At 39.1% G+C, this 72,089-nt stretch overlaps 3 protein-coding genes across 6 annotated transcripts in view; 1 reads left to right on the forward strand and 2 right to left on the reverse strand.

Moving 5' to 3' along the window:
* Positions 1-5,624: 5,624 nt before the first annotated feature.
* Positions 5,625-8,818, reverse strand: LOC122672619 (pentatricopeptide repeat-containing protein At3g13880). The gene is made up of 2 exons (XM_043870079.1): positions 7,006-8,818; positions 5,625-6,825 (listed from the first exon to the last, which is right to left on the reverse strand). The coding sequence occupies exons 1-2, from the start codon at positions 8,754-8,756 to the stop codon at positions 6,072-6,074; spliced, it is 2,505 nt and encodes an 834-aa protein (XP_043726014.1). The 5' UTR covers positions 8,757-8,818; the 3' UTR covers positions 5,625-6,071.
* Positions 8,819-14,189: 5,371 nt separating this feature from the next.
* LOC122671779 (DNA repair protein recA homolog 2, mitochondrial) lies at positions 14,190-46,208 on the reverse strand. 4 transcript variants are annotated; one of them, XM_043869211.1, is made up of 8 exons: positions 46,001-46,208; positions 40,646-40,702; positions 37,391-37,596; positions 20,489-20,576; positions 18,381-18,553; positions 15,600-15,746; positions 15,389-15,523; positions 14,190-14,564 (listed from the first exon to the last, which is right to left on the reverse strand). In XM_043869211.1, exons 2-8 carry the CDS (start codon positions 40,695-40,697, stop codon positions 14,277-14,279), a joined length of 1,089 nt encoding a protein of 362 aa, XP_043725146.1. In that variant the 5' UTR covers positions 40,698-40,702; positions 46,001-46,208; the 3' UTR covers positions 14,190-14,276. The 4 variants fall into 4 exon arrangements, with proteins under 4 accessions (XP_043725146.1, XP_043725145.1, XP_043725144.1 ...); XM_043869210.1 differs by having other exon boundaries at positions 37,391-37,608; XM_043869209.1 differs by having other exon boundaries at positions 40,642-40,702.
* A 5,302-nt stretch (positions 46,209-51,510) lies between these two features.
* LOC122671781 (protein FATTY ACID EXPORT 1, chloroplastic-like) overlaps positions 51,511-72,089 on the forward strand; it is a 21,252-nt gene continuing 673 nt past the window's right edge. Inside the window, exons 1-3 of the mRNA XM_043869212.1 lie at positions 51,511-51,707; positions 59,983-60,226; positions 69,797-69,964. Of these exons, the coding sequence (XP_043725147.1) occupies positions 51,609-51,707; positions 59,983-60,226; positions 69,797-69,964 (511 nt within the window). The 5' untranslated portion in view covers positions 51,511-51,608. The remainder of the gene's footprint in view (positions 51,708-59,982; positions 60,227-69,796; positions 69,965-72,089) is intronic.

A 72,089-nucleotide genomic window follows, 5' to 3' on the forward strand; every position in this document is an offset into this window, starting at 1 on the left:
CCTCTCCTCCTATGAATATGAAGATAAAGCTTAAGATAAGTGGTTGGAAAAAATCCAGGCAACTCAAAAACGCTCTTTTCGTACTCCCTCCACAAATGATTATATGTTGCTCAGGTCTGACTTATGCATCGGGAGTCCCCCTCGAAGTCCGCACCAGGTCTCTTCAGTGTCTTTTATCATTTTGCAGGACGTCCACATCATCGGGTCAGATTTCAGCTGCAACAGGTACAAAGAGGAAGCAACCCTTTAGAAAAAGTACTGGAAATTTTTTTCCTAGTCTGCAAAGTTCCTTACTGCACACTTGATCGTGCAACCTGGAAGGGCAACGTGGCAATTCCAGGCATTGATATATAGAGAATGATCACGTATTGGCATGCACCCTCTCAATAGTCCTGAATCTTTCAATGCTATATTATTCCACTTAGCCAACTCCATTTACGCTGAAACATGACATGTGAACAGCAGACCCCAGAATCACTACCTGGACACGATTTCAGTCCCATTTGACTGCATGTGGCGGAACTAAGTGCCTGTCCAAAGATTCCACAGTGGACGGGCAGTCAAGGAAAATCACTCTAATAAGTAAATATACATTATCTGTATACTTTGGAAAATTATTAAAGTCACAAGGGTTTCTTAATTTCTCTAATATAACAAGACATTTACCCTTTGGTACATCTTCTACAAACTTTTAATGTAGGGGTAAATATGTCATCTTAAAATCTCCATATTCTCCTCCTCCGAGTCCTCTCCTTCAAGTCTTCGGCAGCAGTTGCAGGTTGCAACAATAATGATGGCAACTGTGGCAACAGCAATGGAGGTGGCATCCCACTAATCTCTCTCCCTGTTCCTCTATCCATCAATGTCTTCCTTTCTTGGTTTCTAACAACCTCTGCAAACTCCGGTGATGTTTTGAGGGGAACAAGTTCACAGTTGGGGTTCAACAGTCGCCAAATTCTAGGTTCAGACTTTGTATTTTAAGGCTTAGGCTTCTTAATTCAAGGTTAATGATTGTTAAGGTACTAAGGTTTCATGGTGTTTCCAAGGAGAAAGAAGATAATGTTGTCACTTCTAGGAAAGTCACAAACGATTATGACCCCAATAACAACCCATTTTTCAGAAAAAATCTCCCTGGAACAGTAAGAAAAAAAGGGTTCTTACATATCCGCTCTTGAAACCCATTCCCATGCTACTACTTTTATGCCTCATGGACAGGATTATTTGGCATTAATGACCGTTGGATTAATGGGGAACTCCTTGGACAGGCAACTAGTCAAATTTGTTGGCTTATACCGACCAAATGACCTACAACATAAGGGGTCTTCCTATGCTATTGGAGTACAGTCCTTGCTGTTCAAATAGTTTCACATGGAGATCAAGTTGGTCTGAAATTTAGAACATGACTAGGTGACGTTCTGGAAAAGATCTAGACCATATTTGGGCACTTTCAAAACTGCTGCCATGTGGCAGTTATTGGCAGTTGAAGTGGGCATGTGGGAGAGGGTTCCTTCAACAGGTGCGCATGAACCCTTGCCCCAGAAGGTTATATAGTGCATAACTAATAAATTCAATACTTATTACTAATAATTTTATTAATGTTCTAGTTAGGAATGCAAATTCTTATCTCAGCCCCAACACAGCCCATACTCAACCAAAAGCTTTTAAAAGTTATAGGCCAAATTTCACTGCAATGGAATCTAGAGACATTTCTTCAACTTTTTCGCATTGAACTCATTTATGAGGTTTTTCCCCCAATTGTTCATGAGTCATGACTCAAACTTGAACAATAAGGTAGGTATGGTGTCCTTTATAACATGGACCCACCCACATTTTCTGTATCGCAGGTGGTGACAAGTCTAAACATCACCAGCTATGATGGCATTTACCATGCAAGGACCCATAGAGATGCACCATCGAGTTGTCACTTGGATTAAGGTTAAGGATACATATATGACCCTAAATTTAACCCCCCCCCCCCAAATGTGCTAACCTTAAGACAGAGCAGTTCAAGTTATCAGGTCAGTTGAAAGGTGGGAAACACCAACCCACCAGGTTTCTACCCCAGCATGCCCATTCATCTATAGAAAGTGTGAATATCTCCCTAACTGGCACTTGAATGGACATAAAAATTTCAAAAACAGAACACTAAATTACTGATAAACAAGTCTGTAAAATGAGAATATTAACTACTCAAATTGAACTAGAAAACAAGAAAGATAAATCAATAGTCAAAGTAAAATGCACAAGCCATAAAATAATCAAAAACTCTCAATGGACATGCTAGATTTCAGTTAACCCACCTCGAAGAATTTTTTTTCAAGAAATTAACTATATATACCAAACTAATGAAATTTAACTATCATACAAAATTAAGGACCGAGTTTTCCTCCATCCAAAGTGAATGGGATTCCATTCATCGCGGAGCGGGAGAAGGCGGGAGGGGGTATCAAGAGGGCATTTTGGGAACATACTAAAACCCTATAGGGGTTTGTGAACCCTAGGATGGTGGGTGAACCGTCCTCTTTGGGTGGAGAGAAACTTAGTCCCAAAATTAATATAAACCAACAATTCTAAAATTAAAAGGAAATCCAAAGAAAACTGAAACCATGACTGAAAATCAAAGGAAATGACCTATGTAATCTCCGAAAGCATCAAGGTTGAAATGCTCCGACTGTGCTAGATATTTGTGCCAGGAATTTCCATTATTTAGCATTTAAAAAATGAAGTGTCAGACAAGAAAAAAAAAATGCTTATATTTTCAATGAAAATAAAGAAAAAAATCTAATAAATCAAATTTAGCCTCAATCCATGAATTGAAAGTGTACGAAAAAAGAAATTATAAGAAATCCATAAAAAATAAAGAGAAGAATAGAAATATTGCCTTCAAAATCATCTGAATGTCCTCAATAAAGGTGTCTTAGCATCCCCAAGGCTGATGTGCAATGCTTTCAAGTTCTAATGGACAGCTGAAGCATAGGTCAAACTGTCAAACCATATAACCCTCATGTTCCTAGTACAGAGTCTTAATCCAATTGTTAATTGTCTGTAGAAAATCACCAGAGGGTGTGAGTATCCACAGGTTTCCATGTGCCAATGGGGGTTTAATAAACCAAGGAAAAATGATAGAAGATCCCAATTTCAAGCCCTTGAAGTGATTTCTCTATAGAAGAACCCATTTACAGCAGAATATAGGGTTTTTTGTATTGAAAATTACAAATAGCCAGGGGCAGGCCTAAAATGACCTTAGGAGAAGTGGTGAGGAAATACATGCATAGCTTAGGCATTATATCAAGTATGACCTTGAATAGAGCTGATTGGAGGGCAAGGATCCACGCAGCCAACCCCAGTTAATTGGGATAAGGCTGAGTTGTTGTTGTTGTTGTTGTGATATGTGCAAGTTTGGGAGTGGGAATAATAAATTTTTCCAAAAAACGGGTTCTAGAAGCAAATATTGGTGGTGATTCAAGGAGAAAACTGAGTTAGAAATAAAATTCAGAACACACCATTTCAGCAAAAACCGGCAATATCAGTCAGCCAACCAACTATGATACCAATTAACAAGTTGATCGACCAATTAATCTGAAAACCTTCCAATCAACTATTGAATTAAGAAAAGGGGATCTCCACTACTGGTTTAATCTGCCAAGTCAAGTCAGTGGAGCCATATGGCACTTAAAAGTTCTACAAAGAAATGTTATCAAATGACATGATTATCTTTTTATTTTGTTTTATTTTGGGGGGGGGGTGAATTGTTTCTGGAAATAAGAAAAGGACTCCACAGAGGGTTTTGTCTTTTTAATGAATAACATAAACACCTGTATGAAAAGTTGAATCCATGAAGAGGTTACAAATGACCCAAGTCAACATTCAGAAAGCCAAAGAGAAGAAAATTTTAAAATTTCCAAACAAGAAGATTTTGACTAAAAAATGGGCCTAGTAAACAGATTGCAATGCCCTTAAGAGTTCCTATTTGTAATAATCCATACTTCCATGCTGCTTGGAAGACAGCCCTTCTCCATTAGAGGTGGGTCAACCTTGGGTTGACTAGTCCTGTCAAACAAAAATAAACTGGGTATCATCAAAATCTTCTTGTAAATATAAGAATATATTTTTCTGCCATGACTATTGGTTATTAGAGGAACAATGGGTCTACCAATTATATATTTGAGCTTAGAGTACTTGGGGAAAATTGCAATATCAAGTGTAATATTGGTCAAAATTAATGTATGGAGCTCTTGACCAGCATAGAGCAAAATATGGTTTCAAGAAAAGGTATACACAGCAAGAAGAAAATGAGGAAGAGTTCCAACTGAGCCAACCCTGCAAAAAGGTTTTCAACTTCCACTATTAAAGATATGGGGAGAAGAACACTTCCTGGTCATGTGGCCAGCATGGCTCCTGCGCCTAGACACAGTATAGCCCCACCCCCATGGAAAGGCAGAAATCCCGCCCAGGACAATGCATGCTCGTGCGCTCCCATTGGCCAACGTGCACATGCAGGCTCTAGAGACCCAGGCAGCGATCTCTTTCGCTAAAGATATATCTGTTTCCTTAGGGCATGAAAAAAATATAAAGGGGCAACTAAGCTGCTTAGATGGTCTATATTCCATTCTTGGATAATTTAGTTTCTCTTCTTTAAAGGTTGTTTTTGTGATTTTTACATCATAGGGCAATATTTTGTAGAAGGGATTAATCATTTTCATGTTAGTTCTATTTATTATGTTCTAATTTTAAGTTGTACTGGCGCATTTTAGTAATTAGGCCAATGAGGAAACGGAGATCTTGTTATTCACACTTTTACTTAGACCTTGCATTTTAGGGGCCAAAACTGCCCCTTTTGTTTGATTTTGAGCCATAAATGTGATGTGATTCAGGAGAGATATGGCCAAAATATCAGCAAGTTATCAGTTTGTAATGGAAATTTATTTCCAACAAGTTTAAATAGGAGTCCAAGGCTCTATACTCCTCAGGCTTCAACTTTTTACGTGACTATTTGGAGCGTTATGTGTTTCTACAATGCTTGAGAAGTTTCTATTCTCCCAATGGTTTGAAGCTATCTAAGCCTATGTGAGATACATTAGAAGGCTTAGCGATACATAGAAGAATTAATCTATTCTATTTACTTATACAATTCAAGTTAAGCATTAAAATCTTTTTCCCAAGAAATTTAATAAAGTATTACAAAGCTAGCACCTGCTAGCCATTGCATTTTCAGTCATATAAACAATAGCCCAAACAAAGTAAATGTACCATATTATGAACAGAAAACGTTGATGAAACAAGGCAAGCACCCGCTAGTCTTTGAGCTTCCCTGACAATATGAATACCATATTTCTTTCCCAGCACTTCATGCCCATAAAAATTTAATAATTTTTTTCCTGCAGAGGAAATTTATTCACAAATCACAAGATTGCTATCAGAAGACTGATTATTTCTCTAAGTAACTTGAAAATTCAGCGCCTTGAATTTGGATGACAACAGAAACCCTCAGGGAATCTAAAAACATAATATTTATATAATAATTATACAAGCATATCAGAAGCACTTATGTAGAAAGAATTAAGGGGACAAAGCTAAAAATAATTATGACAGAAAGTTGTATAACGGAAGATCATTCCAAAAAAAAACTTAATACGCTGAGAGAGGCAGCAGGAATGAAAACATTTGACTTACATTGTTAAATGCTTGAAGGCGCAGAAAAAATGAGTGTCATAATTCTTCATGCTGCTGATGATCAGAAATCATCTCATGACTATTGATTTAAGGCATCTCTTATGTCGACCCTTCCATTGCTGTGTCATGAAATGATATCTCTTGCACGCCTATTTTGCCCCTCCTGGATTTGTTGATGATATTAACAATGTAGAATCAGGGGTCACCAGCATCGATCTTTGTTCCCCTAAACATAACCATCAATCTGTGGCCCTAATTATGACCGACATCCTTCATGGGAATTTTCAAATGTGCCTCAATCTTCAAGAATATGGTGCTTCCATCTCATTGCTGAATAACAACACCAATATCAAATCTCTTTTTGGTTAGTCTGAGAAGCATCATCTGGCTTCAATCTGTCACCAATAGTCTTTACAAGAACAAGAACCTTCAATGAAACGATGGAAGCGAATAGGATCTCTGAGAACAATCTCTCTGTTTTCCACCTTAGAAAAGAATTTCATTGTTGTATGGCAATCATGGCAGACCCTCAAGTTCTTCATCACTCTTATAGGAGCTGACTTTGGCAAATCAAGTATCCCGAGGACCACAGCTAACTTCTCACTGTGGTAGTTCACCACCAGGCCATTCTTTTGATCTTGCTCAGAGGTTTCAAAAGCAGATGTTTCATCAACATAACCAATTTTTTTGATCTTCTCCAACATTTCTTCCAACTTAGCATAAATAGCTTGACACTTTGGGTGGGATCTGTCACCTGCCACAAAAGAATTAACAGTTGTCCCAATTTCAATCCAACTAAGTCCAGGTTCCTTCTTAACACCTCGATTTTTCATCAAGTCTCTGATTTCCATCGCTAGAAGTTTTATGCCAGAATCCAAGTAAATATTGTAGAGAAGAACATAGGAGGCAGCAGCTTGTGGTTCGAGCTCAATGACTCTCTCTGCAATGCGTTTCCCCATGACAGTGTCCTTGTGGACCCGGCAAGAACCTAACAAGGCCCGCCACATCACAGGGTCATCCTTGAAGCCTGAATTTATAATGAAGTTCTCAGCATCAGCCAGTCTTCCAGCACGACCAAGAAGGTCGACAATGCATGAACAGTGCTTAACGTTTGGATTCATAACATGGTCTCTCTTCATGCTCTCAAAATACCTGCATTCAGATACAAGGAGTGTTCACTCATTAAAACTGGCAGATACAATAAATCTCTTTGGATATGGATTGCAAAAACAGATTGCTCGACAGGCAAGGAGATCATGATCCTGCATACCAAATGAACACATTCAAAGTTTCTATTCTATCAAATTTTCCTGTAAAAGTTGAGAAATATACCGGAATCCGTCATCCACAAGACCACCGTGGCTACAGGCAGTAAGAACTCCAAGATATGTAATGTGGTTAGGTGTAATCCCCGAATCCTTCATGCTCTCAAAAAGGCTGAGAGCTTCCTTTGCACAGCCATGCTGAGCATGGCTAGAGATCATCACAGACCAAGACACGACATCAGGGTTCCTTGTCTCCTTGAATGTCAGGTTAGCAGCATCTATATCTCCAGACTTCGCATACATGCAAATCTGTGAGTTTGCAACAATTGTGTATTCTGCAATTCCAGTTTTCATGGCATAGCACTGGATCTGCTCACCAGATCTTGCAGCAGCCAAATTTGCACAGGCACTTAGCACACTTGATATTGTGAATTCATCTGGTTTCATTCCAGAAGTGAGCAATTCGGAGAATAAATTCAATGCAAGCTCAAATTGGCCATTCCGGACACAACCCCCAATCATGGACGTCCATGAGACAATATCTACTTTTAAGGTTGAATGAAAACATCTCAACCCATCCTCTGTTGAACCCAAAAGTGAGTATAAGTCAATAAGTGTACTTCCAATGAATTCATCAGATTGGAGATTGTTCTTGAAGATTTGAGCATGAATTTGCTTTCCATAATCAATAGCTCCAACTACATTACAAGCTTTAAGTATGCTTGAGAATGTATACTTTGAAGGCTTCATACCTTTTTTTCGCATTTTAGAGAATAGATTCAGGGCTTCATCTGCAAATTTGTCAGAGACTTCAGTCTCTGATCGGAAGAACCCTGCAATCATGGCATTGAACGTGACAACATTTGGGTCAGGTATGAGCCAGAAAATCTTGATTGCATCATCCAGGTCCCCAATCTTTGCATACATATCAAGCAATGCAGTCGCAACAAAAACATCAAAATCCAGCCCAAGTTTGATCGTGCAGCCATGAAGCATTTTTCCAATTACTTTTGAACCATGAAAGTTCGAGCAGCATGCTTTTATTACGCTGCCAAGGGCAAAAGTATTCAACTTAAATCCAGATTGATACATTTGAATAAGAACTTTCATCATTTCATCATTTGAACCAACTTGAACATAACCAGCAATCAATGAATTCCAAGAAACATCATCTAACTCATCAGAATTATCAAACAAGCACCTTGCTTGATCAATGCGTCCACACTTCGAATACATGTCAATAAGTGAATTGGTTAAGAAGACTTGGTCACCCAAACCGCTAATAGTAATCAACCCGTGAATGAGCTTTCCCAGTACAATATTCCCTGCTCGAGCACATACACTCAAAGCAGTAGCATATGTGAACTTATCCAGTTTTATACGAGCCACTCTAGCTTCATTGAACACTTCCATGGCTTTATGATAGAAACCCACTTGTGAATATCCAGAAATAAGGGAATTCCATGAAATAATGTCCTGTCTAGGCATTCTATCGAACAATTGGCGAGCATTATCCATTTCACCACATTTGCTATACATATTCAATAGGTTGTTTTCCAGGAACATACAGGATTTGAAGGATGTCTTGATCATACGAGCATGTACAAGCTTCCCAAGGATCAGAGACCCAGTTCTTGTGCATGATTGGAGGAGAGCCGTAAAAGTGGCAGAGTTCATTGAGATACCCAGATGAAATTCCTGGGGATTTTCGGTCAGGGGTTGTCGGATATAAAACATTGTGGCATACCAGTTTTTGGGCTGTCTGAAGAAAATTAGGCGTTCTGATAACCCATTATGGCATTTGCGAGAAAACTGCATTCGCGTTCCTGGGGCGTGCCAAAATCATTCAAAAATCATGTCGAAGAGAGATGCCGATTTACAAAAGTAGTATACAGTTTTCTTTTAATACAACAGGAGTATACAGTTTTCTTTTTGGATTCCTACAAAATTGGTATGATTTCAAATTTCATGCGATGATTTCTATTTCCGAAATTGTTTTATTACAGTGAAATAAAAATCAAATGGAATAAAAATTCTGAAATGACTGAGGGATGATTTCTATTTTGAAATTTATTTTTTTATTTTTTTTTTGGTAAAATAAAAAATTGTAATTGATTTCACTCTTGCTTTTTAATAAACACATGGTTAATTTGATGGGTAAAGCAATAATTTCATATTAAGAATAGAACACCACCCTTCTTCTCCTAATGGTCTCACCACCACCACCAGTACCTCTGCCACAACCCTTCTACCACCACCCCGCCACCATCACCACCACCACCATCTTCCCGACCCCGCCCCGTCCTCGCCACCCTCTTCCAAAGAAATAGAGAATCTATTCTCAAAAATTGAACTATCAAATGAATTTTTTATTCTTGACATATTTCAAATTGATACAACCAATACAATTTCAATTTCTTGACCAAAAATCTCTTTGTTGACTATTTCATGAAATCAATCCAAAATTGAAATAGAAATAGAAATCATACCAAATTTGGATGTCAAAGACAGATGCCAATTTACAAAAGTGGTATACAGTTTTCTTTCTGGATTCTTATTTTAATTGTTGTTCTCTCTGCTTCGGTAGAAAAAGCACCTAGGATTAGGGGTGTCAAACAGTCAGGTCAACCCAGTTCAATCGGGTTCAATTGGTTTCGATTTTTCAATATCGGATTAATACCAATCTAGATCGTTCATTTTCGAGATTGAACCACAACATGTAGTTTTGAGAGAAATTTCGATAAAAACACTTTAAATCATCTTTCCAAGTTAAACAAGTAAACAACCAGGAATAGGGAAATTGATTTGATATGTTTATTTTGTAACTAGAACAAAGAGGAATAAATTATAAGAGGAAGATAAATAATCTTTGAATTTCCCTTCAACCATGGTGAATGGGATCCCATTCACTACGGGAGATAGAGGGCGGAAAAGGGTGTCGGGAGAGTATTTTGAGAAGATATTAAAACCTAGGATGTGAATTCTATAATGGTAGCTTTCCATTTATCGGGCGGTGGTGCGAAACTTATTAATCCGATAAATAATAGTAAAATTAATGAATAAATAGAGTTTGTAGCTGAAATCATTATTACAAATCAAATCATTGTTTTTTGTTGTAAAGGGAAGATAACTAATATTAAAATAGATGGATAAATTAATAAGTGAGAAGATGACTAATATTGAAATCACAAAATGAACCATACTCTCAACCCAAAAAAAAAAAAAATGAACCTTACTATTAAATCATTCATTTAACTATCCAACTAATTATGTATAGTGAACAAGAGTATTAATGGAAACATTGTTACAAATCAGTTCCCTTATTCATAACCGCATACTCATTGATTTGTAACAATTCCACTTACAATGAGAAATCTTCTCACTAATAATGAAATCAATGGATAATCAATTCATCTATTCATGACCTTATACTCAATGTTTTTTTTATCGGTCTTGTTTGGTTCAGTTTTCAATTTGGATATTAATCGGTTTGATGTGGTCTGATTTTCATACTCCAGTCCAAAACAAGTCCGATAAGGATCAATTCAGATCGATCCATTTCTTTTATCGATTTTATCAATTCAGACCAAGTTTTTACACCCCGACCTAGGAATAATGAAGATGAGGAAAATTAAATATCATACAATAATCAAATTGTAATTTGAACTCGGTAAAATTAAAGGGGAGTTTCTTATTGAGAGCCCTCATGGTATTTAATAAGTTGTAACATTATTATTTTTGATATTCCAATACAATACATTTTTTTTCCAGTGAAAGTAATAGTATCATTTCACATGTGCACTCAAAAATGTGTATTGTCTGACTAAAAGAAATTGAGAGCACGGAGTTGTCAAGTTCTAGATTTTTTATTTTTTTGGGGGGGGATAAGGCTATCAAATACTAGATAAACCTATAGAGATGTCATTCAAACTCCCAAATGATTACTATCCAACAGAAGACCTTACCCCTTCCCCCCCCCCCCCCTACCACCGAATTTTTTTCCTGTCATGTTCCCTACTCGGTACAGTGGTCCAGCTCCACTCACGAGGAGGCGAAAATAACGTTTTAACTTTCCTCGATAGGGAGTTAGATTTTCATTTCCGGCCCAACCCCTATGAGTAGAACTGGACCACTGTACCAGATAGGGAACAGGAGACGATAATGATAACTCCCCCCCCCCCCCCCCCAAAAAAAAAAAAAAACATCAAAAGAAAACAAAACGAGAGGGGCTAACTGTACACCTGAACGGAGAATTTCTTTATTGTTTTATTTTTTCCCTCTTTAAACGGTTAAACCCCAATAATAATAATAATCAGTGGCAGATGTTGCCTGTGGCTTCATGGGCCCACCACACACCAAGAGATGCTTATCTGGTGTTCTGTGTTCACATGTTGAGAGTGTGTTTGGTATGCATTATCAGATAGATTATGATCTAAACTACATTCTAAAACGTGATTTTTCTCCATTTTCTCATTTTAGAATGTATTCTAGACCCATAATCTATTCTAAGAATACATAACAAACATAGCCTAAAGTTTTAGTCTAATCAAAATATAAACCTTTGAAGATTTAGGAAAACCATTGTTCAAAGTGGAATTGGATCTGATTCAACCAAAATCAATTGGGAATCAGCCTGAACCTAAGAAATCGGGTACGAATAGGGCTATTCAAATTGGTTGTAATTAGAATGGGAATCGGTTGAAATTAGTCGATTAGAATCTGCCAAAATTGGAATCAGAGTTGAAATTGACCCATTCTGATCCGATTCAACTAGGTTTGATCCCTCAAATCATGAGGACAACCAAGACGGTGCTTACCCGTGTTTCAAGAATTAGGATCGAATTGGCAGATCCGGCCCATCCGGTTGGGCTACGCCATTAAAACACCAACTCCGGGGCCAATCCGACCGATGCAGGCTGATTGACCAAAATCGGTCATGAACGATCCAGATCCCAATTGCTTGTTTTTAAACCCTAATGTTTGCCATACACGACAATAGAGAGGGTTTATGGCAATACAAAGATTAATAAATTGGAGTAATTCTCTCAACTTAGTTTGCTTAATTCTGATTGGTAACAACCCGTTCCCAATTCCATGATTCCTGGTGGAAGTGATTTTTTCTTATTCCTTGATTTTTGAGAGCAAGATTGTCACTTGGTAAACATTGATAAAATTATTCCGGAATAGACTCAGAACAGAAGTAGCGTTTGGAATGCAATTGCAGAATCACGTTAATTACTTGTCACTGAAGAATTACGAGCCATTTTAATGGGAAATTACCATTTTTTTAAAACACTAATTTTGTAAAAAAAAAATTGTCATTAACAAATAACAATTATCCAATTACAGTAACAATTTGTTTTTCTTGGGTAAACATTACACTCACATTTGAGAGGACTAATAAAATCTTGGCCTTTGCGTACCAAACGTTAAATAATTCTGATAATTTCATTGTATCATTGTATTACTTGGCAGACCCAAAAATAGGCATACTCTGTAGTACCGACGAGGTGGTAATGCACATCCGACAGCACAGCAAAGGTCAGGTGGCACACATGGCACACATGGCCTCTGCTGTGCCGCCGAAGGTGCACTGCCGCCCCACCAGTACTGCAAAGGATTTTAATACCATCTATCATTCACTTCACTTGTCATATAAATAACGAAGCTGAGTCAATAGAAAAACCCATATACGCTCATGGAGACTGAATCCACAATAATGGTTTAATAGAGTCTGATCAGCTTGAACTTTGTGATGCATATGTCAGGTGACCACATGCTCATTGACACATTTATATGTATCAACTCCTCGCACTACATTATCAACTGATTCATCCACCCACATGAATGCCCCTGGATGTCTCGCCCATCAAGTTGGTGGGTATTATTTGGGATATTTCCTTCGGCATCACCATCTCCAGGTATATCTAGGAATGTAAATAGATATTCGAAAATCCGAATTCGATCCGCATCTGTATTCGTTTAGGGACATTCGTATTTGTTTAGAGATATCCAGAAAAAAAATCTGAATACTTCGATAAAAATCCATCCAAAAATTTTTTTTAAATACTTAATAATAAAAAATTAAGTAAATAATGATCTTGAGGGTTTTTGAAGAATCAACAAGTTCTAGAATATGAGGAAAAGAAAATCATAACCTAAGAGATGGATTGAGAGTGAATTGTATAGACTAGGTGGAGGAAGATCCCGGATTACACAAGGCAGAGATGTAAACGGATGGTCAAAATCCAAATTCAATCCGTATTCGAATCCATCTGAATCCGTTTAGAGGTATCCGTATTTGGCCAAGGAATATCCGGATCCGATCACATCCGATCCATATCCGAGCCAAATCCGACCCAAGAGGTCTACTGGGTTTGCCGACTCCGCATCATTGTTTGTAGTTGCCAATTTATCTAATGTTTTTAATGAATTACACTTCCATCAATAAGAAAGAAAGAAATGCTCATGGACATAGAGTACTGATACAACCACATAACCCAATACAAACTAGGGAGGCAATAGAATTTCTGACATGAAATTGATCAAAATATATATAGCCAATCGTCTTTCCAACTATTCAATTCTCTAACCAAATCAGAAGCATACCAGTTGCAGAAATGGAGAAGAAAAAGGAAGAAATTCCATCATTCTAGGCTACCTAAATCTCAAGGCAAATTTGTAACATTCACAATCCCCTACAGCCCTATTAGCTTTTGAACAAACTCATCTTCAACCATAGCATAACAGCTGCAAGCAACCCTTGTAGGTACAGAAGCTAATACAATTAGTTAAAAAAATGTATTACATAACAAGACATCACAAGTTCTAAAAAGAAAAATTAGGAACATAAAACACAATCAACCTTGGTGAGCGATCTTCTCAATGTATCTTCTTCTTGTCAGCATCAGTATATAGGATGTTATTCAACTAAGACTTGTCCAAAGTGCCAAGTACATTAACTACAGTAGGAAGACATTAATAACTGAACCCTTCTATGCAATTGTCCTCGATGTAATCCAGGGGAAGATCACTAAAATACAAAGGCATGGAGCTGACCAATTTTATGGTACATCAGGGGACAACTCTCGAGTGAGAATCATCATTCATTGAAAGCTGCTGAATGATCAGACCTTAGGATAGTCAGACTTCCTATCTTCAATCAGGTGAGGCTTCAGATCAGTCTTTTAGCGAATGAAAAAAATCCCTAGCCTTCTAAGATAGTGATATGACATCCCTTTATAATTAATCCCATTTATTGCAATTCAAATTCATGGAGGACGTGATTAGGGAATGCCAGTGACTATGATATCCATCCACTTGATAAACCACCACTGATTATTTTGTGTTCCCAAACAACTGGCTTCTTAAGATTGCAACCACCTTATCTAAGGTTCCATCATTTTCAGCTAGATACCGTTCAGCTTCCTGCTTATTCTTGAGAATCTCCCCTTCTATGCAGTAACTGTTGCCTTCTTTCAAGATCACTCCATGTTGACAAGCCATGTCCAGAACCTCTGATTCACAACAAATGCCTCTTCCAAAAATTATCTCCAAATCAGCCTTCTTCATTGCAGGTGCCAGCTTATTTTTCTCCACTTGCACGGAAACACCAATACCAGTAATCTAGTTAAAAGAAACACATTAGAAAAGAAAAGGAAAAAAGAGGGGGGGGGGGGTTCAAGGACTCAAGAGCAACATTTAGGTACTGAAGTGAACAATTAGAAAAGATAAAACTGAATCAAATATAATAAAAATGTAAGGAGATCTACATTTTTCACCGTACCTATATTCAAGTAGGACAGTTTTTTACTAGCAACCTACTAAAGCCAAACATAGATGGACTACAGGTCCAAAAAGGAATTGGGACAAATACTTCATGCAAAATGTTAGGTAATGTCTCTCTCAGAAGCTTCGAAGTACTACATGGAACCCTATCAAGCTGTAAGCCTATAACTAATAGTTTTAAACCAGATCTCCATGATTTTGCTCATTTTTAATCCCTATGTAGGTGCCATGGTCAGTTAATTTCACTTTCTACTTTGTTACTACATCTGATTTAAGTGATTTCATAATCTAAAACCTGAATCTAATTCCACCCATACCTTATTTCTGATCTAAACCAGCTCTAGGTTATTGCAGTAGGGAAATGCTAGCCCAACATGCGCGTATTATGATGATAGCATGGATTCCAGCCATATGGCAAGCTCATCCCTGCATTTCAATGGCCCACTGTATGGCTGAAATCTGAACTGTCATCATATTACATGCATATTGAGATAGCACTCCATTATACGAGTTCTAATCCATATACCTATGTAGTTGGGCCCATTACCCACAGGCTCTCAAATTGCTGCATCACAAATATATTATGAGAAGCGAAAGCACAAACCCAACAATGAATCTATCAACAAACCTAACTCCTATACTACAAATCTTAGAAGCTTTACCTCATTCTCATTTTTTAGCAGTCCTCTTCTCAAAATTCTCAGCCGTACTGCTGAATAGAACTTGAGGGCATTTCCACCACAACTAACCTCATTTGTACGCCCAAAACCCTGACATGATTTTAAATTTGATCTAACCTGGACAGGAGAGAGGAACACAGCCATTTCAGCAACTGACGGAGTTTAGAAAAGTCAGAAAAGATTGTCATTCTACCTGATTAATGAAAATAAGAAGTGTTTGAGATTGAACTATTGAGGACTGAATTTTTCTCAGTGCTTGGTTCATCAACCGTGATTGTACATCTGGGAGGTTAATATCCATCAAAACATCAAGTTCACATTGGGGAACAAGGGCTGCCACCTGTCAAGATCATACATACAGAATGTCATGCAAACATGTAGCATAAAGATCTCCAAAAAAAAAAAAGAGTGATTGAAAGAGGTATAGAGGTAGGGCTTTACATGTCAAAGCATTTATGAGGCTTGAGAAGGATTGAACAAGTAAAACAGAATACAACAGGAGATCTGGTGTATGACAGGTTTTGGAAACCTAGAAAATTATCTTAACTGAAAGATAGGAAGACTGGGAAGGGTATTCAACTCATATATCTCAGCACACATGCAGAATTCTTAACAAGTACAGCCATAAATTAAAAAACAAACAAATTATATGCGCAGAATTTCATGCAATGTATGCAAAGGAGAATTTAATAAAAGAAACATAATAGATCAATACTGTTGTAATATGGGTGTAAGGGTAGAATTGTCCTTGGAGTTTCTCTAGTGTTTGCCCTAGGGGCACTATGTACTTGTACCTCATCTTACTCTATTACAAATAAAGCCTGGCTGGTGTCTCATTGAAACAATTCATATTTCTCCAAACAACATGGTATCAGAGCTTGGGATCCAAACCCTGATATATCTTAAGCCTCTCCCCTCTACTTCTCGGTTTCAGCACCTACCGCCCTCCACCTTTCACTGCAGCCCTCAGTGGAGCTTCTATAGACCACAAGGGTCCTTGATCCTTGCTTCATTGAAGTCTCACAGATCCTACACAACCTAAGTTCTTGATCTCATGATCTGAGAGACTTCTTGAGATCTTCACAGGGTCCAACCCCTGCTTTTTGTGGACGTCGATCTTACAGTGCCTCCCTAGTTTTTTGGATCTCACAGGGCCAACCCTGACTATCGATCTCCCAGGGCAAAACCCTGAAATCAATCTCACATCAGGGAAAACCCTGACTTATCGATTTCTTCTCAGGGCCAATCCCTGACCTGCCAGATCTTCACAGGACCAATCTCTGATTATTATTTGATGCTTCTACACAGGGACCAATCCCTGAATGTCGATTTTCATGCTTCAGTGATTCTCTAGTGATTCTTGATCTCTACATGATTGTGGTAGCATTTGATTCTCTCTCTACATGATTGTGGTAGAGTGTGATTGTTGTCGTTGACTCTCTTCCTTACCTGGAGTACTTCTTGGACTGGTAACGATGTCTGATATTACTACTGCATCAACTGGAATTGAAGGGATGAGTCGTGGGGATTTTCCTTCATTCCCTGTGAGCTCCATCAAACTGGATGGGAGTAATTATTTGATGTGGTCTCGTTCATGCTACATATCCATTGATTCCCGTGGTTATTCCGAGTATCTCACGGGAGAGACAGAGAAGCCTACCACTGTCGGTTCTACTCAGAAGAGGTGGAATTCAGATAATTCGTTGGTGATATCGTTTTTCATCAACTCTATGCAGCCCCCATATTGCTTGGGGTTATCTTCTTCTGGACAATGCTGCTAAAATTTGGAAATCTGCCCAGGATAACTATTCTCAGGTAGGGAATGATGCCAAGGTCTATGAATTGTGCAGAGAAAATTCATGAGATGAAGCAGAAGGAACTCACTTTGTCACAGTATTATTCTGAATTACATAGTCTGTGGCAGGAGTTGGACTTTTATGAAGAATTTCAGGCTACTTGTTGTACTGATGCAACCAACTTTAAGAAATGTGAGAGTAAGCTGCAGGTTTACTTAGATTTTTTCTTCTTTTTCTATTATTTTTAACCTAGACTGTTTCAGACTTCTCCTTTTTTTTTTAAATACCTAGACTGTTTTACTCAGACCTTTTCTTCTTTTTCTATTATTTTCTTCCATGTTTAGCAGCCTGAAGTGAGCAATCTGACTGACCTAAAGTTCAGGTCTATTCAGATCTAGTTTCTAATCAAACCTACATTAATTCTTACTCCTTGGATAAGGTTACAAGTCCGATTATATTTGACTACTGTAAATTTTTTTTTTTTTTAAAATCCATTACCAAGTGCATTGTATGAAGGTGTTAATAGAATGATTGCCTGATTCTTTAGCTGACTCTTTAGCCAGAAGGTGTGTTAATAGAAGTGCATTATATCTAGGTGTTGTTATTTGTGTTGACATATATCGAACACATAGAGAATATGAGAATCTCGATCTGAATATCGAGATTCCCTCCTCCTATGTTGTTTCTGCTATTTTAGTTAGGATTGTCTTGTCCTAGTTTGCTTATTCTAGTTCTATTGTAACTAGGAGTATTTCTATTCTATCTTTCAGATTGCAACTAGGATTCCTAATTAAGTTAGGAATTCCTCCCTTTGGTTGAAATCTATCTATATAAATAAAGGCATGGTGAGGGAGACAGTCAAGCTTGATCTCTCTTGACTGCTCTCCTCTCTTCTCCCACTTCTTCTCTTCCTTCTTCTCTCGGTTCTGGTTCTGGTTCTGGTTCCTTTTATTTAGTTCTGTTACAATTTGCATACTCTTCTGTATCTTTCAGTCCCTTTAATAAAATTATCTTTGTTACTCATCCAAAAAGTATGCGTTACCAAGTGCTTAAGTATAGAAATGCTTTTGGAATGTTAAAAACAAATTACATTTCTTTTTCTGAATGTAATAAAAAAGAAAAGAGGAAATGCTAAATTACTTGCCCAGCAAATAGCATCAAGAGGAAGCATGACTTACACTGTCCACCACAATAACATCAATAGATCCACTTTTAGCCAATGTATCAACCACCCTAAATGAATTTTCAGCAGAATCAGGGCGTGCAATAAGAAGATTATCTGTGTCCACACCTATTGATTCTGCAAGTGATGCGACTATTGCATTCTCTAGATCAAGATATGCACAATATCCTGCCAATAAGAGAAAAGTTCACTCACGACAGAAAGTTCACAAGTCACAAACAACTATAAACCTAGAAGACTAAAAACAAATTTAAGGTTGCTGGAACATCACAAATCACTCAGAAATTTAAAAGTAAAATAAAATGATCTAATGTAGCTTTCTCTTTTCTTCTTCCTTTTTTTTTTGTGTGTGTGTGTGTGTGGAAGGGGGTGGCAGGGGTCTTATATGAACAATATAGATGACCATTCCCACACTGTTAGCCTTTACTGCCACGTGGCAATAATTGTTGGCTCAAACTCTGTAGACATATTGTCCACGTTATCATGTAGACATGTCGATTTTGAGTCCAATTTGACATCATCAGATGTTAGAATAATAATTTGCAGGTTATTTTAAATTTTCTGTTTTTAAGTATAGGTATCATTCAAAAACCAGGAGGAAAAGCCTCGCAAGTGGCATGCAACAGAATGCTGCAGCTATTCAAAGTTTAGAATGATCAGCAGTCAATGGATACAACCCAACTTAACACAGCCTTATCCCAACTAAATGCGATAGACTACACAAATCCTGTTTCATCATTCAACGCTATCTAAAGTCATATTGTCAATGGATACAACTCAACTTAACACAGCCTTATCCCAACTAAATGAGATTGACTACGCAAATCCTGTTTCGTCATTCAACGCTATGTAAAGTCATATTAGTGTGGGAATGGCCTCACACAATCAGTGCGGGCTGCATTTTCCTCCTTAATTTTTCCTTTCTTTTGGGTGCTTTTAAACCCAACCTCTGCCCTTCTACTTCGGTCAGATAGAAATTGTATGACTATATTCACATTTAGAGCTCTCTTGCCTAGCGATGGAATCAGTTATGCAGGATAGGTTCTGAAACCTATGAAACCCTGCTTGTAAGGAACCAAAAATAGACCTATGGAATTTTAGGATGCTAATAGGACTCACAAAGGGCAATAGAATTAAAGAATAAAACAGGTAGGCAAAGTTACTAGGGTTTAAAAAATAGAAATACAACAGAGACTATATTACTGAGAAGAAAAAACTTGAACCGTAATACTTCTCATCAAGAACATTTAACAATTCAAGAGAGCAGCATAAAATAGAATAAAGCACAAGTAGCAATGGCCTGCCTGCAGCCTAGAACCAAAGGAACTCCCATACAAAACCAATAATCATTCATTCCATAACCAAAAATTATGGATTACCATGACTCCTGCTGCATATATTTATAGCCAGTCAACTATTCCTACTCAGTAACTCTTTTACGTTTCTTTACTTAATTTCTCATTAAACTATACTCCAAATATGATTCTACTAAAAATTAAGCAACGTGCTCGAGTGCTTAACCACTTTTCAGAAGAGGAAAAAAAAAGAAGTTGCATAAGAAATATACTCTAAATAAAATTCCTATTAAACCCCTAAAAAAAAGAAATCCCATCATAAGCTCACAGACGGAATAAACAAATTAAGATACAGCTGAAAAATCAAGAGTTCTTGATTCTCAAAAGATACGGCCGAAGACACAAAAAATTAGCAACCAGTGAGCAGATAAGCATATTTCACCTACTTTGATACTTTAAAACCTGAATATCCAAATGATGGAGCACTCATACATCAGTCAATCATGTAACACAGTTTTGAAGCTCATATAAATACAATTTAAAATAAATAAACAAAAGAAAGCTCTGAGAACTCTGCAGCATCTAAAATGAATCTCACTACAAATTTTCCAAATAGTTTAAGCATTACTGTGCCTTAGAAATGAAATATGATATTTAATATAAAAACTTACTGACATCATTTCCTGAGATGCTAAAGGGCATAAATTCAACAGCAACAAAACAATAACTCATCTAATTTTAGCATTAGCAAAGAAGTAGATGTAACTAAACGCTATTCACAAACAGACAAATTAAATGTAGTAAAAACCTCCAAGCCTTTGAGCTTCCTTGATAATATGAAGGGCAAGCGTCGTTTTGCCAGATGCTTCTTGCCCATAGATTTCAACAATTCTTCCCTGCATAGAGAACTCCATTAGATAGATATATAAAGGTGTCATTATTTCATTGAATTTCTTGAAAATAATCAAATCACAGAATGATTTTTGTGTGCCATGAATTTAAGCCACAATAGAAACCCTAATTGCATGCTAGACCATTTGAAATTTCCTGGAAATAACATATGAATATTAAAAAAACTAAAACTAAAACCCTAAAAGAACTAAAGGGCCAAAACATAAAAACCCGAAATGAACTATATGGAACAGGCTAGAAACCAGTTCACATGGTATGAAACTATCAACGCTTCTTTCATCTTCATTTATGATTAATACCTAACCTATAAAGTTACTTGATATACCCATATCCTCCCCAATACCCTTAACACCCCTAATCCCTATAAATATCACTCTTAGTTGGGTCATCTACAATAGCATCAATGTGCCTAATGGAGTGTGATGTTACTGGAAGATGGATAGGACCAAAAACTTGATACAGGGAAGTTTTTAACTTACTCCCGAAAAAGAAGAAAACCAAACAGGTCTTAGTGGCCAACAACTTAAGGGAAGTTGAGCTTCTTTAAGTCCAGAACGACATGGGCCTTTAAAGCCCATTACCAAATCGTGGGCTATGTTTTATTTGTTTAAGTTGTTTTGCTTAACTTAAAGACTTATTACCTAGCCTAGTGGGTTTCCTTTCGTGTAATGTTTCATATTGGCTATGTAATTGTAGTTAGATTAGGACATTGTTTGGTAGTTAAGAACTCCTGCAATTATAATTTAACCTATTGATGCTAACACTGGTAACAACAACTGAAATGGATACAGATCAAAGGATTCAGGGATGGCACTGGAAGTTTCGGCCGGACAGTGGCTGTTGCGGCTCGGGATGGCACTGCTGCTGGTTGGTCCAATCACCATAGTCTTTTCATTTATATTTAAGTATGCACCCTTGTTTACTATTACGTAACAATACTCTTTAATGTTAGAGTTGTTAGAATATCTTGTATAGGGGTAGTTCTGTCATTGTCTAGTTATAAGACATGACTAAGTTGTATTTTTACTTTATTGTCTTATTTCTCCTTACCTCCCTAGGGAGGCTTGTGTAATTTGGAAGACTTAATGAATGAAGCTAATATGTGTGTTGAGAATCACTCTCAACACACACAATCGATTCTCCCATTCTCTTCTCTTCTTCTCATCTCTTCTCTCCTTCTTCTTCTTCTTGCTGTAAACTCTTCTCTTACCAGATTCGATCTACCTTTGAGTTTCAACTTGGTATCAAAGCCAGGTTCTCTGGTTTGAGAGTCGGCTGAGCTCAGTCCTCATCTTCTCCTCTCTTTGGAACCCTATAAATGTAAAGGGGGTTCCATTGGAGGCTGTATATGTGAAACCTATACTCCTTACAGTCTTGGGAGTGGTATTCCCTAAGTTGGAGAGAGTTTCAGAGCTGCTGAAGGTGACTTGAAGCAATGGAGGAAGACTGGCAAGTTACCGCCAGCTTGTGAAGCTTCTTCTTGGTTCTCCTTCTCTTCTCCACATCTTGGCATGAGACCTATTGGAGTTGCATCGCCTAGGGGTGTTGTTTCAGACCCCAAAGCTCTTGGTTGTTGAAAAAGAAATGCTGCCTTGCTGCTAGATGTTTTTGAAGACTTGAAACCAGGCTCTGTTTTTCCGCCAGCCTAGGAGTGTCTCAGTTTCGATTCTGCCTTTGGCAGCTTGGATGACCTTGGAACTTGTCCCATTTGTGTCGTATGGGAGTGCTTTTTTGAAGCCCTAAGAGCCTGCCCTTGAAGGTGGAGGGTCAGAGGACTGCTACTGTTTTTTTCTACTGCTACACAGGTATCGGCTGCTCTGTTTTTTGTCTTCTCTGAGGTCTGCTGTATTGGATGGCTGAATGTGATAGTATTACATCTTGATACACTTATTGGGTATTATGGACTAAAGGTTCTTGGCTACTAGCAGAATTTGGTTTGAGTTATACAAGTTTTTGCTCTTCATATGCTTGCTGTTTTTTAGGCTTGGCCTCAGCCTTGTGGTTTGGTTGATTTGGGACCATATTTTGTATTGGTCTGTCTCCTTGTTTTGGGTTGAGTATACTCCCCACTTGCGCAAACAATTTATATTGATTGTTGAAGTATTTGCCTATTATGTCCACTGTGTCTGGACAAGATTCTGAGGTCAGTGGACCAATTACAGCCGGCAGCCCAAGTGGTGGTTTCCCAACCATGGCTTCCTTTGATAACCCCAACACCCAGATCTCAGTTGTGAAGTTGGACAATACCAACTATTTGGATTGGTCCCGTTCCGTGAAGTTGTCTCTACGTAGTAGGGGGAAGTTGGGGTACATTACTGGGTCTATCACAGCTCCTGCTACTACTGATGCAGGTTATCTCAAGTGGGAGACTGAAAACTCCACTGTCATGACTTGGCTGATCTTTTCCATGAAACCTGAGATAGGTCGGAGATTTATGAGTAAGGAGACTGCTAAAGATATTTGGGATGGTGTATCCAGAATTTTTGATAGAGTTGGAGATTCCACGAAAGTGTATCAAATTCTCCAAAAAATCATTCATATGAAACAGGGTGATAGGAGTATATCTGAGTACTACAACTCTGTTATTAGCTTGTGGGAGGAGTATGATCATTATACCAATCTCCAGTTGTCCAATGCTGAGGATCAGGCAAAAGTCTACAGGAGCCAAGAAAAGGAAAGGATCCTTATTTTGCTTGGTGGTCTTAACTCTGAATATGAGCCCCTTCGCCAGCAAATCTTAGGGAGGTCTCCATTTCCATCTCTGGATGATGTGTGCAGTTATTTGCAAAGTGAGGAAACCCGGAGGACCACTATGGATATTGTACCATCAATAGAGAGGTCTGCTCTTGTTTCCAGTTCCCAAAAAGACTGGAAAAGTGGGGGGAAAGGCCGTGAGAGATACAAATGTGACCATTGTGGCAAGCTTGGACATACCAAGGACCGGTGCTGGGATCTTCATGGGCAGCCCCCTGGTATGCGTGGTAGTTCATCTCATGCCCGTGGAGGCAAGCGAGGGGGAGCTAAGGCTCATTCTGTGACATCTGAGTCCGAGCCACCTGGACCGCTGACTGCTCCGATTCCCTCTCACGGGATGATATTGCAGCCTACGTCGGTTGATGTCTCACCTTGGAGGGTCGACTCTCGGTTCTAGCTACGGAGGGTTGACTACTTACGCCTCGACTCTGCGGGTCTCATCTGCTACCCCTACGCATCCGCTTGGATCATTGACTCTGGAGCTTCCGATCACATGACTGGTATGTCCCAGTTCTATGATTCCTATTCCATTTGTTCTGGCCGGGACAAGGTAAGGGTTGCTGATGGTTCCCTTTCCTCTGTCTCTGGTAAGGGTAATGTGCGGGTTACTCCTTCTATTTCCCTTGAGTCTGTCCTTCATGTTCCCGACTTTGCTACTAACCTATTATCAGTGAGTCACCTAACCAAATCCTTACATTGTTGTGTCACTTTCTTTCCTTCTTATTGTGTCTTTCAGGATTTGGAGACAAAGAGGGTTATTGGCAGTGGGGCTGAGAAAGGAGGACTCTATCTTCTTGAGCCACAGTCATCTGCTCAATCTACTGCTGCAGCTTATGTTTGTGGTCGGCATGACCGGAGTGCTTTGGAGTCTGTTATGCTTTGGCATCAACGTTTGGGTCATCCCTCTTTTGTTGTTATGAGGAGACACTTACCCCACTTGTTTACTTCCTTTCCTGCATCTTATGTTTTTCAGTGTGAATCTTGTATTTTTGCTAAACATTGTCGCACATCTTATCTTTATCGTGGTAATAGATCTACTGCACCTTTTTCCCTTGTTCATACTGATGTTTGGGGGCCTTCTCCTACTACTTCCTTATCTGGTTTTCGTTATTTTGTTTCATTTGTGGATGACTATTCTCGGTCTACTTGGACTGTTTTGTTAAAACAAAAGAGTGATGTTTGTGATGCTTTTAAGGAGTTTTATCACTTTATCGATCTCGTTTGGTACTCACATCAAAATTGTTAGATCGATAAGGGGGTGAGTACATGTATGGGGGCTCCAACAATTCTTTTTCGATAAGGGCATCATCCATCAACTGGCTTGTGTTGACACCCCACAGCAAAATGGGGTGGCTGAACGCAAAAACCGCCATTTGCTGGAAATCACTAGGGGTCTTCTCTTTGGTATGCACGTGCCTAAGACCTTCTGGTCTAATGCCCTTCTTACCGCTGCCTTTCTTATTAACCGGATGCCAAGTCCACTCCTTGGCTCCAAATCCCCCCTTGGCTCTTCTTTCTCCTCAATCCTCAGTTTTTTCCTTGTCTCCACGCGTCTTTGGTTGTGTTTGTTATGTACATGTCAACAAATCAGCCCGCACCAAACTTGATCCCAAAGCTCTCAAGTGCATCTTCTTAGGCTACTCTGATTCCACTAAAGGGTATAAGTGCTACCATCCTTCTTCCCGAAGGCGATTTCTCTCCAAAGATGTCACCTTCTTTGAGTCTATTCCTTTTTTTTCTTCTTCCCCTCGCCATTCTGTTCAGGGGGAGAGTATTAGCAGTGAACAGAATGCGGATGTCATTCCCTTCCTATCTCCTTTACCTACCTCTACTTCCCCATTTCTATTTGATATTGGAAAGTATAAAGAAGTGGATGTTGTGGATGATGCTGATGTTGATGGTATTGGTGATGGTGATGCTAGCAGACAAAAGGAATACAAGGGGATAAGATTTAAAGAAGATGGTGTATTCACAAGAGGTGAATGCTTGTTGAAGGAAAAAGGGAAGCAACCATGGTACAAGCGACCCTGCCAAAACCCCTCTTTGGATCCACATCCTCAGTCTCATCCTCTTCAGTCAGGTAATTCCTCTCCTTCTGAATTAGATCTTCCCATTGCTATTAGAAAGGGGAAGAGAACCTGTACTAATCCCATAGCCCAGTTTGTTTCCTATAACTCCATTTCTCCTACAGGTGTTGCTTTTTCCACTGCTCTTGAGTCTTCTTCTATTCCCAAAAATGTCACAGAGGCCTTATCCAATCCAAAATGGATGCAAGCAATGACTGAGGAAATGGTGGCTCTAGAGAAGAACAATACTTGGACACTTGTTGATCTTCCCAAGGGGAGAACTCCAGTTGGATGTAGATGGGTTTATACAATCAAGTATAGATCCGATGGTACAGTGGAAAGGTACAAAGCTCGGCTGGTTGCTAAAGGGTATAGTCAGGTGTATGGCATTGACTACCAGGAGACTTTTGCCCCTGTAGCCAAGCATAACTCCATCAGGGTTCTTCTTTCAGTAGCAGCCAATAAAGATTGGCCTATGTACCAATTAGATGTGAAGAATGCATTTCTTCATGGAGATTTAGCAGAAGTTGTGTACATGCAGCCTCCACCTGGTTTTAAGTGTCCCTCAGCTGAAGGGAAAGTGTGTTTGTTGAAGAAAGCTCTTTATGGCCTAAAGCAGTCTCCTAAGGCCTGGTTTGAGAGATTTAGACAAGCCATTCTGAAGAATGGGTATTCCCAGAGTCAAGCTGACCACACCTTGTTTATCAGGAGAGGTAATGGTACAGTTACAGCTCTCATTGTCTATGTTGATGACATTGTGGTGACTGGGAATGATGTTGCTGAGATAGATAGATTGAAGTCTTATCTGGCTAAACAGTTTGAGATCAAAGACCTTGGAATCTTAAAATACTTCTTGGGTATTGAGGTATCTAGATCAAGGAAAGGGATCAACATTTGCCAAAGGAAATTTGTCTTGGATCTTCTGAAAGAGACAGGGATGATGGGGTGCAAACCAGCTACTTCCCCCATTGATCCGAATCATAAACTTGGTGATGAATGTGGTTCTTCTCTTATAGATGCAAGCAAGTACCAGAGGTTAGTTGGGAAACTAATCTATCTCTCCCTAACTCGACCAGACATCTCTTATGCAGTTGGAGTGGTGAGTCAGTTCATGCATGCTCCCAGGGGTGGACATCTGGATGCAGTATATCGCATCATCAAATACTTGAAATCCTGTCCAGGAAAGGGCCTTTTATTTGCCAGGCATGACCATTTACAGATTGAAGGCTACACAGATGCTGATTGGGCTGGTTCAGTCTCTGACAGGAGATCTACTTCTGGGTATTGTACCTTCTTGGGTGGTAATCTAGTTACCTGGAGGAGCAAGAAACAACCAGTTGTTGCTCGATCTAGTGCTGAGGCCGAGTTTAGGGCCATGGCCCATGGAGTATGTGAGCTTATATGGCTAAAACGACTTCTTCACGATTTGAGCTTTGAAACTGAAGGGCCAATGAGACTTTATTGTGACAACAAAGCTGCCATAAGCATTGCCCATAATCCGGTTCAACATGATCGAACCAAGCATATTGAGGTCGATCGTCACTTCATCAAAGAGAAGTTGGATTCTGGGTGCATTTGTACTCCCTTTGTGAAAACAGGTGATCAAGTAGCAGATATCTTCACCAAGGGTCTCTCTTCTAGTCTATTTAGTACTCTATTGTGCAAGCTGGGAATGTATGACATTTATTCTCCAGCTTGAGGGGGAGTGTTAGAGTTGTTAGAATATCTTGTATAGGGGTAGTTCTGTCATTGTCTAGTTATAAGACATGACTAAGTTGTATTTTTACTTTATTGTCTTATTTCTCCTTACCTCCCTAGGGAGGCTTGTGTAATTTGGAAGACTTAATGAATGAAGCTAATATGTGTGTTGAGAATCACTCTCAACACACACAATCGATTCTCCCATTCTCTTCTCTTCTTCTCATCTCTTCTCTCCTTCTTCTTCTTCTTGCTGTAAACTCTTCTCTTACCAGATTCGATCTACCTTTGAGTTTCAACTTTTAATGCTCTCATGCAGCAGAACGGTGATTGTAATATGGCAGAGATTCACCCAACCTAACCAAGATAGCAGTTAAAGTGCTTTCCCAGACATGTTCCGCCACTGGGTGCGAGCGCAACTGGAGTACGTTCAACCTCATACACTCCAAGAGGCGGAACCAATTGGGTGCTAAGCGGCAGGACTTGGTTTATGTGCATTATAATATGAGATTGTGAGAGGAGCACATACGCCTTGGCATGGAGAATTATATAAGCCCAATCGAGTTGGCCGAAATCTTCTAGTTGGATGAAGATGAGAAGGATCCCCTTTATGAGTGGGTCAGGTATCGAGGTGAGACTTTGTTAGATGAGGTTGGGGGCGGCCCAACAGTGAGATAACTTCATAGATGGGTGATGATGTGGAGGAGTAATGGCAACAGAGGGTAGAATTCACTCAAAGACCCCAAGTCCATTTGAGGCCCACCCTAGTAGTAGTGGAGCTGATGAGATGAGGAGTGGTCGCGTTTCTTGGACGCCATTCACACACCTTCCCCAACACAGGGCCATGAGGGTGGCGGTGGTGGTTGTATGATGATGTTGATAGATTAGCAGCCTTACGCAAGGAGGAAGACCAAATGATTCAGGAGCCGGAGCCGGAGCTAGAGCCAGAGCCACAAAGATTCACAGGGAAGACTCAATTCACTCATGCCACGAAAGATGAGGATCATGGTGAATGTATCGGGAGAGGCTACACTCGAGGTCCTCGTAGCGGTTTACACCTACTGAGGAGGCAGCTGAGATAGGTCATAGATATATCAAGCTTGTCTGGCACAATGGAAGCCATGAGTTTGGGGGATAGTAGAGGATCTAGGCATTGGCGCACGCCATCCTTCGTAGAAGAGTTCCAGTCCAGCGCATCATGGGGATAGTGGCTTTGAGAGCATCGGATCAGCATCACATGTTGGGTATAGACCGTATGGTGGATATGCTGGTGGACCATCCTTCGAGAGCACTGGTTCATTTGGATATGGTGGTGGTCATTGCGGATCTTCTGATTCATTTGGATATGATAGTGTCCATTGTGCATCTTCTACTTCATTTGGATATGGGGATGGGTCAGGTACTAGGTCATCTTTTGTCGATAGCGTCTTCGAGTATCCAGCCCAACTATGTGTGTCGGCTCTACCTTCTTACAGTCTCGGTGAGCCCTTCCTTAGATTGAGATATCTCGGACAAGTTGATTATGGGGCTTATAGATGGGCAGTATTGGACTATCAGAACAATTGTGCCCAAAACATGTCATGGGATACATATGTGTTGCATTCTGAGGAATGGCTACGACATCTTCAGTGGTACACATCTCGTGGATTGGACCCACCAAGAAACTCCTCATGGAATTGAGTGGTGAGTGTTGTATCATCCATCATTTGTGCTTATTTAACAATTCTTTTGTATGTTTTGATTGTTAAAATGGATTATTTACATTTCCAATAGTTTACCTATATGTTGACTTAGTGTCCATAATAAGGCTAGTGTGCACTATACAAGATCACTAGTACACTTGGGTAAAAACCAGTCCACAACTACAATTTTTTTTGGTGAAACTCTTTAATGGATTATGTTTAAAATGTCAAAAATAAGCTGCACAGAAAAAACCAGTGCAAAAAAAAACTATTTGACCCTCGAAACCATGGTATTGAGTTGGCTGGGAAAAAAGTACCAGATTTCGACCTGGTGAAATTTTGGTTTCCTGGTGGCTGGCTGGTCGAAACCGGCCTCGAAACCGAGATTTAGAACCTTAATTAAATGCCCTTCTTTCCTTTCCAGCGATATACTTCAACAAACCCCGCCTGCTATTGAAGACCAGATTTTATTTCTTCTTGGTGACATTCTCTGACTTTTCCAACGCCATGGGTGATGAAAAGAAGCTGGCCTTACCCAATCCATTCTCGTTCCTTGAAACAAATTACTCCAAACCTCAAAAGGGAAAGGGCAGTAAATCAAAAGGTCTGCACTGACCCAGCTGCATTCAAAGAGAAGCAAATATTTGGCAGGGTGAGATGATCCACACTAAGAATACTGTCTTTAGCAGCAGTCCCATGAAGAATCGAATTTTAGTGGGAATCATTTGAGAAATTTCCCAATCATTGAGATTCTATGTAAAGAAGGGGATCAAAGGCAAAGGGCTCCATTGATCTAGTCATATTATCAGCAACCCAAGCATGTTTTAATTTGGCTATATAAAAAATACAGGGGAAAGCCATCCTAAGGAGGGTATCCAAACACCAAGCATCATTGCAAAAAGAAATGGATCTATGATCACCAACATGATGTGCTGCTTAAACATGTCATTTGATCCATAAGAATTTCTCATTTCCAGGAATACCATTTATTTAATTTTCCATATTCGGTACTAATCACACCCTTCTCCAGAAGCTGTTACATTCATTGCTGAATCTCCAGAGCCGTTTAGATAGCTGTTGAGTTATGTAACCGAAAGGGTATTTTGGGCTTTTTCCCCCCATAGGTAGTAGAGTCGGCCATGAGGGGGGTTTATTTGTAATTCTGTCCATTCTTTGAAGCAGTGCATCCTAAACTGTTCTGCAAACATGGTATCAGAGCTAACTAATCTGTTCTAGGTGTGGATTTCAGAAAACCCACCCCCATCGTTTTTCCTTCTCTCTCTCTCTCTCTCTCTCTCGCTCTCTCTCTCTCCCCTTCACTTTTTTTTCTGTTTTTCCATCCTTATTAAAGGGCAGCACTACGGAGGTGATCGAATGATCTAGTTGCTGCCCTCCATCTTACCTCATCAATTAATGATATAAAGAAGCTTTCTGCGATAGGTGCTGCTTCCCTCTCTTCTGCGATTTTTGGAGATTCCTCTTTCTTGAAGACCAACTCTCAATTACCACTGGAGATTGATTGTGCATATTGGAGATCCTTTCTGGCAGCCTTGGACAGCATCTATCACAAGTCATCATCAACAATTCATGTAACGCCCCAAGAATAGGGCGCCCGCCTAGGAGATCGTTGAGGTGTCCCCACCAAGACATGACTGAGTACTAGGGGGTTTGGAAGATCGGTGAGGGGGTGCAAATTTAGTCCCACATCGGCTAAGGAGGGAGATCCTGAGCTACTGATAAAGAGTAGCCTCCTCTACATGACATGACGCGTTTTAAAGCCTTGAGGCCCAATGGGCCAGAGAGGACAATATCATACCAATAGAGGGGCTGGGTCGTTACAGTGGTATCAGAGCAAACTCCCGACACTGATGGTGGGGCCACAGCGGGGACACTGTGCCTGTAAGAGGGGAAATTGTAATGCCCCAAGAATATGGGCCTAGTACCGGCCCGCCTGGGAGATCGTTGATGTGTCCCCACCAAGACACGGCTGAGTACCAGGGGGTTTGGAAGATCGGTGAGGGGGTGCAAACTTAGTCCCACATTGGCTAGGGAGGGAGATCCTGAGCTATTGATAAAAAGTAGCCTCCTCTGCATGACATGACGCGTCGCGTTTTAAAACCTTGAGACCCAATGGGCCAGAGAGGACAATATCATGCCAATAGAGGAGCTGGGTCGTTACAATTGAAGCCCCCTACCCTACATTAATCTCAACTTTCAGGGTTTTCTAAAACCCTGACATTTATCGATTTTAGGGTTAGGGTTGTCATCTCTTGCTGATTTTTTTAGGGGAGTTTATCCATACCAGAGGAGCACTCGACCCTAATATCAGCCACATCTACTGAGTTTTTTTGAAAAATTCAAGTTTTCTTCTTCTTGGATTGATTTCTCCAAATATCGATCTCCTTTTCTGGTTCTTCTTTGGCTGGCTGCATCGACACCTTGCTGATTCTGTTGAGTTATCCATCCTTTGCTGGTTCTGTTGATTGGTGTTTGGAAGTATGTCAGGTTCAGATCTTACTACTGCTACTTCTGGGATTGACGGACACACAAGGACTGAGTATTTACCTTTTGCTGCTCTATTAAACTCGATGGAACAAACTACTTAATGTGGTCCAAATCTACCTATTTGACCATTGCTGGTCAAGGACTTACTGGACATGTTATTGACAATGACACAAAGCCAGTCGAAACTGGTCCTCTTGAGGAACGATGGGTTTCCAACGATGCTATGGTGATGTCCTATTTGCTGCACTCTATGCAACCTGACCTCTCCAGCAACAACTTATTATTGGATACAGCCCATCAAATATGGAGTGTTGCCAAGGAGACTTATGGGCAGGTAGGGAATGATGCTCAGGTGTATGAGATTCGAAAGAAAGTTCATGACACAGAAGGAATTATCAGTCTCTAAATACTATGCTGCCCTAAAGAGTTTATGGCAGCAATTGGATCACTACTCAGATTTCCAGCCTTCCACTGCAGCTGATATTGCTGCCTATCGCAAACACTTGGACAAAATTTGTGTCTATGACTTCTTGGCAGGCCTGAATGTTGAATATGATCCTATTCATGTGCAAGTGCTTAGCCGATCTCCTTTCCCTACATTAAAGCAGTCCTTTGCTTTGGTTCATACTGAGGAGACTCGTAGGGATGCTATGTTGCACACCTCTACAGTTGAGAGATCTGCCTTACAAGCTGGTTCCAGCCCTACTCCCATTACCATACCCGATGGCAATGCTGCCTCCAAGGAGCCTGTAAAATGTGAACACTACAACAAACTCTATCACACTAAGGCTACCTGCTGGAAATTACATGGGAAACCTGCTGACCTTGAGGCGAAACGTGGTTGTGGGAAGTCCAAGTCCAAGGCTAATCACACTGAAACTACTGTTGTTGTCCCTTCCACAGACATTGGTCTCACTCTGGATGAACTTCTAGCTTTCAATCGCATGCTCAAGGCCTCTTCAGCTTCACCTGCTCCGGCATTTGCACCTGCTGCTCCTTCTGGTTCTCACTTTGCTCTAGGTATTCCAGTCGGTAGTCATTGTGCATCGACTGTCTCCAGTCCCTGGATTATAGACTCCAGTGCTACTAACCACATGACTGGTTCTTCACATATTTTTCACCAGTATTCTCCCTCTACCGGAAAAGACACTGTTTGTGTGGCTAATTATTCCCTTTCTCCTATATCTGGAAAGGGTTCCATTCGTTGCTCTCCTACCCTTACATTATCTTCCGTTTTGCATGTTCCCTCTTTTTCTACTAATCTTCTTTCAATCTTACCAAAAATTTAAACTGCAAAATAATCTTTTTCCTTGTCATTGTGTCATACAAGATCCGGTAAAAGGGACGACGATTGGGGGTGGTAAGGTACATGGTGGTCTCTACTTACTCGACACGGGTTAGACTTCTCTTCCGCCAGCATCATCTCCAGCTCATCAATTACACTCAGCCACGTCTCTTGATCTCCACCTATGGCATTGTCGACTTGGCCATCCTCTTCGAACTTTAGCTTTTTTATTTCCTTAGTTAGTCAAAGATTGTAAATCGGATGAGTTTTTAAGTGAGGCTTATGTTTTGGCCAAACAGACTCGTTCCAGTTATTTTCCTTTAAATAAAAGAAGTGTTTCTCCTTTTACTTTAGTTCATACTAATGTGTGGGGCCCTGCCCTTCATGCTTCCATTTCTGGTCATAGATGGTTTATTACTTTTATAGATTGTTATACTCGTACCACCTGGGTATACATGATGCAACATAAGAGTGAGGTTTTTCGATGTTTCAGCTCTTTCACCGTATGGTTCAAACCCAATTCAATGCAACTCTAAAAATTCTGCGTAGTGACAATGGCAGAGAATACATGGAGGATCAGTTCCAAACTTATTTGACTGATAATGGGATACTTCATCAAACCAGTTGTATCGACACTCTTGCCTAGAATGGAGTGGCTGAAAGAAAGAATCGTCATCTCTTAGAGGTTGCTCAAGCCATTATGTTTGCACAGTAGGTTCCTTCTCAATACTGGAGTGATGTTGTCCTTACCACTGCCTACCTAATAAACTGCATGCCTACCCGTGTTCTTGATGGTCGTGCACTTACAGGCATTCTCCAGGGTGGTTCTTCTTTTGTTGTTCCACCAAAAATATTCGGATGTGTTTGTTATGCTCGCAACCATCATCCTCATGGCAAGCTTGATCCTCATGACATTCGATGTAACTTTTTGGGCTACTCAGCTACCCAAAAAGGATATAAGTGTTATCACCCTCCTACTCGGTGTACTTTGGTCACTATGGACATTGTCTTCCATGAATTCCTAGGGTAATATTCTCAGCCACCTCCACATTTTCAGGGGGAGCATGATTCAGGTTTTGAAGATGTGCTTGCTATACTACCGGTTCCTATTCAAGGGGAGCCATCTCTTCCAACCCCTGCTCCAGCCTCTAGTTCTGTTCTTGTTTAGGGGGAGCAATTGGTTCGTAGATCTATGAATCAGGTTCCTGTTGATAAAGTCTATACCCGAATCCCTAAGCACAACGAGCAAGTTGAGACTACCATCACACTGTACCTCTTCTCTAATCGTCATATCTTGATCCAAAGCCTGCTACTCCATCTGATAAGGATCCTTCTCATGAATTACCTATTGTTGTTCGTAAAGGCATTAGGTCCTTTACCCAACATCCCATTTCCAATGTTGTTTCCTACGATTCCTTGTCTTCTTCCTATCGTGCCTTTCTGTCTTCTCTTTCCTCCATTTATATTCCACGGAAGTGACAGGAGGCCATTGCAGATCCAAAGTGGAAAGGAGCCATGATGGAAGAGATGAAAGCCTTATCCAAAAATGAGACGTGGGAGTTAGTGGTTCTTCCTCCGAGCAAGAAACCAATCGGCTGTAAATGGGTATTTGTAGCCAAGCAGAAGATGGATGGGTCAGTAGATAGATACAAGGCAAGGCTTATGGCCAAGGGGTTTACTCAAACCTATGGGATCGACTTCCAGAAGACTTTTGCCACAGTTGCAAAGTTGAATAGTGTTCGGGTAATTTATTGTCATATGCTATCAATCTGGGTTGGAATTTGCAACAATTGGATGTAAAAAATGCATTTCTTCATGGAGAGCTTAAAGAGGAATTTTATATGGAGATTCCTCCAGATTTTTCATGTGACAAGACTCATGGGAAGGTTTCCAGACTGAAGCGGGCATTATATTGGCTGAAGCAATCCCCTTGGGCTTGGTTTTGCAGGTTCCATAAAGCCATGATCTCTGTAGGGTACAAATAGAGTATTTTGATCACACCTTGTTCATCAAGCGTCGGGAAATTAGATCACCCTTCTTATAGTTTATGTCGATGACATAGTTGTGACCGGTAATGATGCTGATGAGGTTTCTCACCAGAAGATTTTCCTGGGACAAGAATTTGAAATAAAAGATCTAGGACAGCTAAAGTACTTCCTTGGGATTGAAGTTGCCCATTCTTCCAAAGGCATTTTTCTCTCCCAAAGGAAATATGTTTTGGACCTACTCTCAGAGATTGTTTTGTTAGGGTGTCACCCTTGTGATACTTCTTTGAAAGCTAATACTCGTCTGAAAGAGAAAGATGGTGATCCTGTTGATAAGGGACGTTATCAACGGTTGGTGGAAAAATTGATCTCTCTCTCCCACACTAGACTAGACATTGCATTTGTAGTAAGTTTGGTCAGTTAGTTCATGCATGATCCCCACTCTACTCATATGGTTGTTCTTCGTATTTTCCATTACTTGAAGTCAACTCTAGGAAAAGGGATTCTCTTGTCTCCACATGATCATCTTTGTATTGAGTCCTACACTGACACTGATTGGAGTGGTAATCCTAATCGGAAATCTACTTCAGGTTATTGTACATTTGTAGGAGGTAATCTTGTCACATGGCGTAGTAAGAAACAGAATGTTGTGGCAAGACCCAGTGCTAAAGCAGAGTTCCGTGCTATGGGCCAAGGAATATGAGAGCAATTATGGCTTCAAAGTTTACTTCAAGACCTTAGTAGTTATGTTCATCGTCCAATGATGTTGTACTGTGACAACAAAGCAGCAATTAGCAATGCCCACAATCCAGTGCAACATGACCGTACCAAACACGTGGAGATTGACAGACACTTCATCAAGGAGAAGTTAGAAAGTGGACAGATTTGTATACCTTTTGTGAAGTCAAGTGATCAGCTTGCTAATGTCTTCACCAGAGGACTAAGTGGAAAAATGTTTCATCCTAATTTAGTCAAGTTGGGCATGTGTGATATCTATGCACCAACTTGAGGGGGAGTGTTGAGTTATGTAACCAAAAAGGGTATTTCAGGCTTTTTTTTCCCCCATAGCTAGTAGAGTCGGTTATGAGGGGGGTTTATTTGTAATTTTGTCCATTCTTTGAATGTTATAAATAAAAGGGCTTGATGATCACATTCATCATTCAAGCATTGCATCCTAAACTGTTCTGCTAAAATAACAATGCATCATTTAAAGGTCTGACAATACTAAATCCCAGAAGGATCTGTATCCCACTTAGTGGTCCACTGTCTCTCGAGATCACTATGAACTTGGTGATGCCTAAATCCTTTCCTTCAATTCTTTGGAGCTGGAAAGGTCCACAGGTTGAGAGGAGATATAAGAAACTCTAGTTTCATATGGCATTAATTGCTTAGGATTTAATTCATGAAAGCAATCGCAAGTATTTGAGAACCTTGCAGAACCAATCTATCCGGTGGCTATGAAAGGCAAAGAAGATTATAATAGTTTTGACTTCTATCTGTAAATGGTAAGTGGCTGTTTCTCAGATTAGATCTACTGGGAAAACTTCTTTTATGTAGCTTTTCAGTCTTTTAAGTAAAGCCTAACTTGGCGAATCTTGCTTGTGACTCTGGCTCTTCAATCATGTTCCAGGTTGGAGGTCAGCTGTCAGGGGAGCTCCAGCAAATCATTCGGGAAGACAGAGCGGGTTTGCCGGTCCTGCGAAAATAGTGTAAAGTGTAAAGGTTTTATGCCATTTTTTTGGGGGCTTGGGTACAGCGGAGAGTAGAGAGTTGAGCTAGCTTGGGTCGGGGTAAGGCGTTATTTCCCCCCTTGTATTTTTTATTCGTTATGAATCTTAATAAATTTCCAGGGGCTGGCCCGGGTCCCAGAGAAGGTTCGGGTTTAAAAAATAAAAAAAATAAAAAAAAAGTATAGCCTAACTTGGGCCTGTACAATATAGACTACATAGTTCTATCAATAAATCTTCTCGACTTATCCCCACCAAGGCTCGGGGGTTGGGGGACAATAACAACAATAACACTTCCGGTGTTGCAGTTCACATATGATTTTATATTGAATTATATGACTCAAGTAAAATTTTGGTCAACATAACTGAAATGTTACAAGTTATGTCAATATTTCAATGGAAATAATTAATTCAATAGCTATATTCTGATGGCATTTGTTGCCAGTCTGTGGAAATATGTTGGCATATTGCGACAAAGATAAGTCAAATTTTAAACCACTGAAAAATAACATCAAAGGGAAATCTAGCAGTACATCCTAACTTCAAATTGATGCAGGGATGTCATGTCTCATACAAGGAAATTCTTGTGCAGATAAACTTGAAAATTTTCACCATAAATAAATAAAACACCCATCTTTATGTTAGGTTGACAGTCCTTGTGATGTTTGATTTCCTGTTAATAAATATATTTCTTTCTAAACATGCACCCCACCCACGCACGTAGAAGTAGAACAAAAATATCTACAGGTATAATAAGTACCACGGGCTTCATTCCAATAAAGTTACAATGAACTGAAGGAATTAAATCAAACAGTTAAACAGAGTGCAACTCATTCACAGGAATATTGTAATCTAATCAAACAAAACTGATCACTGAACACATTGAGGACAATCTTGGTGACCACAACTTAAATGTTATCAGCAGGCACACTCCGCTAGTATGAGAGAAGCAGTATCCTCGGAAAAGCAGACGACTGGAATATCAAAACAAACATTAAAATAAAGATGAATAATAAGAAAATAAAAGGAATAAGTGCAACATGAATTTGTTATAGCTCTATCACTACTAGATGCACAGCAATCTTCGGAAAATCACCTTTGGTAATCCTCCAATCCCAAGAGCCAGATCAAGCTTTAAAGAACCGGTAGGTATAACACGGGCATATCGTGAACGGAAAAAACTCTCCAATGATAACATAGATTCTCTACCAAAATCAGCAGCTAACCGAGAGAGTGCCAGTCGCAGTGCAGCATCTTTCTCCACAGCTTTGACATCATCGTGGAATTTATCACATTCATAATCTGGCACGTCAGCTGAAAACAAACAAATGTTTTATTTGACTATTAAACCGAATCATTTACATTCACTTATTGTAAACAAGCAGGAAGAAAACACTTCCATCAGAAATTTCTCAAATTATTTCGAGGATAGGCAACTTCCATCAGAAATCACTTAAATTGATTCCAGGATAAGAAATAACCTGTCAAGCAAACAAGTCTCAGAACATTTACATGCCTTTAACATGGACATTTCAGCAGTGAAAGCAAAGAATAGATTGCACCAGAATGGCATGTCGGCTGTTATGTCTCATTCTTTCAATGCAAACAAGTATTAATGGTACTTCACCAAAAATGGCATAAAATGCATGACTATTTCTTTCAACCTATGTACAAATTACTCAAACTAAAACCTTATTCCAACAAGTTCAGCTAGATGAAAAATGTTTCACCCCTTCACTCAGGTCAAGAGATTGAATTTTTAAGATACATATTTAAAAAGTGTGGCCAAGTGTTTTTGAAGGGCTGCTGCTAACCCAAAGCACCCACCTCCTTTATCCAGGCTTGGAACTGACACCACAGCAAGCACTGATCTATAATGGTTCATGCATACATGAGGAAGTTATCTTATTTTCGTTTGAGTATCATCCCTTCTGCTGTTCTATTGCTAATTGAAAAGTGCAACTTAGATATATGTTACATTGATTACCCATAATTTCAAAAAGATTCATGGTATGCATCTAAAATATAAGGAATTAACCACATAAACACACATCTATAGGTGAGTAACTAATAAAGAGAAGAGACGAGAAGAAGAAGAAGAGCAGTGAGAACCAATATGTTTGTGTAACCCTTGGGAGTATTCCACATAGTGTTGGAGCTCCCACTTCATTCAATATATATTCACTTAAAGGGCACAATAGGGAAATAAGAAAGAAACAAATAAAACATAATACCCAAATTACCCTGTTGGGGAAGGGAATGGCTATCTCAGTCTGGGCATCTCACCCAACCTATCTCAGGATTTTCACAAAACCTAAAGCCAATATTTCATTAATCAAATTCGTGTACCATGCTGGCCTCCCTTACAAACTTATATGGAAGACTCAAAAATAGACATAGATACTAAAAAGGAAAGGCCTAACCCTATCCTTAACTAATAAGGTAACCTAAATTGACTAAGAAAGTGAAATAATAAAGAAAACAAACTCAAAATAGGACTCTAACTAAACTAAAGAAGTAAATCCCGTTTTCCTATTTTCTACCCATATTTTAGGCCCATTAAATTGGCCAATTACAAAATAAACCCATGGGATCAAAAGCCCAACACATATATAACCCAACCCAAAGCTTATTTCCACTAAAATAAGCCTTAAGTGACTTATCTACATCAGTTTGAGTTATTTAAAGTTATTCCTTTTCTTGTATCGATCCTGCTGCAACCGATCTTCCGCTGGTTTCCCTGGTTCGAGGTCGACTTTGCTTTATATCTTCTGCTTCTTGAGTCTATGTATAACAATTTTACAATAACATCAGCAGATATCCCATATGCTAATAAAAAAAACCTGTGTATCAAGGAGCACCTTTAACTTTATGGCCATGACAATGAATGAAAGAAACTGACACACGTGTCTATATTACCAAACAATCCATGTATTTATTTTCCACTTCAGGGAGAAACATAAAAAGAGAGAAGGGTGAGAGTGAGGGAGAGAGAGAAAGAGAGATCCAAATAAGTTAGAACTGCACAATAGAAGACCAATATAGAATACAAGAAGTGAAATGGGAAAACAACATCCAAAGAGCAGAAAACTACAAGAAGCTCCACCCAGAAGGTGCGACAGTGGTTACAGCAGGGGCCATAATAACTTGATCTACTGATGAATCTCTGATTCTCAAATTTGTAGGAATTTCGGGAATACAAAAGTTGCTATAAATGTTGTAACTTTCATATGAATTTTGAGTATCACAAAAGATAAAAGTACAGTTCTTACAACAATTTGACCTGTTTCAATGGGTCTTAATTCTTTATACAGCGTTGGTTGAAGTAGCGAAGGTTCATTAGTTTCTTAGACAACCACCACCACTTAATCTCATTTCCTATGACAAAGTCCTGAACAAATGGACTCCCATATGGGGAATGAGCAATGTAGTTAATCCAAACTTACCTAACAAACCCATATCCCACAGAACAAACACCAAATTTTGATAAATTATCTACCAAAATCACATTTTATTAACATTGTAATATAATTATATTACAATCCAGTCAAAATATGGTGTTCACGTAAATAAAAACTGAACAAGGATTCTAAGTTATCTGAATAAGAGTCAAATGTCCTAACAAAATCTAATAGAACCATAAACACCAGTCAAGCTAGAATCGGAAAATAAAATGATGCTATGTCACTCTAATCCACCACCACCCCACCCCCCAATGTTGTCTAGCTTAAATTTTCTTTCTTTGTCCCTTATGAGGGTAGCTTATCAAACTAACATATCTTTATTAGTACACCAGCCTAATAGATTTTTTCCCTTGTCTGGAGGATAACCTAAAACATTCCTATAAACTCATTAAGGCTGTCAAAGAAAGAGTAATTTACACACAGAAGAGCTACGGAAATCATTATTCATAAATATTCCTTACATTCTTAGTAAGTAATAAAACCTTCACAATGATTATTAGTAATTAGAGGACCTACAATATCTTGGTGTAAAGAATTTGGAACAGCCTTCAAAGATACAAGGCAAGAGACAGAGGAAACATACACAATTCAGTTGAGGAGAAACAACTACACATTCAGAACACATCCATGCCAACTTATTCTATAAACCAAAAGTTGTGCTGAAAATCAAGTATTTAAACAGCTTTATGCATTCAAAAGCTAGCAAAAATTTTCCCTTCAATCCTATTTATGGTTCTGAGTTTTGGAGCTATTCACATTTTCATTAGAGGTTCTAGAAATGCAAGTGGCTTGATACAGAATAATAACTTTTTCCTGTAGAACTAAGCAAGGATCATGAAAATATGCAAATGCATACATAAATATATAATAAGCTGCTTGTTACCTACAGAACAAATGCAACGTGCATGCATCCCAACAGAATCCACAGCATCTCTCCATCCATTCTGAAAGACCAATTCAAAGAAATAATCTTATCACCCAACCCGAACACACTTTTTATAAGACCCCACCATGGGGCAAAATGCTAGAAATCAGATGTATAATAGTAATATAGGTGATCAGCAGGAAGGAAGAAAAATGCCAAAAGATGCACCAGCACAACAACATCTCAGACACAGCACCAGTCCAACATAAAAAGTTTAAACCAAAGTTTCAAGAAGAGAACCAAATAGCAAACCAGAACCAAAAAGGGGACCGGTTCTGTGCTTTCCAGTTTGATCACAGGTTTTCACTAAAAATGAGGATCTAATTGGAAAGCTGGGAACAGGTGATGCAGATCCAAGCACTAGGAAGAAGAAGCCGAAACCATGAAGTGGCTGTTTTATTATTTTTGTTGGAGCCTTCTATTTTCTGTAATTTGTTTTTCTTTAAGTAGGGGTAAAACAGTCTTTTAGTGTGCTTAGTATCCCCTCCACGATTTTAGAGGGATAGGTTGTTCTTTTTATTATTTATTTTATTTGTTGAAACTTGTATTCCTAGTTAGAATACAAGTGATTCAGTTGTAATTAGATTTCAGATTAGTGTCACTAGTCCTAGTCTGATTAGGACTGGTTTTAGGACTTGGAACTAGGATTCCAAGTCATATTTGTGTAAGGCTTTTGGCCATCTCTTTTTATTATAAATAGATAAATCGTGGGAGGCTCCCCCACAACTTCTACTTCAAAAATTCTCTGATTTCAGATCTGAAACTGCTGCACTCGAACTGCCGCATCTGCTCCTTCTGTGAGTTTATATCCTTGTGGACTCAAGGTGGTTAAGGGTGGGTTCTCCTGCGACTCCTTGCACTGTGAAGGTCAGGAGGCTTCTTCAAGTATTCAAGCTGCTGCTGCTTCTGCACATTCAGACCTGCAACCAGTGAGTGACATCTGATTTATTATTTCCATTGCTGAACCCTAACCTGCTACTATTTTCCCTGCAAACCCTAGTTCTTCCTTAAGCCCTAAAACTCCTAAACTCTGCCCAGCCCTAACCAACCATCCAAACCTCTCCAAACTTCAACCGAACCCTTTCCCCCACCACTGTGACACTCGGCCAGAATCCCTTGGCCTGTCTCCCCCTAGAAACCCTAGATCCCTTTGTTCCCTTCATTCCCAAAACCCAAAACCCTAACCCTAACAATTCTGAAATCTTATTTCCTATCCAAACCTAATTAAAACCTATCCTAATAGACTCCTAAAAACTTGCATACCATTACCCAATAAAACCCTAACTCAAACTCAAATTCCTAACCCTAATTTTACCCTTATTACCCTAATCTGCCCCATTCGGCCAACCCTAACACACAACCTGGTCCTAAGTGAGACTTATTCCACCTAGGCTACATCAACAGGGTAGCGTCTGTTCCAGACTTCCAGTTAAACCATGTTTGACCAGTAGTTCCGGTTATAAAACTACAATCTAAACATGTCTTTATAATGAGAAACAGCTCAGTATCACCACCTGTGTCAGCAAAACTGATTCACAAAAAAGGTTCTTTGGTATCCTTTTCAATGCTCCTTGGAAAGCCAAAGCCACAGTAAAGTGAAAAGCATAGGGATGGATTAATCCACCCTTCTCACAGACCCTGATAAATGTAGGGGGTGGGAGATTACACAAGAAATCACTAACTAGCGACATGTTTCAAAAGTAGAAGACCAGGATGGAGGTAGTGGATGATCTACCATTTAACTACTGTTTTCCTATCCTTAAGGTGTAGGATAACTTCCATGCAAGAATATAGTTAATGGTTGGTTTTGACATTTTGTCCCCTTTGGCAAAAGGGGCAAACTATTGTAGGAGGCTGGTATTATAAATGCTCTTTGATGTATTTGGCACGAATGCAACATAAATGTGTTGTTTAAAGATTTGGGCCACTAAATTGCATCTATGACTTCACCTTGATATTTTTTTTATTTTATTTTATATATATATATATATAGATATATATATATATATTTTTTTTTTGAGGGGGGGGGGGGGAGGGGGAGAGTGAGTGCCCCATACCATACTATGATTATTCAGTTCTAGATAACTCTTTCTGAAGATTTTGAAAAATCACATTTTGATGGGTACTCTTTTGGAAACCCCGTGGCAAGTTCAGAATCTGCAGGGATGAGGAATCAGCCAACTTATCCGGGCCGATAGGCAAAATAGATACTACACGAACAGAGATGCTGTCCCTCAAGTCTTGTTTGGAGCTATTCCTCATAAGAGGGCTTTGACCACAATGAAATTGAGAAGGTGATTCAGGGAATCCCAAAGCCCATAAGAGAAACAAAGTGTGGGGGATCATGAATGTTTCTCACACAATCAGGCACATTAGGCACCTGGTTTCCATTTTGGATTCCTAATTCTACTAGATGACCAAACTGCTAATGAGTATCCAATGATCTAGCCAAACAAAATGCGATGAGGCCAATAATTTTTATGGGGATCGCATCACTCTATGACTTCATTGGGATTGTATCGACTATGGCTCCTATCTTGCTTTGTTGGACCACCCACAATCATCTCATTCATTAAACAGAGCCCTTTTATGGGGGGAGAGGGGGTCAATTATAAAACATATCATATATTTACTGGATGTATCACACCAGTGTTCTAGCTTGGGTACAAGAGAGAGCAGAAGGGAGACTCATACAGCACAAAAGGCCTATTTCTCACAAGATGAACGCAGCATTCAATCCCAGATATTGGAAATGATGTAGAGGAGATTTCAGATGAGTTCTTGAGCTGGTTGGACCAGCATAAGTCCACCCAAACTGGTCAGAGGTATTAAGCAATATAGTACGAATTATATATCAAATCGAGGATCTCGACGAGCTCTTCAGGGGACAATGCCTACGGAGCTGATGTAAACGTTTTTTGGCCGTTTTCGCATGTTTCAAAGGCGAAACTGCCTGCCAAAGTTTTGAAATTCGAATTTGATTTTGAATTTGAATTTCGAACTTTTGTTTTCTTCTTCTGTAAGCAAGCCTCTCTATATAAGGGCTTTGAATTCTCCTTTGTATCCAGTTTTACATCCTGAATAGAATAATTTTTCCGGCTTTTCTCTACTTGTGGATTCAAGGTTCGTTTGTGCTAGAACGATATTTAGCCCACCTATCTTCTACTGCGTCAGGAAACAACATCCCAAAGACTTTATTAAGCTAGCACCTTTGAGGCTGTTGTTCACAAATGATGTAGCTCAAAAATAAACTTGCAAATATATAAGAGTTTTATTACAAAAATAAGAAATTGAGTACAAGATAACAAGAGTCAAAGAGGACCACTTAACTCTGGAGTCTCTTGGGGCTCACTCAACCACAAGAGAACCTCAAACTCAAATGAGACTCACCCACCACAATAGGTTACATTGTACTCAAATTCTACTTCTCTCCCTCTTCTATACTTCAGAATACAAATATATATAGGGGAAGGAAGAACTAACTATTGACATAGAGTCGTTGGAAATATAGCCATTGGAAATTAAAGACGATTGACATTATGGCTTCATCATTCTCCCTCGCTTTGAAAGAACTCGTCCTTGAGTCTGATACGGCCATCTTTATTGTCCAAGTGCCATGATCAAGATTCTTCAATTCATGTTCTACTTCTGACATGGTGCTCAAGATCAGAATCGGCTCTAACACCAAGTTGATGCAGCTCAACTAAAAATATAGAAGATTTCTATTGCCAAAAAAAGAAACCAAGTACAAGATAGCAAGCGTTAGAGAGGACCACTTAACTCAAGGGTCAGAGAGGTCTAAGGCCGCTTAGGGACTCGTTCAACCCAGTGCGAAATTAGGTTATATTTCACAGCTCTATTTCAATTGCTAATTCTCCCTTCCCCTATACATATTTGTATTGTGAAGTACAGAAGAGGGAGAGAAGAAAATTTGAGTCCAATGTAACCTGTTGTGGTGAGTGAGTCCATATTTGAGTTTGAGGTCCTCTTGTGGTTGAGTGAGTCCCACAGTGGGTTGAGTGAGTTCCCAAGCGACCCCAAAGTTAAGAGGTCCTCTCTAACCCTTGAGTTAAATGGTCCTCTCTAACGCTTGCTATCTTGTACTTGGTTTCTTATTTTGGTAATAAAACTCTTCTATATTTTCAAGTCTATTTTTGAGCTACATCAACTTGGTATTAGAGCAAGTTCCGATCTTGATCACCATGTCAAAGGTAGAGAATGAGTTAAAGAAGCTTAATCATGATACTTGGACAATGAAGATAGCCGCAACAAACTCGAAGACGAGTTCTTTCAAGGTGGGGAGAACGATGTAGTCATGATGATGAACATTTAATTAATTAATGTCCACTCCACTTTCTCTCATGCACTCTTTCCAAGACGTTTCCAACATCTATATTCCAACGACTATATTTCAACGACTCTTCGCCAATGGTTATTTCTCCCTTTCCCTATATAAATTTGTAGTGTGAAGTATAGACAAAGAGATAAAAATAATTTGAGTCCAATGTAACCTCTTATGGTGAGTGAGTCCCCATTTGAATTTGAAGTCCTCTTGTGGTTGAAAAAGTCCCACTCTTGGGTTGAGTGAGTTCCCAAGCGACCACAAAGTTAAGAGGTCCTCTCTTACTCTTGAGTTAATCGGTCATCTTGGACCCTTGCTATCTTGTAATCGTTTTGGCAATATAAATATTCTATATATTTTTTAGCTGCATCAACAGTTTGGCTATTCTGAATCAAAATTTATACCGATAAGCATTATTATATTTGATTGATAAATGTTTGTTTTCCCTTTTTTTTTTTTAATCCATGCATAAAAATAATGGGTAGCTGCAGAATGAAAGTCCAGCTTCTGTCATATAACAGCCCGTAGAAGAATTCTAATTCTAAATCAATTTTTTTTTTTTTTAACAGCATAAGCATGTTCAGTATTTATTCATTTAGTCCCTTTCCTATAGTGTAAAACGGCCTTTCCGAAACACAACATTCCCAATTTCTTTGCAGTCTAGTCTTTTGTTGGAAGTGCATGCTTCGAAGCTCATATAAACCAGTAACCATGAGTTCACTGAATCTTCAACAACGGGTGTTTCTTATTTTGAGGGCGGGATAATTGGAGGAAGACGGAGACTATAAAGAACCCCTCTTTCATCAAAGTTCTTATGTCCTGACAATTTTAATCCAAAAAAAAGAAACTAGAAATACAACCTTTCTCCTCGTTAGTTTACAAAGTACAATAACTATGTTCAACCGCGAACGAAGGAATCACAGATGGGGAAAAAACCAAAATAAAACAGAAAAATAAGTAAGGAAAAATTGAAACCTGTCGGAGGGATTGACGAAGAAGCGGAATCGAAGATATTCGTCCGAGTCCATTCAAACGAAGCAGCTGCGGAAATGCAGAGTAAGCAAAATAGAGCATTTGCTGGGGTCTTCTGAGGCCGATATGTCAGTCACTCTGAAGCTGAAGCTTGAAGAAAGACTGTAAGAGCGACTTAGGTTTTCGTTTTCGATTTTCAAGGAAGTCCCGCCATTTCTCCCTGTGTGTTCCGTTTTACATTATAACGTATGACACGTTCCCGATCCAGGCCGTTATTTGGTGGGCTATCAGGCACGGAAAAGACACATCCGACACGTAGACCATCGGGTCAGATCCAATACAGCGATATCATTATCCCGGCATTGAAGGTCGTGCTTGGCACGTTGGTCTCACGTTGGTCAAGTGCTCACTTGTTCAACGTTTGTTAACAGATTCAAGTCCTGAAAACAGAGGTAAGGCTACATACATTTGACCTTCCCCAGACCCTAAACGCGGGAGCCTTATACACTGAATATGACCTTTTTTTTTGTTTAGGTATCGACACCAACACGGATATGACCCGACCTATAAGATAGTTTTGACCCCAGGGGAATAGTTTTGCCCCGATTGATACCCCAAGGGGAAATTGTAGGGGTATCAATCGGTCGGTTTCGTTATGGGAATAGATAATTAAAAAATCAATCCAATAAGGTCGCATTGATTTTGATCCGGTTTTGGGTTTGGGCTTTGGTTTTGGTCCAACTTGGATTCGGTTTCAATAATTTGCTTGGTATTTGGGTTTGATTTGATTTGGGCTCGGTTTAACATGTACATATATATTACTAAGTACGAGGAAAATTGTGGTTTTTTTATTTTGGGTTGATATCGGTTTCAATCCGGTTTTCTAAGGTTGTTCGTCATCTTACCGGTCTAGTGCAGTCGAGTTTGGGTTTGTTTTTGCAAAACCCCATTCCAATAAGCTTTTGTTTTGGTTTTGATTCAGGCCAATTGGGTCCGGTTTTGTCGGTTTGGATTAGGGCTTGACACCCCTAGGAAATTGTTTGGATCTACTCGATAAAGGAAATTAGTTACAAAAACAAGTAGTTTTGACTTTGTTTTGTATCATTTTGCCTTGTATATCTACTTGTTGTGTGACTCTTTTTCATATTTCATAGATGAATGTCCCCCTCTTTTATTATTTTATCCTCATTCGGATCGATATCAGAGCGATGATCATAATTGTCACGACATGTCAATGTCTATGACAACACCCAATACGTGGGGCCTAGGCACAAAGCAATACCAACAAGGTCCCCAACCCAAGGCATCTAGACACCTAGGCAACACTTTGAAAATTATGACTATCATATCGATATTGACTACCAACAATACTAATACGTAACAATTGATACAGTATTGATACCTAGTGTGGAGATTTACTAAAATTCTTTCCTACTAATTATCGAGAATTTGAACAAAAAATTGATACATTTGATGAGAAATCGTTTTCAATAGACATTTTAGATTTGTTAACCCCTATGAGTAAATTTGACAGGGAATCGAGACTAAATTTAAATTGGAAAAGACTTTTTTTATCAGTAGAACAGGAAAAAAATTATTTAGAAAATCAAGCTAAATTTTTTAGATTTTTATTTGATGTTGTTCAATCCAAAAATCAAAGAAAACAAAAAATCTATTGGAATAAAAGAAATTCGTAAAAGGGTTTCTCGATGGTCATACAAATTAATCGACAATTTTGAGCAAGAGGTGGATCAAGAAGAATCATTAGAGGATCCGATTCGTTCAAGGAAAACCAAACATATAATCATTTTTACTAAGAACAAGCAAATACCAATACTTTCTACCAAAAAAAAATGTGAATACCAATACTTAATAATACGAAAAATTATGATCAAGTGGATGAAGTGGCTTTAATACGTTATTCACAACAACCGAAAGAGCTTGGGTTGTTTTCGCAAAACCTCATTCCAATAAGCTTTATTTTGGTTTTGATTCAGGCCAATTGTGTCCGATTTCTTCAGTTGGGATTAGGGCTTGTCACCCCTAGGAAATTGTCTGGGTCTACTCGATAAAGAAAATTAGTTACAAAAACAAGTAGTTTTGACTTTTGACTTTGTTTTGTACTCATTTTGCCTTGTAAATCTACTTGTGTGACTCTTTTTCATATTTTATAGATGTAGAAAATTTCCCCCCTCTTTTACTATTTTAAACTCATTTGAACCGATATCATAGCGATGATCATAATTGTCACGACATGTCAGTGTCTACGATAAAACCCAATATGTAGGGCCTAGGCACAAAGCAATACCAACAAGGTCCCCAACCCAAGGCATCTAGACACCTAGGCAACACTTTGAAAATTGTGACTATAATATCGATATCGAATACCAACAATACTAATACGTAACAATGGATACAATACTGATACCTAGTGTGGAGATTTACTAAAATACACATGCCATTTAAATTTGAATTGACATTCATAATCTGGACATAGTATTACCAACGGGCAAGAGAATGCTATATGGTCAAGTAGTGCCTGCAGTCCTGCACCAACGTAGGGACCAATAACAATGCCTACACGAGCATTTAGCTGAATGGTATTTTTTAGTTCATTAAGGGTTGAGCGGTAATTCCGCAGAGTCTTGTGTTTAGGTGCAAGAACCACGTGACAGGTTAGCATTCTTTTTTTCATTGCCATTTTTATACAAAACTGTGATTTGTGTAGGAAAGACGTGCTCCATCATATATTTTTTGACGAAGTTTTCCTCCACCCACAGAGGATGGTTCAACCACTATCCTAGGGTTCACAAACCCCTCATAAGGTTTTAGTATGTTCCAAAATTCCCTCCCGATACCCATTCCCGCCCTCTCTTGACCCTTAGTGAATGAGATTCCATTCACCGTGGGTGGAGGGTAACTCGGTCCTATATCTTTTACCAAATTGCCAATTGGAAATGTATGGTTTTTGCAATGTTTTAAAAATATCATAGTTTTTTAACAAAAAAAAAAAAGAAGGAGAGATCATAATTAGTGTTAGTGATTGAGCACACCCCATTATAGTCCAAGAAAGAGTTCTTTAGGCGAGTGGCGTAGAGGAAAGGAATGCACTAATGAAGTGCGATGAAGCGATTTCGTACATAAGAGGACATGACAATCATTTCATATGATAAATAGAGAGAGAGAGAGAGAGAGAGAGAGAGAGAGAGAGAGAGAGAGAGAGAGAGAGTGTGTGTGTGTGTGTGTTGTAAGGATATTTATGTAATATCCCTTCATATGTTCTAATATAATCCTACTTGTATTAATACTCAGGCTGTGAGGGGCAATCTAGTAATTAGTCCATCTGACCTAAACCCTAGTTTTCCTATAAATACTAACTGGAGGCAACAGTCTGGGTATTCCAAACTAGATACTCAGGGTGTAATGCTTTAAGCAACCTTGTGCTTAAACCCTAAACCCTTACAAGTGTGCATGTGTGTGTTTGTGTTGAAAAATAATACAATGGTAGTAGATATAAGACTTACTCTTGTAGAGTTGCAGCAATATACGACCAAAAATTTATTGTACTTGTTGATGTAGAAATACACTGCACCAAAATCCATCTTCTTGTTGTATTGAAAACGATGACAGTTGAGTTGAGTCGTATCAAAACGATACTCTCCTTAAAGCCTTTTAAAACACCCCAAAATTGCAAACCGGGTTGACAACACATTTTTACCTCCAATATTTAGGGTGTAAGTTTGCATTGTTTGGCCCAAGGCCACCTTAAGCCTGAACAGGGCATGGGTTGGATTTTTCAACTTTGAGAGCGGGTTAAGGTTGAAATGTTGAAGCCCTGGGTCAGGGTCAAGCTGGTCCAGAGTTGAGACCTAGGGCTGAACCTAGCTCAACTAAACCTGACCCTTTTTTAAGTTATGCTTTACAATTTACATTTTACAATTGTTGTTTAGTGGTTGATTATCTATTGGCATCTCCTTTATTTGTGATGGACTTGTTTAAATATTGGATTAAGTGAGATATTGCATCTCAGTTTTAAAAGGAATAGCTTGTATTGGGCAAAATTGCAAGATAACATCTCACAGGGCTTTCATTTTATGTAGAATTGTGACGTAAGGCTGTATGTGTTTAAGATGAATTGCCAATCACATGTATCATTTTTTTTAATGCATAGGAGGACACAAATGAAAAAAAAAAAGGGGTCTAGTTAGGGCTAACCTGGCCCTAACAAAAACCAGGGTCAATCAAGGCCAACCAAGCCCAGCCCGATCAAGGTCAATCAGGTGAGTTAAGATATCTCAGCCCAACCTCAAGGCCAGGTTGGGCTTGGGCTGAGCTAAGAAGACTCAAGGTTGGGTTGGGGTTTTAAAAATCCCGGCCCAACCCGGCCCTATTTCACCCATATCCAAAATAAAACACCTCCCTAATCTCATAAGATGCATATCTAAATGTGATTACTTAGGGAGCCTGAAAGCTACACTCTATATTGATTTATAAGATTGGTACAATGGACTCAAAATACTGGTTCGAGCACACTCAAACACCAATATGCCAGTGCACTGAAACACGAAGAAAAGAAGAATAGAGGTAAAAAGGAAACAATGACAATATTTGAAGACAAAAACATGAAACAATAACAGTATTCGAACACAGAAGCACATACGATATATGTCGTAAAAAATATTCTGAAAATTCAAGCAATCTAATGTATATATAGACCATGTTGTACCTGTGTTGGTGTGTTTGTACGTATGGAGATATATCTATACATGTACAATTGATGTCTGTACATGTACTAGTGTACCTATGTGTATGGATGTGACTGAATACATATAAGTGTGTATGTGTACATGTACGGTACAGGTATGCTCGTGCACCCAAACCCAACCCAGACATCCCAAGAAGGGATACTTTGCTTTTGAATCCACATCCCTTTATACATCTCATTATTAATTATAGGAAAAATTTCAAAGACACCCCTATAAGTATATTGTATATCACGGACACCGCAAAAAATCTCAAGCTATCACAGACACTCTTTAGTTTATGATTTTATTTCGACTTAGTTTACTCCATTAGGCTTGCCGTCTGGGCAGTTAAATCGCTGTTAAGTCTTTTATAATGGTGAAATTACCCTCACCCTAGGTTGAACTTTCCATAATACCCTTAAGGGTAAAACCCAAATTACAAACCATTCTCTTCATCTTCTTCAATTCATTGGGAGGATGGGATTCCATCCTTTATTTATTTATTTAAATAACTACTAGGGGTTAAATGGACATTTCAGTTTTGGGTGCTAACTATGGTTAATGTCAGGGGGAAAGTTGATATTTTGAAAATTTTTGAGGCATCCGTGATATATGATATACTTATAGGGGATGTTCGTGAAATTTTCCCTTAATTATAATATGGTCTAGTTTCTGACTTTCTGAGCAACGTAGGACTAAAGAAAGCTCCCTTGCTCAACAGCACATTGCTAGCAGCCTAGAAGTTCTTATTGACTGTTTGAGATACGCTGTAACCAGGCCAACTGGCCAAGGCTCCGTCATTACGATTTGCATTTCTTTCAAGAAGAATTGTGATCCTTTCGGATCATCACCAATTGACCATCATAATGGCCTTCGCAGTCGCTCAATTCCCTTCCGTCTCTTCAACCAATCGCGACCTGCAGCTACAGAAACGATCACTCCCTCCACCTATTCTTCGTTCCAAGGTATTTCATTCAATTCAAAACCCTCGTTTTCCTCCTATTTTTACCATAGCAATACATCAGGAGTTCGTTACATTTGCTAGCAAACGGCAATCTTTCCATCTTTTTATCAATTGTGCCTGTGAATGTATGAAATTGGTACAAAATCGTTATCTTTTCCCACCTCTAATCCACATTGTTACCCAGAATTTCCAGATTTCCATTATTGGTTTTAAAGCACAATAACACCACTAGAAACCCAACTTTATGGCACATAATTGATGTGTCTCATCATAAATAAGTGCAAACAGTAAAATATTGGAGATTATCCGTCCTGGATATCCTGTGCGTAATGGGCTCACTAGTAGAGTCGAAATAGGATAACTTGGGATAATAAATTTTCAGACCAAGGAATATTTGAATAGGGAATGACCAGAAATTGGTATCATGTATAGGGTGTTTGAGTCAATTGAGAAATTCTGATTTAATGACAAAACTGAAATCAGAAGCAATAATAACCAGCCAATTATTTTGGGTCTAACATTATAATCTGCAAATCAGATTTGATTTGATAGAAATACCTAATCTGAGTTTGGAAATGAGAGCTAAAATCAATAGCAAGTTTGGTAACGATCTGGAAGAAGGTAGGCCTGAATCCTTCACTGAGTGTTCGAAAGCTTCAGCTAAAGCAAATGGTCAGACATCGTACCTTCTCTTACCCTAGTTTAATGAAAACCTAGATAACTTAGGGATCTTCACTTGATGAAGCCCGTGTAAAGTCACAGACATGGGTGTTAGTGTCCAATGCAGATATGCATTGTCAGACATGGCTCCTGCTTCGAAAATTATGGGTTCGGACGGAAAATAGAATTGCTGATGTTGTATGCATGCGCATGGACACCAGGGTCTGATGCAGTAGAATTGTTTTTTGAAGTGAAGTTTCCTTGTTAGTTGTTATACAGTCGGCATTATTAAACACTTTCTGTTATTTGAGCAGTCCTTACAAGTTTATTACTTTTATTATTTTATGCATTTGTTGGGCAAGTTGCTAGAAATAACCCATTTTTTCTTCAAGAAACTTTTGCTGCTGGTAATTGGAGATTACTAGTTTTTTTGCTTGAGTTCAACTGTTGGGTGGGTGTTCCTACAAAGAAACACTTATGATACTCAAACTTATGCCTTATCGAGCATGTTATCCCATTTTTAAATTGATTTCTTCCGTATCTTCTCGAACAGATAAATGAAAGACTTCCTAAGTAATGTCAAAATAGAACCAGAATAGGTCTAATCCCAGGCAGGACCAAATAGAAAACCTCCAAAGACTTGGGAGAAAGAGGCAAGAACCGTATATCTCAGAGAGGTCGTATTTCTTTGGGTTGGTAGTAATGGAATGGTTTCATTATCTAAAATGAAAACATTTCTGACCAAAAGATCAGTCCAATAATACCAGAAGAATGGAATCTCAAATTGGTTGGAAGAGAATGATGAGATCTCAAAAGATAACCAAAAGAAATAATCCCACAAAGTAATAACCTGTTGAAGTTGTTGATGCTGCAGCGGGGACTGATCTTGGACTTGGCAGCAACTTGAAAATTGATAAGAATACCCAAGAGATTGATGTGAAAAACTTGCAGAGAATTTCAAGCAAACTTGAACAATCTTCTAGAGCTCGGCTGGGGTAGGAATTAGGGTTTGATGATAAAAATCGATAGAAGGGGTGATGTAAATAAGTCACTTAGGGCTTATTTTAGTAGAAATAAGCTTTGGGTTGGGTTATATATGTGTTGGGCTTTTTCCCATGGGTTTATTTTGTAATTGGCCAATTTAATGGGCCTAAAATACGGTAGAAAATAGGAAAACAGGATTTACTTCCTTAGTTTAGTTAGAGTCCTATTTTCAATTTGTTTTCTTTATTATTTCACTTTCCTAGTCAATTTAGGTTACCTTATTAGTTAAGGATAGGGTTAGGCCTTTCCTTTTTAGTGTCTAAGTTTATTTTTGAGTCTTTTACATAAGTTTGTAAGGGAGGCCAGCATTGGACACGAATTTGATTAATGCAATATTGGCTTTAGCCTTTGTTAAAATCCTGAGATAGGTTGGGTGAGATGCCCATTCCGTTCCCCATCCCCTTCCATCGGTTATTGAATCCAAACCCTAATTTTTTTCAAATCGAGTTCAAGAGTGCTACAAGCTGCTGGGATTGCTTTCAATTGACTGTCACATTGGTTTCTTGAAGATTATTACATCAAGTTTATTGCTACTTCAACAGGCTACAAATTTGTGATTTTTTATTTGTTACTTCAACCAAGGAAATTGTTCCCTCATTTGAGTTTCCATTGTTCTCTCGTTTCCCTTATTCTTACTTCCCATTGTTCTCTTGTTTCCCTTATTCTTACTTCCCATTGTTCTCTTGTTTCCCTTATCCTTACTTCCCATTGTTCTCTTGGTTCCCTTTTTGATTTTTGTTTCAATTGCTCTCTTTCTTGTTCTTTGGAGATTTTCTTTTTTGATCCTGCTTGGGATTAGACCTCTTCTGGTCTAGTCTTACATCAAAGGGATGGGGGAATGGAATGGGCATCTCAGAATTTCAACATTGCATACGCAACTTTTCTATTCATTCAAATTCGTGTACAATGCTGGGCCCTTACAAACTTATATAGAAGACTCAAAAATATAATTAGACACTAAAAAGGAAAGGCCTAACCCTATCCTTAACTAATAAGGTAACCTAAGTTGACTAGGAAAGTGAAATAATAAAGAAAACAGACTCGAAACAGGACTCTAACTAAACTAATGAAGTAAATCCCGTTTTCCTACTTTCTAACCCATATTTTAGGCTCATTGAATTGGCCAACTACAAAGAAAACCTATGGGAATCAAAAGCCCAACCCAAGACATATTTCCACTAAAATAAGCCCTCTAAGTGACTTATCTGCATCACTCAGTCTCCCCCTGACCACAGCGCCCCCCCCCCCCCCCCCCAACTAGTCGTATGAGGTGGGGTGTTTGTGGTAAGCTGCCTTGGATATGAGCAATTCCTAAATCAGCAAAGATAGTTAGTTATGCCTAGGATTGAAGGTTTGAGGTTGGTTGGAGTATGAGTTAAACATCTGTGAGGGATGTATCTTGTATATGCTGAAGCCTGAAAAATTGAGATGCATATAGAAACTCTAGATGAAGTTGATTTTTCTAATTTGTGCAGAAATATTAGTTCAATTTTAAGAATTTTTTCATAAACACTAGTGGTTAAATACAATTGATTGGCTGGAAAAAAACATCATCTATTGTGAAAGCAAAAAATTAAGAAAAGCACGGTGAGGCGGGGGGATTTTAGTTTGGGAAAATTACAAGATTAAACAAAAATGAGTTTTACTTTACAAAACTAACCATCCAATGTTTACTTTAACAAAATTATCTAACACTAAGAGTGGTATTTCCAAAGTAGCCAAAACAGTGATTACTATACGATTTTCCATTGTATGCGAATTGAGAAAATGAGTCACCAATGACCGCGGTTTAAATGCACGCCCCTACCCCTCTTCTTCTTCTTCTTGCCACCCCACCCGTACCACCCTCACCACATGCCCCCTCTTCTTCTTCTTGTAATCCAACCTGCCCGATGGTTCTCCGCAAGCCCGCCCTACAGCTCCAGTAACTCAACCGTCAATGATGCATCACCCAGGCCTATAGCTATGACCCAGTGATCCCTCAAAGCCTCACCAAACCCATCCTGCAATCTGTCTTCTTTGCTGCAACATTTCTCTCTCAAATCCACCAGTCCTGCAGCCCCACCCCAGCACCCGCCTCTGTCCTTTCTTCCCAACCCATCCATCCCACGCCAACCCATTCCCTCCGCCGCAACACACCCACACCCTCTGCTACAAGATGCTATTTACATGAAAACGCTCCTGAATTGAGCAGCACCTAAACTGCAGCCACCAGGAGTACTCAAATCGTGTCCAATTTCTCGATTAGATTCCTCACCATAATGGATTTCTTCCTCTGAAAATCACAGACACCAATCACAACAACCAGAACCCCAATCAAATAACGCGAACACCTCAAGATTTAAGCCAAAAGAAATAAAAAAGTTCGACAAATACTATTATTGGAACAAGCAATGAATCCTCTGATGTCGTCAGTGGCTAAATGCTATTCGCCATCACATGCCAAATCCTCAAAGGTTCAAAAAATGATAGCTTGATCTGCACAGAAGGAGATCTGTTAGTACTATTTTTAATTTAGATCTCCACGTTTCCTTCTTCTCTCAGGAGTGTCAAATTTGTTTATTTGCCGGTTTTTGGTTTCATTCGACGTTGCTCCCCTCATTCTTGAACAGCCAACTAAGGCTGACAAGTGGCTATTAGGTCTGGACATATGTCTGACGGTAGATTGGGTTGTTGTGCTGTATCTTTTGGTCACCCAATTGCTACATTAAGCATGCACAAAATTAGAGCAAGGGTATCTAGCACAAGATCGCGGCAGGTTGGATCCACCATTTGTTCCTATCTAACGATCTAATCTGGTGACAAGCATGGCCCCTTGTGCAGAACCATTGGGTGGAAGAAGAAGAAGAAACACGGGGTAAGGACGAGTGGGGTGACAGGAAGAAGAAGCAGGGGGTAGGGACGGGTGGGGTGGCAGGAAGAAGAAGAATAAGGGGAGTAGGGGAGGGTGGTTCATTGAATGTCAACTCCATTCAAGCTAATATTTTTCTAATTTTGCAGCATATGTATTCACCGTTAGATAATGGATAGAGAAGTAAGGCAGGCTAAGGTGGTTTAGATTTCAGAATTTTGAATCCACATAAAGAATTTTAGTATGATGAAGGATTGAAGGGTTGAGAGTAAGAGCAGTTGCACTTCACCACTCTCCCCGACATGTGTGGCGACATTGATGGTAACCCTATCAAGCTTCATCGCCTCCCACCAGATTAGGACAGCCATGGCCACTCTTCTGCCTACTGATTTCATTATGGCACCTCAACTGTACAATCCCCCTTCCCTCTCTTGGACTCTTGTTGTCTGTTGCCCTGCTATGTTTGCATAAAGAAGTGCAATTGGTGATTTTAGGGTCAATCGGAGGGGTATACATCTCCAACTCATGGGCAAATGAAGGATTTGGTATGACAGGTACTGTTTTGGTTAATTTTGTAATAACAATCTCTGTATTGGCTAAATATGGTTAGATAAACATTGGGTGGTTAGTTTTGTAAAATGAAACCTATTTTTTGCCTAATCCTATAATATTCCCCTTTCAGTTTTTGGGCTTAAATTTAATTAAATATGGTTATAAGGGTAGTCTAGACAGTTCAGTTTTCTGGGTATCCTGGTCTTTTTAGTTTTTATGGGTATCTGGGTCATTTTTAGTTTTACCAAGGGTAGTTTTGGTATTTCTTTGTTTTTGTTCCATCTAAGTAAAGAATTATTGTGTTAAGTCTAGACCTTGTTTGTTTGGGTTTTCTGGGTTCAATATATAGAGGTTGTTTACCTTCTTTCTAGCTTACTAATTAGGTAAATGGGTTAGTGTGGAAGACCTTGGAGTCTTTGAGTTTAATGAAATGGCCCAAGTCTATTAGTCTTCAAATGTCATTATAGACTTGGGAAGATCTGGTCCTTAAGAGTAATCTATATTCAGTGTGTCCCATTAGCGGGTCTAGTGTAGAGGTTTAGAGGACCAATTTTACTGAGAAATGAAATGCATCAGCGATCTTGATCATCACTTACGATATTGTTTTCGAGCAGAAAAGCAGTTAATAGAGAGCAGTTATAACCGCTGCGAAGCACGAAGCCGCCTCTGGAAGCAGTAGACGGGGTCACCGGGGGGGTTTGGGGGTCCTCCCCCATCCAATACCCCCATTTCTGTAATCAATCCCTTTCTTCTGGCCGGGCCCCACAGGGACAAGCAGTCCAATCTATATCTCCTCTGAGTTGAGTCCAATGTATGTCATTGGTAGGAGAATTTGTGAGAAGTCTATATGATGGGGTAGCGACCAGCAGTTGTAGCAAGAGTTCTTGAATGAAATGAAATTAGTTTGAGCTGGATTTTCACTTGTAAAATCTGAGGAGCTACCTTGTTCTTCCCCCTCCCCGGGTCGCTGTAAGCTTGTTCATATCTATTCATTCAAATGCGGAGGAAATTCCACCCACCTCGGCAAGGCGACCAGGGAGAGAAAATGAGACTACGGGTTGGACCATATCAAATGCAAGTATGCAACCATCCTTCCAATGGCGTAGAATACCAGCTGCTGGATTTCTGGGGAGGATCGACCTCTCTTTCGTGATTACACCTACATCACGCCTGTCTATCTGGAAGAAACGAAGTGGAGACCTCCCATATATACTAAACAGTGACGAAGGGAAAAGACCCTGTTAGGGGGAACCCCATCAAATAGAGCGTGCGCCCTAGATAGGCATGAAGGAGAAGCATTAATGATTCGTTGAATGGTTCTTACTCAGAGAACCTTTGGGCATAGGTTGGGGGCTTTATTGAATCACTGTGGTTCTAGTATAAATTTGAGGTTTTAATCGATTCATAGGATCTTAACAAGAGAATTCTTACCAATAGTAAATAAATATTAAATAAATAAAATAGTAGTAAATTCACATTACACACAAATAAAATAGGACATGAAAATTCAAGAGGCCTATAATGATCAACATAAAGACGAATGGGATGTCTTGATATTTTGGCATTGTCATCACAATCACAAAGAAAAACTTCCAGATTTTTGTTCCTTTGTATCTCCAGGAAAGATTAAATCATGGACTAAGAAGTTGAAAATTTCTATCACATATTCGTTGCAACCAGTATTTGTGTGTTTCCGCTTGAGCTGTACGAGATGTTGTGTGTAAATCACTCACACATTCTTTTGAATCATAATGTACTCATGTGATTAATTTGGAAAACTGGTGGGGATATGCAAGAATAAGCAATTTTTATTTGAAACATTCCCCTAATGAATTATGATCCCTGATATGGATCAGAACTCACCAATATAAATCCTTTTTAATTCCAAGGCAAAGATCCCAGAATTACTTCGCCAACATCAAGGAACTGTTCGTGCATTTTTGCATAGAAATCAAAATAAAGAGTGCCAATCTTTGAGAATTTTGTCATCATCCAATTGTTCTCAAATGGGTCCCTTCAATTGTTTGAAATATCACAATGTGACAAACGAATAAATTAAAATGGATCCCCTAATTTTAATAAGAAATTTGTTGGGCCTACTGTTTCAACATAAAAAACAACAAAACCTAGAGCAAACATAAAAGAACGGATTCGGAATTGTAACCAAGCATCGCCCATTGGTTCTATACCCGATTCATAATTAGGAAGTTTCTTTAGTCCTTCGCTAATTGGGACCATAATTCCGGGAATTTGAAATGTCAAACTGGATATAACACTTGATATTATTAGAAAAAGCACTTTATGAAGCCTCTCGGAATTTATTGATTTATTTATCCCCTTTCTACATGCACAAGAAGAGGACATTCAGTTACAGTACAACCAAAACAGGGTTGCTTTACCTTTTTTATCTTTCATGATAGATTGGCTAAAGTAAATGCATTTTTATTGACCGATTAGAATTGTCTCCCAAGGCCTATAATTGCCTTAAAACGTCCAATATAAGTAAATAGATCCCGGTTGTTCAATGATTTGATAACCAGAGTAATTCTTTGATAAATTATCACTATGAGTCAAGACTCAACAGAATTTGATCCATCCTTTTTTTTTTTCTGTCGTTAAGGTGGAGAACTGAACCAACTATTCTCTTTCTTCATCATCAATCAAATCACTGTTCGTGACCCAGGATTCTATTTTATCAGCAGCTAATCATAGGACCCTCACCCTTTGCAGCATTAACTACCTAATCACTTTTTTGGAATGAAAGTTGTCATAAGCCTCTCAATCAGATATAATGTTTATGTACTGAATATTTCATGCTTAAAAACATTTTGGTATTTACACAGTTGATACTGTTGATTCTAAAGCATATTTCAACTGAATATAAATAATTTTCTGTGATTGTTTCATATGTATTGAGCCTTTAAACCTTGGTTAATGTTGGCTGGTGTATACATTCAGCATGATAATGTTTTGCAATAATGTTTATATTCTTTGAGGAAAATGACCATGGTGTTGTTTCTCCTTATCTCAATGCCTATTTTGATTTTTTTAAGGCAATTATACTTGAGTACTTGAATTTCACTATTTGGTTCTTTAGTACTCCTTATATGGCAATGTTACTGTAACAGTCTGGAGTGATTTTAATAGCTGATTTGAATTTTTGTTGCAGTTGTCAGTTTCTATGCACTTTGAAGGAACTGGAACAGAACGTACTTATTCAGAGGCTATCACCACCTTAAGTTATACAGCTGATCCATCAAGTTCACATATAGAGGGCACTAAGAAATCAAATCCAAATAAAGAAGAACAAGTTGGTGGTAAGTTAGGGGTCGATGACCAATCAATGGGACAAGTTGTCACCCAACAGAAAAGGGCAGCAAAGATCCATGATTTTTGTTTTGGGATCCCATTCGGTGAGTGAGCTTTACTGTTGATAGTAAACTTTTAGTATAAATGCTCCATTGTGGATTTGTGCTACATTTTTTATTGTTACATAAGGCTGGTCCATAATATTTGCCATAGGGATCATGAAGCATGTCTTTTTGCTTGGGATCTAAATCTAACACAACTCAAATAAAGCCTATCCCAACTATTTAAGATGAGATAAAATTTGGTTACCTATAAATTTATGCTGTACATTTGTGCTTGGGGTCAAGGATTTTTTTGTGATGAGGCTTTTGTGAGGCCCAAGCAGGAAGGGCTTCCTACTCGGCCCACCTATTGTGCCACATGGACAGATGATGTGGCAATTTTGACGGTTGGATAGGGAGTACATGGTCTGGACTAGCCACACGTCAAGTTTCAGAGCCTAATTCAATCAAATGCCATCCCATGTATGTCCATGTATCCCTGTATTGGCATGCACCCTCATGTAGTCCATGCCTTGGTCTGCACCCTTTTGGTAGTCCTTGATTATTAATGCTTTAATTTGCCATGTGAACAACTGTGTTTCAGCTGAAATTTGATACGTGGATGGGGGACCTTTGGTCTATCCGTCCATACAGTCTGGGCCCATCTGAGCTGCCATGTGTAATATATTTGGGCTGCACCGGTCCGGAAGCCCTTCAGGAACTGATAGCTCTAGCTAATTTAATTAAGAAATATGGGAAGAAGAATACAAGGGTATGAAACAACAAAAACAAATAGTTAAAGCCGGAGACCTGCAAAGGGGACTACATGATAGGAAAAGGACCCAAGTACAAAGAATGGATGATCATTTTGCTTGGATTGTAGTTGGGCATCATGTTGTTGGTATAATCTTTAGTGAAGGGTTTAGAAAAATAGAAATCCTTGTCCTTGGCTTGTCATTTGGTAACTAAAATGAACGAAGACTTTTGGCTGCTCAGTGTTGTATGGAAAAGATAATTTCAATGAAGATTTGTTTGGAGAGTTTGAGGTTTTTTGGAGGGCCAGGATCCATGTAACCGATCCCATTTAGTTGGGATAAGGCTAAGTTGTTGTTGTTGTAATTCCTTCATCTGAAAGTGACATCTTTTGGGTTTGAACTGTGCCGAAACTAAAAAGTTCAATGACCTATTATAAAAAAAAAAAGGAGAGAGAGAGGTTCTATGGCCTCAATCTCATTGCTTATGTCTGACTCTGGACTCTTTTCTGAGTTAAGATCACAAAATCTCCCTGACAAGAGATGATTTGATAATCGTGTTTGGACCCCCTTGCTCTCCTAAAGTAATTCTATTTTTCTGGTTTTTGGCATTGCCTTTTGGAGTTTTATCATTGCAAACATCAGATGTTTGAAATGGATGAAGAATGATGTTGCTAAGGTATTTATCCTTCATAAGAGATTCTTGCCTTGATGAAACTGGCTCTGGAAGTCGAGGTTTGAAATTGAAGATGTCAAGTCCAACTTCTTTCATTTCAGCCACTGATTATTTCAGTTGGGACTGGCTCAAATGATTCTTTCTAGGTGGAGGTGGTCGGGTTCATAGAAAGGATGGTTTTTTTTTTTATGAGTTTCTCTCTTAACTAGTAGACATATTGATTATAAAAATGGGAAGGAAAATCAAGTGAACATTAAGGACTCAAAGATCCCTTCTCAGCTTAAGTTAGATTAAAATTGCTAATTTGGTTTCCAGGGAACTTGAACTGTAATTTTGCGGGCTTTGAAGGCACTTTAGTAAAGTTCTCTTACGCAATGAGAAAATGGTTGATAAATATAATAACATCATCCTTTATGTCAGTAAGCCTCCAAGGTGGAGTAAAGGTAACAAAGGGGGAAAGCTTTCTGCAACCAGGGTTCTAATGGTGATGAAGATGGGATATTCAAGTACCTTTCCATTAGAGGTTGGAGCCCCACCAATGTGATCCCCATTACAGATGGATAAATCTGTTCGGAAACAGAGCTCTTTTATCGCGGAATTAGACCTCCTATTAACGTCGGCTTATCTGTCAGTCGCGTCGGGTCTGCCGTCGGAACAATTTGATAGGATCCCCCTTTTTATGTCCCCATGTCCCTCCCGTGTGGCTACATGGGGGCGCAAAAAGGAAAGAGAGGGATGGGGTTTCTCTCACTTTTGGCATAGTGGGCCCCCAGTGGGAGGCCCGCACAACGGGCTATTAGCTCAGTGGTAGAGCGCGCCCCTGATAATTGTGTCGTTGTGCCTGGGCTCCATTATGGAGGTGCTGAGTTGCTTCTACTGAAGTTGTTATCATTTGCAGCAAAGGAGGCCTTGACTTTGGAAGGTATCTCGATGCCCTTCAATGTGACATCACCTGATTCATGGGTATTTGCATAAGCACTGTTGAGGTAAAGAGTGCCATGTGAACAATCCATGTATTTATTGGCATATATGCTTTGGTGCTCACAATCTATGCTTTGCTCCTAGTGCTTACAGGTCCAAGCATTAAGAAGTGTGTCCTTGAGTTAGAGCAATCAAAATAGAGATATCAAGCTACTCAAGTGACTGTGATGGAGTGGTGGATCAAGAACTTGAAGATGAAGCTATAGACCATCCATGTGATTCAAGCAACTCGAGCCAAGAGCTTGAAGATATTTAAGTTTGCTTGAATGTGTCCGAGTATTGCGTCAAGAACTGGGAGAGTCGACCTTGGGCCGAACTTGACTTCCTCGGGTCGGTCCTGTAAGGAACAATTAGCACAAGAGTGACCAGGCTGAGCTGGCGTTGGACACTCCGATTTTTAAGTCAGCTCTCTTAGCAACAGATAAGTAAAAATGAATTCAGATAGTCAGCACTGGGTGTTACGAGAGTATTTATAGAGATTGGATGAGAACCAATCTCGGCGGTGATGGGAGTGTCCGATTTGGAGCGGGATCCTCGCTGGAGAGTAATTTTAGGCAAGATTTAGGATGACATGGCATCTTTATCGGCAATATGGGTAAAATCCCTTGTGCGTAACGTCTCCGTTGGGGGAGACGTGGCGCGCCACTAGCGGAACCGTTACGCGTTTTTTCCGGAATGTGCTGAAATGGCCAATTGAGTGGTTAGATGAATGGTCGGTTCGTGCTTTTCACTTTATAACCGTACCGCCCTCGGTGTTCGGAGTCGGGCAAATCTCTAGCGTCCATTCTCATAATCTGTTCGCTGTTGTGGCCTGAACATTTGCCCAGGATTGCTTTGCTTTATGATGACTGACTGTCTTTGGGTTGGTTTTTCCTCCAATGGTCGGCCTTGCCTCCAATGGTTGGTCTTCCCTCCCATGGTCGGTCTTGCTTTCCATGGTCGGTCTAACGATGCCACATTTCGACTTCCTATTGGCTTGCCATTTTATGACTTATCACCTAGGATATGGGTTTTCATCGTGTAATTGTCTAGATGATCCTAGGATGTAAGGATCCCAAGTGCTGAAGCTCAGTCAATCACCTGAGAGACCTAAAATGGTATACCTATGATAGGGGGTTAGTGTAGACTAACTAAGTTATCTAGACCTAATGGTTGACATTTATCATAAATCTTGACTTATTTAAATGGTAACCTCGGATGGACCTTATATTGGTTCACTTTGCATGATATGAGTACCTATCGGAAGACATTTCCAATTATTATGTGCTTGAAATGTGAAAGGCTATTGACAACATTGACGATTGATGATACGGCCGACCGGTTAAGTGTGGAGTGGTCCACTGGTGTGCACCTTTGCGGTCGACCAGAGAATGATCCGCTAATTACTGAGAGCAACCTTCTGCAGACGATCTATGATACGGCTGCTCGGCCAATCGATTAGTGGAATGCAAAGAGTTGTTTTTTGCATTTTACAAGGCAGCGGCTGATTGGCTTCGTTTTGAAGTCGACCGGAGTTCAATAAATAGATCTGTTAGAGAACATAATGGATAGTTTTTTAACTGTTGGAATTATGCCTATAAATAGGAGAATAGCCTTAGTTTCAAAACTAATGATCAAGAACATTTTGAGGGGAAACTCTGCCAGGCTAACTTGTGAAAATTCCACTGCCTATGTGCTAAAATTTGATGATTAAATTCGTGTACAATGCTGGCCTCCCTTACAAACTTATATAGAAGACTAAAAAATAGACTTAGACACTAAAAAGGAAAGGCCTAACCCTATCATCAACTAGTAAGGTAACCTATTATGATTAAGAAAGTGAAATATTAAAGAGAACAAACTCAAAATAGGACTCTAACTGAACTAATGAAGTAAATCCCGTTTTCCTACTTTCTACTCATATTTTAGGCTCATTAAATTGGCCAATTACAAAATAAACCAATGGGATCAAAGTTCCAATACATATATGACCCAACCCAAAGCTTATTTCCACTAAATAAGCCTTAAGTGGCTTATCTACATCAATTCTCCCCTGCTTGAAAAAAATTTGTCCTCGACTTTTACAAAATGGAGGAATCAACTTTGTGTGATGAACATCTGTCTTCAACCCATTATAGTACTTAGGCAGCTCGTAAATGTTCGGAATGTAATCTTCAAGGCATGGAACTTTCTCTTCAAAGAACTCTGGTGGCATGACGAATTCTATGTGCTCAACTTTGAAATCAGCAATCATGTCCATGGGGTCTTCTACAGTTGTGTCTGCAACCTTCTCTGTTCCAAACTCTTCAATGTATGCCTCGACTTTCGAAACATTAAGGACTGACTCTTCCATGACGACAGAAATTGTTGGAACTTCGGCATTAACCTCATAGATGTCAATGTTATTGTTGGAATATGTACACCAGAATACCGTGGGGGTATTCTGGTCCTTTTGGGATAGTTTAATTATTATTTCATTAGGTATAGCCTTGTCTCTTATAGAATCGGCTTGTGTAGGGGTAATTTAGTCCCCTTTGTATTTTTCCCTTTATTATAAATAGAGGGCTTGTCTGATCAATAAAATCACTCAAGCATTCAAGCATTACAACTTCCATCTTCAGTTCTCTCGTTTCTCCTCTCTAAAGTTACTGGTTACAGGTCCTAGGTTTTTACATGGTATCATAGCTAGGCAACCAGTGACTGATTCTCTTCCTGCTTTGTAGTTTTGAGAGTTGTTTAAGGTTCTGGTTTGAAGAAGGAAACCCTAGTTCATAGAAGAAGAGGAACTAGGGTTTCGTACGGTTTCGACGAAGGTTTAAGTATTTATATCTACTACTCATGAAGATTAATGAATCATAACTGAATCGATTAATCTTTTCCGTGTCTTGACTGTGGTTTAAATCAAAATTTATTTCTGGTTTGGTGGTCTATTTTCTGCAAGTTTGGGTTTCTACTGTCTTTGGCCGTACCCTTTGTTTTCCTTTCTTTTAATGTCATCGTTGCTTCCATCGACCAAGAGTTTTTCTGATCGACATAGAAGCAGGTTTCCACTGGTTTGGGGTGTTGAAAGATTTCTGCTGTGTGGTTCGATTGCCTCGATTGATGGAGTTAATGGTGAATGGTGTCTTCTTGGTTTCGATCTGTTCTGCCTACGGTAACTTATGGTTGATTTGTTTCTGGGTTATAAAACTCTAGCGGCTTGTTCTTAGTTTCTTCGACTGCTATTGGGTTGGTCCTCTGTTGATGCAGTTATCGAAGGAGACTGGAAGCCCATCTTTGCTATCGATTATTGCTGCTGAAGTTCCAGATTACTGACTGCAATCAAATCTGGCCCACTTGACTGCAATCAAATCTGGCCTTGCTTCTACCGCCAGGTTTGTTTTCAAAACTGTTTACTCCTTGTTCATATTGGAGAGTCAACCTTCTAGTTGGTGTGGGTATAAGGGTCCGTCCTGAGTTACGAACTCATCCCTGAAATTTCAGTCCCAATAAGATTTGTTTTGAAGGAGTTCTTTCAATTGGGGTCGACATGGGTTACCGCTAGACTGAGTTCTTCTCCCTTCGTGAAGTTGAAGAAGACCTTCCCACGATTTCTCTTCATCAGTATTTGCTTTATTATGAGTTTCCATTAATACCCCTCCCTACTCCTCTAATCCATCCCTTGTCCAAATTTTATCATACCTTCCCAGTTTACCCTTTTGCCTAGTTGGGTTTATAATTGGGTTTCAATTTAATTTACAATTCTGCCATTCTCCTTTGTGTTTTTGAAATATTTACAATTCTTCCATTAACCCCTTGTTATTGCCTATTTGGGTGGATCCATGTCAAACCCTTTTCAGTGCTTTTAATTCCCATTATGTCCCATTGCTTTTTCAATTACCCATATCCCTCTTAAAAATTCTGGTTATTTACTAGATTGCCACTACTACTTATATTTGATCTATTTGTTAATTGGGTGGGCCCCCAAGTGATCCAAGTCGGTTTTTCGGAACCTCAGATTTACATTGCTTGTTATTTACCCATAACACCTCTTGGAAATTTTTGGTAAATTACCATTTTGCCATTCTTTCCTTTTTACCCATAGCACCTTTGGAAAATTCTGGAAAATTACACTTTTGCCATTATCCCTTACATCATCTCCATTATTTGTCCACATGTACTACTACACGTGAGGGGGAGATTGTCTACAATTCCATTGCAGACATTACAGAATTTGCAGAACCTTGCATCCATTGCAGAACATTTGTACAAAACATTGAAGATCAGTTTTTTCCACCATTGCCATTGGGTATCTTTAGTTATTGGGTTGAATTTGCCGTGAGTGGGAGATTGAAGTATTGAAGATATTTTGGGATCTTATTTGGATGCCTATTCGAGGATCTACAGTTGGGTTGATTCAAGTTTTTCCGATGTTTGCTGCCCTATTTGTTTATCTTCAAGATTTTATGTTACTGTGACGATCCGAGATTCATCACTGGACAGCTATTAAGATCGATGAAAGCTGCCTTTTTTGGAAGATTGTGTCTGCCTTTGTTAAGATCGCTGCTTCTCTCTATTTTGAAGAACGATTCTTCTCAAGCTTTGCAGAATAAATCTGTCTCGATTTGCTGATCAAGTCTGTCCGAATTTTGAAGATCAACTATTTCCAGTTCTTGAAGATTTATTATGTCAAACATTATTTGGGAGCTTCATCCATCCGCCAGTGTGTCAAGCTGGACTCTGCTGCAACTTTGTTTCTTCCTATTTTGTTCAAGTTGGGCATTAGTGCTTTATATGCGCCAACTTGAGTGGGAGCGTTAGAATGTTGGAGTGCATTTATTTTTTTCTTATTAGTTCAAGCTGGAGTTTCCTTTTGATATATGTATACTCCAGCTTGAGGGGGAGTGTTGGAATATGTACACCAGAATATCGTGGGGGTATTCTGGTCCTTTTGGGGTAGTTTAATTATTATTTCATTAGGTATAGCCTTGTCTCTTAGGCTTGTGTAGGGGTAATTCAGTCCCCTTTGTATTTTTCCCTTTATTATAAATAGAGGGCTTGTCTGATCAATAAAATCATTCAAGCATTCAAGCATTACAACTTCCATCTTCTGTTCTCTCTTTTCTCCTCTCTAAAGTTGCTGGTTACAGGTCCTAGGTTTTCTGCAGTTATCATTCAGGGTGTCTTTACACTCTTCTCCTTCAAGAGAAGCATTAACAGCCCATTCACCTCCAAGTTGTGGTTCACACACCAATATCTCTGGAATGGATTCAATGGCTGTGATCACTGAGTCTGCCTTCCCTCTTTGCGAGTAGAATTTTGCATAGTGACTAACATCTAACTGTGGAGTGAATCTTTTTGCATTAACTTGCTGAGATATTGTATTTATTTGTTGTTTCATTGATTTCATTGCATTAGTTAAACCCTTGACCATATCAACCAGTTGTTGAAGAGTAATTTGGTTACCTGTAGGGTTCGTACTCGGTATATCCATAGCTCTGATACCAAATAATGTAAGACTAGAACCTGAATAGGTCTAATCCTAGACAGGATCAAATAGAAAACCCTCCAACAACAACAAGAAATCATATGAGGGAACCAAGAGAACAATCGGAACTAAAATCATATGAGGGAATCAAAAGAACAATGGGAACTAAAAATAAGGGAAAAAAGAGAACAATGGGAACTAAAATCATATAAGGAAACCAAGAGACCAATGCAAACTCAAATGAGGGAACAATTTCCTAGGTTGAAGTAACAAATAAAAAAAAAAAACCACAAGTTTGTAACCTGTTGAAGTAGCAATGATCTTGATGTAATAATCTTCAAGAAATCTATGTAACTATCTGTTGAAAAGAAATCCTAAAAGCTTGTAGCACTCTTGAACTTGATTTGACTGAAACTAGGGTTTAGAATCAAGAGCCGATGGAAGGGGATGGGGAAAGGTGGGGATGGCTATCTCAGCCTGGGCATCTCACCCATCCTATGTCAGGATGGTGGAAGGTGGATTCCTTTGACTCTGGTGAACTGCTTCTACCTAGTGTTCTATTGGTGGATTCTTGTGGAGCTTTAATCTTTTTTGTTTTGTTTCTATTAATATCTTCAGCCGTCTGTTTTTTGAACCATTGCTGTTCTCAATGACCAAAAGTGATGAATCCGATTATTTTCCCTGGTGTCACCCAAGACCCTTCGATCCTAATTTTACCATTGCCATAGACCAGCCAACTCCCTGCGATCAAATATCAACTGATAATGAAAAAAGATCGATAATGATGTAAATATTGGTAGCAATAAATTATATATCAGCATGAGCGAGAAAAGGGCATGCAAGAAGCATAGAGGAAAATGGAACAATTGTCCAAAAGGTCAAAAAAAGCAGATACAGGGTCTACTTGTAGAGAGATTTAAATTAGGGAAAGGCTTGGATGATTTAGTCATCCCAAGCACATCTTTATTTATAATCATAATGAAGAATGAAACAATTGTACATTAGCAATGTGGGACTAAACCACATGTACGAAATAAATAAAATAACAAAAGAAAGAGGACCAGAATACCCCCACGGTATTCTGGCCATATAGCTAACACTACCCAACCATATATTCTGGAAACTTTATTGCAAACGCACTTCAAAAAACAGCCACTTCCTACATATTTTGTTCTCTATTATTTATAAGGAATCATAAACTCTAAAATCACTACAAGATACCCCATCTATTATTAGTGTATACTCTTGTTCTTGAATCCATTTCATGGCTTAAATTTTTGAAACTAAATTTGCAATTTTATGTTTCTGTACTTGGTAGCATACCATAATTTGTACTAGTTCCTAATCTGTTTGGATCATTTCCCTGAACGTCCTAACCTGATTCACATGCAAAACTTTACCATTCATGGTTGTCTATCAAGACCAGTTATTCACCTGGTTCACATTCTGTACGCCATCTCCTTCGAGGATCAAGGCAATATATAATCATCAATAACCTAGGGAGATCGATGGTTTCTTGTCTGTGCTACCTTTGTTCATCAGTCATACCTTACTTGTACAGCTGTGCTCTGCTTTTGCATTCTGGTTTCACTGTTTGAGTATACCATATCATACTTCAGGAGTGTTCTTGTTGCCCTCCTTTTGGTGGGTTTGGGTTATTTTTGTTATTTCTGTTCTGCAGTTAAATGTTTAAGTTTGCTAATCTTGTGCTTGTTATTGTTTAAGATGATTATCAATTTCAGTTCCTGATTTCATTTGTGGATTGCATCATATTACAGGTGGGCTTATTTTAAGTGGAGGGCTTGTTGGATTTCTTTTCTCAAGAAATATCACAACTCTAAGCACGGGCATGCTCTTTGGAGGTGCTTTGTTGGCCCTGAGCACCACTAGCTTAAAGTTTTGGAGGCAAGGAAAATCCAGCTTGCCATTTATATTGGGGCAAGCAGGTATGTGAAATTTTCTGTCTCTATTTATTTCTTATCAATACTCAAGCTCTCTATCTTGAAGTAGAGTGATGTCAAATTTGAATTCAGAAAGTTGATAGATATGCTTGGGGATGACAACTGTTTGTGGACTTCCATGTGGACACTGCTTAGCCAAGTAGCTGACTTAAGGGGCTTCTTCTTCTTTTAATAGTTAACTCAGTATAGGGTACGAGGGAACCATTTATTGTGTGTTTGTGTACTTCCATGTGGACACTGCTTAGCCAAGTAGCTGACTTAAGGGGCTTTCTTCTTTTAATAGTTCACTCATTCCAGGGTACAAGGGAAGCATTTATTGTGTCTATTGTGACCGTAATTAGCAAATTGGGATTTGGGAATAAATCAGAGCACCAAAAAACCGGGTTTAATTCGATATAAGCAATTTTGTGGGAAAAAAACAGTAAAAACTCTAAAAAAATGGGGTTTATGGGAAAATATTGAGAATAGATTAATTTGGGTAATAGTAATTGCTTACATTTGAAAAGTTCAAGACCAAAAGGTCGGCCCCCTCTTTTAAAGTTTTTATATTGAGGCTTTTCTAAGATTTCAATATTTTTTGGCCAAATATTATTCAGTTCCCAAATCATTTTCTATTCATTCATGAAGAATGTTTTCTGAGTCTTAAATTTTCAGGCCAAAATATTGCTTTCCTGGAAAAAAAATGAAATTTCCCGTATACTTTTGGCTGATTTGGGTACAGGCTGAATAATTCGTGGACCAGATTATTCTCCAATTTAATGGTTATGAATTATGATTGACTTGATATTAAAAAAAGAAAAATTGATACGTGCTTTGCCTTGACTCTTCCCTCCCCCAGAAAGAACAATAAATCATCTCAGCACAATCTTCCGGGACTGTAATCCCCCCCTAAAAAAAGGAAAATATTTGAACCAGTTTAAGTAATGCCAATATGGAATCTAATGAAATCTTGAGAAGCTCCACCCACCCACACCGCCCCCTTCCCTCCCCCACCCCCTAAAAAAAAAAAAAAGAACGGCTTAAGAGTAGTTTTTTGACCATTACATGAAACTTTACCTATGAAGCAAGCTGGCATCTTCCTTATATAAAAGCAGTGTTGGTATTATGTATAAATTATGTTTTATTTCTTTCACACACTGGTTTTAGTTTTACTTTCGCTACCTTATACTCCAGGGTCAGCTCCTGACTCTTCAAATCCTTCTATTGAAGACTTGAGAATGCTCCAAACTGGATGACCATTCTACCACTGTCTCAGTGCCATGAAAATTGCATTGATGGAGACTTGACTTGGAAGTTGTATATTTTGTAACCCATTACATTTGCTGGTAAATCACAAATGGACCTTAAACAAAAGAAAGCAAATTCATCAGGTCTATCTGGAACATGAAGACATCGAGAAAGGGATAAAGAACTCCCACTTTGTCAAAGCTCTTTACATAACGTGATACAAGAAAGATAAACTGTTACCTTAAAAAAAAAAGAAATAAAAAAAGAGAAGTGAGTTGGACATTTTTCCAGGTATCACATTTGATGCCTGATCAGTGTATAAACTATAAAGCATTCCATTTCTCTAGTACAATAAGCATGTGATAGAATTTTCTCATTCCTAGCAGTTTTAGGTTCATTTATTTATCTTTAATGATTGACTGATTAAAAACTATAATGAAGTCAGAAAGTATATGAATTGAGGATTTTGAACTCTGAATTTGATACCATCATGTGGGTAGAAACACTCTTGAATGGTGAGTTGGTTTAGTGGGGGCACTGGCAGGGTTTTAAGAATCGGGAATTAGATCGGCGAATCGGCCGTGACTGATTCAATACGGCTGATTCACACCCAAAAACCCTAGAAATTCACTGTTTTTGGATCTGATGACTGATTCTAGGGGTTCTTGGAGACTGATTTCGATCCGATGCGGATTGAAGTTGCCACAGACTGATTCCATCCCCGATTCTGTGTTTTAAAACCCTGGGCACTGGAAATGCTATTAATGGTTTGTCCCTTGATTTTGAAGGGTCTGTTGCAGCAAAATTCTATGGCTCATTGATTCTGGATGTTTGTTATAACTGATCATTTACTTTTCCGTACTTCAGCTTGTCTGGATTTGCT

Source organism: Telopea speciosissima, chromosome 8 (assembly GCF_018873765.1).
Source record: "Telopea speciosissima isolate NSW1024214 ecotype Mountain lineage chromosome 8, Tspe_v1, whole genome shotgun sequence".
NCBI lineage: Eukaryota > Viridiplantae > Streptophyta > Magnoliopsida > Proteales > Proteaceae > Telopea > Telopea speciosissima.

Excerpts from the sequence above, each read along its gene's own strand:
- LOC122671779 (XM_043869208.1), bottom strand. The coding sequence starts at position 46,099 with ATGCTCTATTTTGCTTACTCTGCATTTCCGCAGCTGCTTCGTTTGAAT. Across the intron at positions 15,747-18,380 it reads ATGTTATTGTGGTGGACAGT|GTGGCAGCCCTTGTTCCCCA; the intron begins GTAAGTCATGCT and ends TGATCTTGACAG. Across the intron at positions 15,524-15,599 it reads TTCTTATTTTCATTAATCAG|GTTAGATCAAATTTAAAATC; the intron begins GTAGAATGACAA and ends TCTCCTGTCCAG.
- LOC122672619 (XM_043870079.1), bottom strand. The coding sequence starts at position 8,756 with ATGCAGTTTTCTCGCAAATGCCATAATGGGTTATCAGAACGCCTAATT. Across the intron at positions 6,826-7,005 it reads CTTGTGGATGACGGATTCCG|GTATTTTGAGAGCATGAAGA; the intron begins GTATATTTCTCA and ends ATCTGAATGCAG.